Source organism: Chlorocebus sabaeus, chromosome 6 (assembly GCF_047675955.1).
Source record: "Chlorocebus sabaeus isolate Y175 chromosome 6, mChlSab1.0.hap1, whole genome shotgun sequence".
Taxonomy (NCBI): domain Eukaryota; kingdom Metazoa; phylum Chordata; class Mammalia; order Primates; family Cercopithecidae; genus Chlorocebus; species Chlorocebus sabaeus.
In genome coordinates, this window is record NC_132909.1 from 10,117,315 (window position 1) to 10,187,106 (window position 69,792).

Consider the following 69,792-nt stretch of genomic DNA (forward strand, 5'->3'; position numbering starts at 1 on the left):
CTGGTCTCAAACCCCCAACCTCAGGCACCCGCCACCATGCCCGGCTAATTTTTGTATTTTTAGTAGAGATGGGGTTTCACCATGTTGGCCAGGATGGTCTCAATCTCTTGGCCTCGTGACCTGCCCACCTCAGCCTCCCAAAGTGCTGGGATGACAGGCATGAGCCACTGCACCCAGCCCAAATTCTCCTTTGAGACAGCTTGTTCCTTCATTCATGACTTAAATAAATCTTTGACCCGTACTTGTTATATATGTGTCAGAGAATCAGATTTGTTTTTGGGATTTTTAAAGAGATAGGGTCTCCCTCTGTCATCCAGGCTGAAGTGCAGTGGCGTGGCCATAGCTCACTGCAGCCTCCAACTCCTGGGCTCAAGTGATCTTCCCACCTCAGCCTCCCAAAGTTCTAGGACTACAGACATGAGCCACCACACTTGGCCAAACGGTTTTTTTTTTTTAATTTAATTGTACTTTGACAATCAATGTTTGTGAATGTTATTTTATATATTGTATATGACCAAGCCATATATATTTATTATATTTATTTGTTATTATATATTATAAATATTATAATATTATAATATTTGTATCTTCAAAGGAAACAAGAATGTTGCTGGGCAGTGTGTATACCTCGCAATCATTTGTGATTTTTAAAGCAATGCAGATGGCCAGGTGCTGTTTCTCACACCTATAATCTCAGCACTTTGGGAGGTCAAGGTGGGCAGATTGCTTGAGCCCAGGAGTTCGAGACCAGGCTGCGTAACATGGCAAAACCCTGTCTCCACAAAAAAAAAAAATACAAAAATTGGCCAGGCATGGTGGTCCGCACCTGTAGTCTCAGTTACTCAGGAGGCTGAGGCGGGAGGATTGCCGGAGCCCAGGATTTGGAGACTGCAGTGAGCTATGAGCATGCCACCGCACACCAGCCTGGGCAATAGAGCAAGACCTTGTCTCAAAAACAATAATAAATAGGCCAGGTGCAGTTGCTCATGCCTGCAATCCCAGCACTTTGGGAGGCCGAGGCAGATGGATCACATGAGGTCAAGAGTTCAAGACCAGCCTGGCCAACATGGCAAAACCCTGTCTCTACTAAAAATACAAAATTAGGCGGGCATGGTGGTGGGCGCCTGTAATCCCAGCTACTCTAGAGGCTGAGGCAAGAGAATCGCTTGAACCCGGGAGGCAGAGGTTGCAGTGAGCCGAGATCCCGCCATTGCACTCCAGCCTGGGCAACAAGAGCGAAACTCCATCTCAAAAAAAAAAGTAATAATAATAAAATAAATTTAAAAATAAAAATAAAATAAAAACACAAAAATTAGCCAGGCATGGTGGTGCATGCCTGTAATCCCAGCTACTTGGGAGGCTGAGGCAGGAGACCCTCTGGAACCTGGGAGGTGGAGTTTGCAGTGAGCCGAGGTTGTGCCAGTGCACTCCAGCCTGGGTGGCAGAGTGAGACTCCATCTCAAAAATAACAAGTAGTATTATTATTAATTAATTAATAAAATGAGGCATTGATTTTACTCGTGTGTAGAAAATACACTTGTATATGCATATAAAATTCCCAGGAAGGAAGCAAGCTACTGGTACCAGTGACTGCCTCTGGGAAGGAGTGCTAAAGCCATATCTTGTTTCTGTAGTTTGGATTCCTTTTTAATTGTGCATGTGTGCATTCATGTGTGTGTGTGTGGTCTTGTCAAAAGCAAAAACAACAATGAAATCTTCAAAAAAGCACACAGAACATGAAAACCCTCCGAGGGTTCCTCATTGCCCTCCTTAGGATGGCCTCAGAAAACCTCTCAGCCTCCAGAGCTATTTACATAAGCCGTTTCCTGCACTAGGAACGTCTCTCCCCCACCCCAAAGCTCCTCTCGCCAGCTAACCCCTTCTCCTCCAGGTCTCAGCTCAGCTACTTTCCCCAGAGAAACCAACCTACGCCCCTGAACTGGATTTTACACACACACACATACACACACACACACACTCCCTACCTCCTTTTCTTCAAGACATAGCTTGTATTAAATGACATATTTATATGTTTGTTTATCTATCTCTCTCCCTCAAATTCTATCAGTTACCTGAGTTCAGGGACTGGGAATGTCTTGGTTCCTGCCATGTCCCCAGCACCCCCAATAAATATTTGAAACATAAGAAAAAGAATTAAAAATGGATGGCGTTGCCGGTCGCGGTGGCTCACGCCTGTAATCCCAGCACTTTGGGAGGCCAAGGCAGGCGGATCACGAGGTCAGGAGATCGAGACCATCCTGGCTAACATGGTGAAACCCCGTCTCTAATAAAAATACAAAAAAAATTAGCTGGGCATGGTGGTGAGCGCCTGTAGTCCCAGTTACTCAGAAGGCTGAGGCAGAAGAAAGGCGTGAACCCGGGAGGCGGAGTTTGCAGTGAGCCAAGAAAAAAAATAAAAATTAAAAATAGATTGCGTTTATTTTCAGCTCCCACCCCTTCATTCCTCTCACTGTCCTTTCCTTCTAATCCCTCACATGAGGAGGGGGGACAGATTCTGTTTAAGTGAGATTCTACTGCTCATTCAGTAAATATTTTTTGAATGCCTTCCCTGCTCTAGGAACTAGGAATATAGCAAGAAATAAGACCACAGCTTCTCTGTTCTCATAGAATTGAACTTCTTGATTCCGTTCCTAGGGAAACCAATAATGAACAAGAAAAAAAAAATTTTTTTTTTTTTTAGATGAAGTCTCACTCTTGTCCCCCAGGCTGTAGTGCAATGGCGCGATCTTGGCTCACTGCAGCCTCTGCCTCCCGGGTTCAAGTGATTCTCCTGCCTCAACCTCCCGAGTAGCTGAGATTACAAGTGCCTGTCACCATACCCAGCTAATTTTTGTATTTTTAGTAGAGACGGGGTTTCACCATGTTGGCCAGGCTGGTCTCGAACTCCTGACCTTGGGTGATCCTCCCACCTCGACCTCCCAAAGTGCTAGGATTACAGGTGTGAGCCACCACGCCTAGCTTTTTTTTTTTTTTTTTTTTTAGATAAAGATGCCATGGCCGGAGGCAGGAGCTCATGCGTGTAATTCCAACACTTTGTGAGGCTGAGTTATGAGGATCATTTGAAGTCAGGAGTTTGAGATCAGCCTGGCCAACATGGTAAAACCCCATCCCTACTAAAAACACAAAAATTAGCCAGACATGGTGATGGGTGCCTGTAATCCCAACTACTTGAGAATCACTTGAACCCGGGAGGCGGAGGTTGCAGTGAGCTGAGATGTCACTACTGCACTCCAGCCTGGGCGACAGAGCAAGACTCTGTCTCAAAAAAAAAAAAAAAGAAAGAAAGAAAGCCGGCCGGGCGCGGTGGCTCAAGCCTGTAATCCCAGCACTTTGGGAGGCCGAGACGGGCGGATCACAAGGTCAGGAGATCGAGACCATCCTGGCTAACATGGTGAAACCCCGTCTCTACTAAAAAAAACACAAAACACTAGCCGGGCGAGGTGGCGGGCGCCTGTAGTCCCAGCTACTTGGGAGGCTGAGGCAGGAGAATGGCGTAAACCCGGGAGGCGGAGCTTGCAGTGAGCTGAGATCCGGCCACTGCACTCCAGCCTGGGTGACAGAGCGAGACTCCGTCTCTAAAAAAAAAAAAAAAAAAAAAGAAAGAAAGCCTTCAGCAAGTTTCAAAAACTCCCGGAAAATAAAATAAAACAGGTGGAAAAAAAGCCTTCAGAAAGTAAAACAGGTTGTTATGAGAGTGAAGGAGTTTGGGGTGGAGTGAGGCATCTAAGAAGTTTTGTGGATCTGGGATAGAGATTTCCAGCACAAAAAAAAAAAAAAAAAAAAAAAAAAAAAAAAAAAAACAGCAGGTGCAAAGGCTTGGAGGCTGCGCTGGACTCTCACACTGTCACCCTGAGCGAGACGGAGGCTCCAACTTGGTCTTGTTGGAGGAGAAACAAGGCACCCCGTGTGACCACAGCAGAGTGGCCATGGAGAAAAGCAGAAAGAACAAGTAAAACCTGGTAGGAATGTCACGAGGAGGCTCAGTGCTGACAATAAAATCAAAAGCAGCTACATTAAATCCCCAAAATCAAACTGCCTCCAAGGTAACTCCCAATAATCCTTACCCGCTGATATTCATGCCTTGTGTAGTCCCTACTAACAAGCAGGCTGACGTGTGTAACCAACAGGATGTTGCAGAAATGACAGAGCGTAGCCTCCAAGGCTAGCACCTGCTCTAAGGACAGCCAGCCGCCATGTTGTAAGGATGCTCAAGCCATCCCGTGGATCGGTCTATGTGGCAAAGAAATGAGGCCTCCTGCCAACAGCTATGAAAGTAAGCTACCATGGATGTTATCTCCCCAGCCTCAGCCACACCAGTAAGTGACTTCAGTCCTGGTCGACATCTGACTACAGCCCCATGGAACACCCTGAGCCGGAATAATCCAGTTAAGCCACTTTTGGACTCCTGTCCCTCAGAAACTATAAGAGATCAGAAATGTTTATTGTTTGGGCTGGGTGTGGTGGCTCACGCCTGTAATTCCAGCACGTTGGGAGGCTGAGGCGGGAGGATCTCGAGGTCAGGAGATCAAGACCATCCTGGTTAACACGGTGAAACCCCGTCTCTACTAAAAATACAAAAAAATTAGCCGGGCGTGGTGGCGGGCGCCTGTAGTCCCAGCTACTCAGGAGGCTGAGGCAGGAGAATGGCGTGAACCTGGGAGGCGGAGCTTGCAGCAAGCCGAGATCGTACCACTGCACTCCAATCTGGGTGACAAAGCGAGACTCCGTCTCAAAAAAACGAAAAAAAGAAAAGAAATGTTTATTGTTTGAAGCTGCTAAATTTGGGGATAAGCTGTTACCCAGCAATAGGTAACTAATACACAAGCCTTCTCTATACAGGATGTCATTAAATCCCCAGCGCAACCTTGGGAGGTAGAGATCGTATTACTATGATGCTTACATTTTGGTTTTGGTTTTGGTCTTAGGGACAGCGTCTCACTCTGTCACCCAGGCTGGAGTGCAGTGGCACAATCATAGCTCACTGCAGCCTCAACCTCCTGAGCTCAAGCCGTCCTCCCACCTCAGCCTCCCAAGTAGCTGGGACTACAGGTGTGCCACCACGCCTAGCTAATTTTTTTCATTTTTGTATAGAGAGGGGTGTCTTGCCATGTTGCCTAGGCTGGTCTTAAACTCCTGGCCTCAGTAGATCCTCCTGCCTCAGCCTCCCAAAGTGCTGGGATTACAGGCCTGAGACACTGGTTTGTCTGATGCTTACCAATTAGACAGTATCGTCAGGCTCAAAAGTGTGACTTACCCAGCATCACACACAGGCTGGCAGTGCGGAATCCAGGATTTCAAGGCTAGAGGAATTCCTGAAGGTCCTATTCCCCCAGCCCCGTATCCTGGGATCCCTCTGTCCTCTCCCACTTCTCCAAAAACCAATAATGTTAAATACGAACCTCCAGAGAGTGGAGGCAAGGAAACTGGTGAACTTGCCCCACTGGGGACCATTTGCAGGGCCTGGAACAAAAGCACATACTTTCATTGTCTTTGTCGTCAAATCTGAGCCACGTTGCCCGGCTAAGCAGTTGACCTTACAGGAAAGCCAAGAAAGCTCACATTTAGGATCACCCCTTTCCGGATTTTTGTTGTTTTTGTTGTTGTTGTTATTTTGACACGGAGTCTCTGTCATCCAGGCTGCAGTGCAGTGGCGCGATCTCGGCTCATTGCAACCTCCACCTCCGGGATTCAAGCAATTCTTCTGCCTCAGCCTCCCAACCTGGGACGACAGGCATGTGCCATCACGCCTGGCTAACTTTTTTTTTTTTTTTTTTTTTTTTTTTTTTTCGTATTTTTAGTAGAGATGGGGTTTCTCCATGTTGGCCAGGTTGGTCTCAAACTCCTGACCTCAGGTGATCCACCCACCTCGGCCTCCCAAAGTGCTGGAATTACAGGCGTGGGCCACCGTGCCTGGCCAGGATCATCCCTTTTTACGGATAGGGGATAGGAGGCTCCGCAAGAGGAAAGTGTGGGCTGCAGATCAAACAGCTGATAATAATGATTAAAGTGCTGCCCGGACAAGATGTCAGCAGAGAATAATAACAATAAAAATAACATCGAACATCCACTGAAACCTTTTTCTGGGTTTGGCAGCAACCTGAGGCAGCTGATGACAGAAGAGCCTCCAGTGAAGGCTGGGCGTGGTGGCAGGTACCTGTAATCCCAGCACTCTGGGAGGCTGAGGTGGGAGGATCGCTTGAGCCCAGGAGTTGCAGGCTGCAGTGAACTATGATCAAGCCACTGCACTTCAGCCTGGGCGACAGAGGAAGACCCTCTCTCAAAACAAAACAAAACAAAACAAAACAGGCCAGGCCTGTGGCTCAGCACTTCGGGAGGCTGAGGCTGATCACTCGAGGTCAGGAGTTCAAGGCCAGCCTGGCCAACGTGGTGAAATCCCGTCCACTAAAAGTACAAAAAATAGCCAGGCGTGGTGTTGCGCACCTGTTGTCCCAGCTACTGGGGAGGCTGAGGCACAAAAATCTCTTGAACCCGGGAGGCAGAGACTGCAGTGAGCTGAGATTGCACCACTGCACTCCAGCCTGGGCGACAGAGCAAGACTCCAGCCCAAAACACAAACAAACCAACAAAAAATCAATCAGTCAATCAAAAGAGGACGTGTGTCATGGGGAGGAAATAAAAAAGAAAGTCCGGGAAAATTCATCACTCGGCAGACACGACCAGGCTTTATATACAAGATCTCACAACGACAACGATTTCCAGACACTGGTGTTTTGTGATCTCAAAGGGTGGAACAAGGGACATCAGTGTCCCTGCCCTGGGGATCAACCTGGGAGGCCCAAGGCTGGTTCTCAGAGCTGTGGGGTTCGGCACCCACTGGGTCCCAGGTTCCCACCTGAACAGTTGTTCTCACAGGTGAGACCTGAAAGCTCACAGCCACCTGGTGGGGCAGACACGCAGATAACTCCATTCTACAGGAGGGGAGACTGAGCCTGGGAGGGAGGGAGGTGCCCACAGGTCAGGTGGCTGAAGACCTTAAGGACTTCCAGGGGGTCCCTGCTTCTCACACACTGTATGCACCATGGACCTTGGGAACAAGATCTCAGGGAACCATAACCCCATGGAAACTTCCTCCGAGGCAGCTCCTGGTATCATCCCCGCTTTACAGAGGAGGAAACTGAGGCTGAGGGAAGTGGAGTCTCCAGTTCTGTCTCGTACATCAGAGGCAGAGCCAGGGCTGGGCCAGCACCTGCCCCGGAGCCTGTGCCCTCCTGACCACCAGGCGACATGGCCTCTTAGGACACTCGACACAGCCCCACGGAGCTCAGAGGTACCTTTCTCAGAGGAGGAAACTGAGGCTGAGAGAGGTTTCGTCAATTCCCGAGGTCACACAGGTGATGAGTGGAAGAATCAGGGGTAGAATTTAAATCTCTTTGGCCCCAGAGCCCTGCTCTTCACCCTCAAGTCTACCTGGGGACCCCAGAAACAGAATGAAGCTGGTATCCTGCCCTGCTCCCACTGCAGGCCAGGCCCGCAACACGGGGTTCCCATGGCTTATCTGACTGGATCATCGTGACAGCTTCTCATTGTTCCCACTTTGCACAGGAGGCAATGGAGACCCAGAGAACCCACATGAGGGGTCCAAGGCCACACAATGAGAAAAGAACAGGGTTTAAACCTAGACTCGGCCAGGCGTGGTGGCTCACGCCTGTAATCCCAACACTCTGGGAGGCCGAGATGGGTGGATCACCTGAGGTCAGGAGTTCGAAGCCCGCTTGGCCAACATGGTAAAACCCTGTCTGTACTAAAAATACAAAAATTAGCCGGGCATGGTGGTGCATGCCTGTAATCCCAGCTACTTGGGAGGCTGAGGCAGGAGAATCGCTTGAACCTGGGAGGTGGAGGTTGCAGTGAGCCGAGGTCATGCCACTGTACTCCAACCTGGGCAACAGAGTGAGACTCCATCTCAAAAACAGAAAACAAAAAACAAAAAAACCAGACTCACGTGGCTTCATGCCAGCCTTTGGGAAGACCCTCCCAGCCCAGCCACGTTCAGGGCCCTCCCTTGTCAGCCACTCCAGCCTCTCTCTGCAGCCTCTGTTGGCACCTCTGTCCAGTGGGGATAAGGTGCTGGGTGGATGCACCCACTGCCGGGCATGAGACCTGGGGGAAGCCGAGACCCATGGCACAGTTAGAGTCTCAGCAAATCTACTCAGTGATCAACAATGTGATCCCTGGAGCATCCAGAAATTCAAACACAGTGGGCAGCCTTGAAGTCAGACCTCACTCTGCGGCAATCACAGCCCTCGCTCGGTCCTTTTGGGAAAACCGCATCACACCTCCTCTCTGTGGCAGTCTGTCTACCTGATTCTACCCTCTGCCCTTCATTCATTCATTCATTCATTCATTCATTCCCTCCATATTCAGTGAGCACTCACTGTGTGTCTAGGACTGACCCAGGCACCGGGAATACAGCCGAGAACAAGACAGACAAGGCCCCAGTCCTCCTGACTGGGGCAGACAAGGAACAAAGTGTCAATCAGAGTTTTGCAGGAGACCGGCCAGGCACAGTGGCTCACACCCGTAATCCCAGCACTTTGGGAGGCTGAGGCGGGCAGATCACTTGAGGTCAGGAGTTCGAGACCAGCCTGGACAACATAGAGAGACCCCATCTCTACTAAAAATACAAAAAATAGCTGGGCATGGTGGCACGCGCCTGTAGTTCCAGCTACTCAAGAGGCTGAAGTGGGAGGACTGCTTGAACCCAGGAGGTGGAGGTTGCAGTGAGTGGAGATCATGGTGCTGCACTCCAGCCTGGGCAACAGAGCGTGACTTCATCTCAAAAAAACAGCTTTGCAGAAGATCAGAGAGAGTGACTGTGCTGGAAGCTAAGAGGGCAGGAGCGTGAGGAACCCCCCAGTCCCAAAGTAGAGCCTGGGCTGAAAGCCGGAGCCTCTGGGTGCATCGAGGCCCCAAGTGATCAATTCACCTGCACAGTGATCCCCAGTCATCACATTTCCAGCTCCCTCGGGCAGGCCCAAGTCCACCCGGACTCCTTCCTGCTGCAGCCACAGACCTAGGCTCTCTGCGTCTATGTCCCTTGTCTGTCATTCATCCACCCATCTACGCAACACATATTTAGGCAAATCCCAGCCACAGGCTGGGAAACTGGGGAGAAATCAATGCTCAGCAAGGGAGGGAGACCGGCCATTTGTGGATCATCGCCCAAATGAAAATTTCGGGCAGTGCTAAGAGTTTTAAAGAAAATCCAACAGAACGGTGTGCTGAGGAGTTGCCTTAGAACCACGGTGAGAAGCCCCCAACCCCGGATGCTGTCAGGGCTTGAGGGCGCCCACAAGCCACCCTGAGTCCTCCAATGCCCCGAGTGCCATGGGTCAGTCCCTGCTGTCTAACCTTACTCCCTCCTGCTGCAATCACATCCCAGCCCTGTTTCCCCAAACACCAGGACGACACCTCTGTTTTGTGTGTGACTATTCAGCAAACGTCACCTGCAGAGCACGGCAAACACAGCCTTGAATAAAATAAACCCAACTTCTCCCCTCTCGTTCTTCTCCCCCATTCCCTCTCCCTCCCTCGGTCCCCTCGGTCCCCTCCGCCTCTGCTGCAGACGCTCACCTTCAGAAAGGAGGGACGGGGCTCTCCTGGTGGCCCAGGACCTAGACAGAGCGGCCAGACAGCAGAGGCTGAAGGAAACACGTCCCCTCACATGGGGAGATTTTAAGCCCGGGCTGGGAGTGATGTCATTTGTCATGGCCCGGATCTCGGAGGGTAATCCCGGCCAAGGTGGGGGACTCGACTGGGCACCAGGAGGTGACATTGGCTGGAAGGGGGAGGGGCACCCGTCTGCTTAATCCCCTCCTCTTCCCCCCATGACATCTTGGCAATTAGGGTTGATGGGGAAGGGAGGCCCCAGCTCCTGCCGGTGACCATAAGCCCCTACTCCTCAGGGAAGTCCTTCCTTTGGTCTAACTGGTGTCTCTCCAGCTTCAGCTGGTATCCCAAGAGAGAGGCATCAAAGAGGAGGGAGAGAACTGTCAGAGGGTCCTGAGAGACCATCTGAAAAAAGAGAGGCACGGGGCTTTCGGGATCCCTCTCCTGGGTCCCCCTTTCTCTGCACAACAGTTTGTCTGACATCTAGTTTATCTCTGTACTGCCTCGCTGGTCTTGGTTTCTGCCTGCCTCAGTTTCCCCTGTTTCTCTTTCTTTGACTTGATCAACTCCTGTCTGTGGCCTGTCTGTCTCTGTGTTGTCAGACATGATATTATCCTCTTTTGGGGGACAGTGGTGGGGGCGGGAGCTGCTCCCAGCACTGAAAATAGGCAGACATTAGAAAGGGTGTTTCGTTTTTCTGTTTTTGGTGGAGTTTGCGGTTTGGGTTTCTTTTTCTTTTTCTTTTTCTTTTTTTCTTTTTTCTTTTTTTTTTTTTTTTTTTTGAGACAGGGTCTCACTCTATCACCCAGGTGGGAGTGCAGTGGCATGATCATGGCTCACTGCAGCCTTGACCTCCTGTGCTCAAGGGATCCTCCCTCCTCAGCCTCCCAAGTAGCTGAGACTTTACAGGCACACACCACGATGTCCAGCTAATTTTTTCATTTTCGTAGAGATGGAGTCTCTCTATGTTGCCCAGGCTGGCCTCAAACTCCTGGCCTCAAGGGATTCTCCCACCTCGGCCTCCCAAAGTGCTGGGATTGCAGGCGTGAGCCACCGCGCCCAGCACTTGCCATCTCTCTACACACCATTGGTCTTTGTCTGGTTTCTCTGGACCTCAGTTTCTTTTCCTTTGGGCCTCAGGCTGTGGCATTTCTGCCTGCTTGCCTGAATACCCCTCTTTCATTCTCCATCTGCTCCTCTCCGTCCCTGTCTTTGTTGATAAACCTGCATTACCACCTTGGTCTCTCTTATTCTTTCCCTCTCTTTCTCTGTCTCTCCCTGTCTGTCTCACTCTCTCTCCCCTCTCCCTCAGCCTCTGTGTCTTTCTGTTCCTGTCTGTCCCTCTCTTTGCTGTCTTTCTGCCTGTCCACCTGTCCCTGTAACTCCAGCCTCATCTCCATCTCTCTGTCCTCACTTATCCACCACGCCTCTCTACAGCTCCAATCTCTGTTCCTCCTTCTCTTTTTCCCCGTCTCTCTCTCTCTCTCTCTTTCTCTCTCTCTCTCTGATTCTTGTTTCCCCTCTCTCTGGATTGCCCTTCATTTTTGTTTTGTTTTGTTTTTGTTTTGAGACAGAGTCTCGCTCTGTCACCCAAGCTGGAGCGCATTGGCGCCATCTCACTTCACTGCAACCTCCGCCTCCCGGGTTCAAGCAATTCTCCTGCCTCAGCCTCCCGAGTAGCTGGGAGGATTTCCTTTCATTTCTGTCCTTCTCATTATCTTGGTACCTCTGTCGCTCTGTATTTCCGATTTTCCTGGTCTCTGGCCCTCTTTGTGTCTCTCTCCTCTCGTCTGTCTCTCTAGATATTAATATCTCCCTGAGCTCCTGGGCCCCACACGGGTCTGCTTCACTTCCCCATGCACCCGAACACGCACGCAAGCACACACAAGCACACACGCGCACGCGCGCACACACACACACGCCCAGTAATCCCTCCTTGTGGCTGGGTCGTGTGTCTCAGCCATAAGGGGCCCTTTCTTTCTCCTCCTCCCTCCCCCAAACCCCCTGCTAGGAGAGATTAAGGCTACAGGCCTGGCTGAGGAATCAGGACAGGTCTCATTAGCTTGAAGAGCCAGGGGTGACAGCAAGAGAGGGAGGGGCCGTCTGACCCTCGGCGACCAGTCCAGAGGCTCCCGATGGGAGAATCCAGTCCTGGAACAGACCCTCTGGCCCTGGAGCAGGGAAGGAAGGTCAGCTGTGCAGGGAGAGGGAAGAGAAAAGAACTTCTAGCAGGATAGAGAAGGTGTCAGCAACTCTGAAATCACCTGCCCCTGGGAATCTGGGTACTGGTTGGCTCTTGGATCCAGAGTCCTTCCAGGGGCGAGGGTACCAGCTTTCAGCTTTCAGCTGGTCCTGCACATGGCCCTGGGATCAATTAAGCTGAAATCAAATCCAAGTACTTCCTCTCTGAGCTAGGTCTTCTGAGGCAAGTTGCTTTCCTTCTCATCTCCACCCAGTGGCTCAGGCAGAAATCTGGGCACTCAACCTGGCCCCCAACCCCTTTCTCCCCACCACTCACATCCAATCCATCCATAAGTCCTGCCTTCTCTTCTTTCAGATCATTGTCCTACTGAAACAATATAAAGCACTGCGGAAGAAATTAAAGGAGACTCAAGTCAATAGTGAACTATATACCATGTTCATGGATTAGAAGACTCAATATTATTAAGAGGTCAATTCTTCTCAAACTAATCTTTAGATTTACTGCAGTCCCAATCAGAATCTCCTCAGGATTTTTCTGTAGAAATTGATTGTGAAACTGATTCTGAAGTTGCTATGGAAATATAAGTGATTTAGAATAATCAAAGAAGCCTTGGAAAAATAAAACGAGTTGGAGAACTTATGCTACCTGATTTTGAGACTTATTGTAATGCACATGATTGCAGCTGGAAAAAGTGGGGCTAAAGATTAAGAAAATGTGGCACATATACACCATGGAATACTATGCAGCCATAAAGAAGGATGAGTTCATGTCCTTTTCAGGGACATGGATGAAGCTGGAAACCATCATTCTGAGCAAACTATCACAAGGACAGAAAACCAAACACCACATGTTCTCACTCATAGGTGGGAATTGAACAATGAGAACACCTGGACACAGGGTGGGGAACATCACACACAGGGGCCTGTCATGGGGTCGGGGGTAGGGGGAGGAATAGCATTAGGAGAAATCCCTAATGTAAATGACAAGTTAATCGGTGCAGCAAACCAACATGGCACATGTATATCTATGTAACAAACCTGCACGTTGTGCACATGTACCCTAGAACTTAAAGTAAAATAAAATAAAATAAAATGGGATTAAATTCTGGGGACAGTCTGAAGATGTGTGGAATACTGGAGGATCCTTGGATGAGGTTGTTAATGAGTTTCACTCCAGGCTGTACTGCAGGATGGGGAACTCCTCATGCCTGCACCCCCTTAGCTCCCTAACACGTTCATCCTGTTTTCTGCAAAACTCTTATTGACACCTTGTTTCTTGTCTGCCCTTGTTAGGAGGATGGTGCCCTGTCTGTCTTGTTCTCAGCTGTATTCCCAGTACCTGGGACTGTCCCAGACACACTGTAGTAAGTGTGTGTTCAATAAATGTGAAAGAAATGGATGGATGGATGGATGGATGGATGGATGGATGGATGGATGATGGATGGATGATGGATGAATGGATGGATGATGGATGGATGGATGGATGGATGGATGGATGATGGATGGATGATGGATGGATGGATGGATGGATGGATGATGGATGGATGATGGATGATGGATGGATGGATGGATGATGGATGGATGGATGATGGATGGATGATGGATGAATGGATGGATGATGGATGGATGGATGGATGGATGGATGGATGGATGGATGGACGGATGGGCAGAACCAGGTAGAGAAACTGGCACAGAGAAATGGTGTGATGTTTCCGCAAAAGGACAAAGGGTCTGTGAGGTCAGACTGTGGGGCTACCCACTGGTGTTTCAATCTCTGGATGCTTCAGTAATCATATTGTTCCTGAGTTAATTCATTCAGGCTCTAACTGTGCCATGAATCCCGGCTTCTACCAAGTCCCATGCCTGGTAGTGGATGCATCCACCCAGCTCCTTGTCTTCACCGGACAGAGGAGCCTACAAAGGCTGCAGAGAGAGGCTGGTGGGGCTGACAAGGGAGGGCCCTGAACATGGCTGAGCCAGGAGGGTCTTGCCAAGAGCTGGCATGAAGCCACATGAGTTTGGGTTTAAACTCTGTTCTTTTCTCACTGCATGGCCTTGGGCTCTTCATGTGGGCTCCTGGGCCTCAGTTTCCTCTTCTGCAAAGTGGATACAGTGACTAGCTGTCACAATGAGCCCTGGGAACCCCATGTCCCAGGCCTAGCATTGGGTGGCCTGGGGTGGGAGTGGGAGCAGAGGGGGAAGCTGACCTCATCCAACTTCTAGGAACCCCAGGTAGACTTGAAGATGAAGAGCGTGTCTCTGGGGCCAAAGAGATTTAAATTCTACCCCTGGTTCTTCCACTCATCACCTGTGTGACCTCGGGAATTGACGAAACTTCTCTCAGCCTCAGTTTCCTCCTCTGAGAAAGGGACCTCTGAGCTCCATGGGGCTGTGGTGAGTGTCCTAAGAAGCCATGTCGCCTGGTGGTCAGGAAGGCACAGGCTCCGGGGCAGGTGCTGGCCCAGCCCTGGCTCTGCCGCTCATGTGTGAGACAGAACTGGAGACTCCACTTCCCTCAGCCTCAGTTTCCTCCTCTGTAAAGTGGGGATGATACCAGGAGCCGCCTCGGAGGAAGTTTCCATGGGATTATTGTTCCCTGAGATCTTGTTCCCAAGGTCCGTGGTGCATGCAGTGTGTGGGAAGCAGGGACCCCCTGGAAGTCCTTAAGGTCTTCAGCCACCTGACCTGTGGGCACCTCCCTCCCTCCCAGGCTCAGTCTCCCCTCCTGTAGAATGGAGTTATCTGCGTGTCTGCCCCACCAGGTGGCTGTGAGCTTTCAGGTCTCACCTGTGAGAACAACTGTTCAGGTGGGAACCTGGGACCCAGTAGGTGCCAAACCCCACAGCTCTGAGAACCAGCCTTGGGCCTCCCAGGTTGATCCCCAGGGCAGGGACACTGATGTCCCTTGTTCCACTCTTTGAGATCATAAAACATCAGTGCCTGGATATTCAACCAGGTTGCAGAAGACTTATACAGGCATTTCAAATGTGAGAATAGCAAATAATCCACCAGTGTATGACACAGGGCTCACATTCATTGATCAACAGGGAAAGGCAAATGAAAAGCTCATAGTGGTAACTCCACGTCCCACCAGGACAGCTAAAATGAAAGACTGATAATGCTATGTGTTGACAAGGACATGGAGCATTCAGGATTTGCACACCCTGCTGGGGCAAAGTACTATAGCTCCCTTTGAAAAATGGTTTAGCAGTATTTTTTAAAGTTGAGTATATGACTCAGTGCCTTCATTCCTTGGTACATACCCAACAGAAACTCCGTCTTGTTTCACCAAAAAGATGAGAACAAGAATGTCCCTAGCATCAACCTTCACAAGAGCCCCACACTGAAAGCTTCCCAAATGACTGTCGATAATAGACTGGATACGTTTTTTCTGCTGCATTCACTTAGAACAAGCCTGCCCAGAGATGAGTCTGAAACTCCTTGGTCTCAGGATCCCTTTATGTTCTTAAAAGTCATTGAAAAGTTGGGCATGGTGGCTCACAGCTGTAATCCCAGCACTCTGGGAGGCCAAGGCAGGTGAATCGCTTGAGCCCAGGAGTTCACGACCAGACTGGGCAACATAGTAGGACTCCATCTCTACAAAAAGAAATATAAAAAATTACCTGGGGTTGATGGCACATGCCTGTAGTCCCAGCTACTCAAGAGGCTGAGGTGGGAGGATCATTTGGGCCTGGAGGGACTTAGGCTGCAGTGAGCCATGATTGCACCGCTGCACTCCAACCTGGGTGACAGGGCGAGACCTTGTCTCAAAAAAAGAAAAAAAAAAAAATCATTGAATACCCAAAGAGCTTTTGTTTGTATCAGTTATATCCATTGCCATTTACCTTAAGAAACATTAAAACTAGCCAGGCGCAGAGGCTCATGCCTGTAATCCCAGCACTTAGGGAGGCCAAGGCAGTCGAATCACTTGAGGTCAGAAGTTCAACACCAGCCTGGCCAACTTGGCGAAACCTGTCTCTACTAAAAATGCAAAAATTAGCCAGGCATGGTGTTGCGTGCCTGTTGTCCCAGCTACTCAGGTGGTGGAGGCATGAGAATCACTTGAACTCAGGAGGTGTGGGTTGCAGTGAGCCGAGATCGCACCACTGCACTCTAGTCTGGGCAACAGAGCAAGACCCTGTCTCAAAAGAACAAAAAATTAAAACAGAAAGAAATGAAATAATATATTTATCAATCCATTAAAATAACAAAAATAGGCTGAGCACAGTGGCTAATGCCTGTAATCCCAGCACTTTGGGAGCTTGAGGCGGGTGGATCACTTGAGGTCAGGAGTTTGAGACCAGCCCAGCCAACATGGTGAAAGTCCACCTCTACTAAAAATACAAAAATTAGCTGGACTCAGTGGCACGTACCTGTAATCCCAGCTACTCGGGAGGCTGAAACAGGAGAATCACTTGAGCCTAGGAGGTGGAGGTTGCAGTGAGCCAAGATCGCACCACTGCACTCCAGCCTGAGTGGTGGAGCAAGACTATCAAATATCCATCAATGATAGACTGGATAAAGAAAATGTGGCACATATACATCGTGGAATACTATGCAGCCATTAAAAAGGGTGAGCTCATGTCCTTTGCAAGGACATGGATGAAGCTGGAAACCATCATTCTCAGCAAACTAACACAGGAACAGAAAACCAAACACCGCATGTTCTCACTCATGAGTGGGAGCTGAACAATGAGAACACATGGACACAAGGAGGGGAACATCACACACCGGGGCCTGTTGAGGGGTGGGGGGCTAGGGGAGGGATAGCACTGGGAGAAATATCTAATGTAGATGATGGGTTGATGGGTGCAGCAAACCACCATGGCACGTGTATATCTATGTAACAAACCTGCATGTTCTGGACATGTATCCCAGAACTTAAAGTATAATAAAAAATTAAAAATAAATAAATAAACAAAAAGAAACAAATGATAAGATACACAATACGTGGGTGAATCTCACAACTATAACACCGAAAAACAGAAGCCAGACATAACAGAGAGTATGCAGGAGAGGGAGAGAGAGAGAGAAGAATACAGTATGATTCCATTTACACAAATTATAAAAACTGGCACTTGGGCACCATGCTATTGGAAGTCAGGATAATGATTGCCATTGGAGGAAGGGAGTGAGTCGAGGGATGAGAAGGGCTCCTGGCTTCTGGAGGGCTGGCCATATTCTCTCTCTCTTTTTTTTTTTTTTAGACAGAGTCTCGGCTGGGCGCTGTGACTCACGCCTGTAATCCCAGCACTTTGGGAGGCCCAGGCGGGCGGATCACGAGGTCAGGAGATCGAGACCATCCTGGCTAACATGGTGAAACCCGGTCTCTACTAAAAAATACAAAAAAATTAGCCGGGCGAGGTGGCGGGCGCCTATAGTCCCAGCTACTGGGGAGGCTGAGGCAGGAGAATGGCGTGAACCCGAGAGGCAGAGGTAGCAGTGAGCTGAGATTGCGCCACTGCACTCCAGCCTGGACTACAGAGCGAGACTCTCTCTCAAAAAAAAAAAAAAAACAAAAAAACCGTGGTTTGGGAGGCCAAGGCGGGAGGATCATTTGAGGCTATGGATTAGAGACTGAGGCTGGCCTAGGCAACATAGGGAGACCCTATCTCTACAAAATAAAATATATTAGAAGGGGGAGGAGGCCAAAAAAATAATTTTAAAAAATTGAAAAGAAGGTCAGGCGCAATGGTTCACACCTGTCATCCCGGCACTTTGGGAAGCCAAGGTGGCAGGATCGTTTGAGCTCAGGAGTTCGAGACCAGCCTGGCCCACATGGCAAAACCCCGTCTCCACTGAAAATACAAAAAATTAGCTGCATGGTGGTGCGCACCTATAATCCCAGCTACTCAGGAGGCTGAGGCGTGAGAATCGCTGGAACCCAGGAAGCAGAGATTGCAGTGAGCCGAGACTGATCACACCACTGCATGCCAGCCTGGGCAACAGAGCAAGACCCTGTCTCTCTCTCTCTCTCTCTCTCTATATATATATATATACACATAAACAAACAATATTTGGAACCAGCCATGTTCGCCTCTCAAAACTGTGCCCTCAACTACCCCGCTACACGTGACCCAGAGTCTAAATAAGACTTGCCCCAAGTCCCAAAGAAACACCACAGGGTCCTCTCCAGCTCTTGAAATTTAAAGTAACTAATAGCTCAAAGAGCTTTTGTTGATATTGACTCTATATCTATTGCTACTTACTGTATCGGAAATTATTTCTGTTTACTTTTTTTTTTTTTTTGAGACAGGGTCTTGCTCTGTTGCCCAGGCTGGAGTGCAGTGACGTAATCTCGGCTCACTGAAGCCTCAACCTCCTAGGCTCAAATGATCCTCTCATCTCAGCCTCCTGAGTAGCTGGAACTACAGGTGCACACCACCACACCTGCCTTTTTTCTGTTTTTCTTTTTCTTTTTTTGTAGAGACAAGGGTCTCACTATGTTGCCAGACTTGAGATCAGGAGGTCTCAACCTCCTGATCTCAAGTGATCCTCCTGCCTGGGCCTCCCAAAGTGCTGGGATTACAGACATGCGCCACTGGGCCTGGCATGAAGTAGAAATTAAAAGTGTGGAATTAAAAAAATACTTTTGAAGACTTTAAATTTTATTTAAAATGTATTTTGAGCTGGGCGCGGTGGCTCACGCCTGTAATCCTAGCACTTTGGGAGGCCAAGGTGGGCGGATCACGAGGTCAGGAGTTCAAGACCAGCCTGGCCAACATGGTGAAACCCCGTCTCTACTAAAATACAAAAATTAGCTGGGAATGTATATATTCCTAGCTATTGGGAGGCTGAGACAGGAGAATCCTTTGAACCCAGGAGTCAGAGGTTTCAGTGAGCCAAGATCACACCACTGCACTCCAGCCTGGGCGACAGGGCAGGACTCCGTCTCAAAATTTAAAAAATTCAGTAATGTTGGCCCCCTTCTAGCCCCTTAAATGTGGTTCCCTAAACAGCCAGGGAATATGCCTGTGTCCACTGCCTGCCTCCCCCCAAATGGCCCCACAACCCCCATCCCACCCCCACCCCCACCCCCACCCTGCCCTTCTCTATCCCCTCTTCTGGTCTCCCTCGTCCTCTGCCGCCCCCTGGTGGCTGTCCTGGCCCCTGGGTCTCCCCACCGCCGCGTCTCTGACCCTGTCCTGGTCCCATTTAGCAAATGTTCCAATCCTCTTAGGCCCGGCCAGCCTCAGCAGAGCAGAGAGAATTAGATCCGATTTGGGGGTGGAGGGGGGCGGACTTCCAGAATATAATGAAAACTCCTGCTTCTCAGACCCTCGAAGGCGGTAGACATACAGCAACTCACACACTGGGATCCCACAAGGGGCAACGAGGAGGGGAAACTGAGGAACAGAGAAAGGGGGAGACAGACGGGCAGGGTGGGGGGATGCCAAGGGGCGGAGAGGGCACCTGGAGGCTGAGAGGTCTTGCTCCCTGTGCCTGGAAAGTGTCTTCCCAATTTGGCTCTCACCACCACGGTCACCGGAGCGGCTAGTGCCTCCACCTGCAATTCTGGAGTATCTTCCCTGTCCACAAGGACCCGATTCTTTCATCCAGAGTTATTTATTAATTCTTGGCATGTGGTTTTTTGGGGTTTTTTGTGTTTGGGGGGGCTTGTGGGGTTTTGGGGGGATTGTTTGTTTGTTTTTGGAGACAGGGTCTCACCCTGTTGCCCAGGCTGGAGTGCAGGTGGAGAGCACAGCTTAATGCAGCCTCAACCTCCCAGACTCCAGCGATCCTCCCACCTCAGCCTCCCAAGTAGCTGGGACTACAGGAGCACACCACTCCACCTGGCTAATTTTGGGAGGGTTTTTTTGTTTGTTTTATGCTTTTGTTTTTATTTGTTTTGAAACAGAGTCTCACTCGGTCGCCCAGGCTGGAGTGCAGTGGTGTGAGCTCGGCTCACTGCAACTTCCACCTCCTGGGTTCAAGCCATTCTCCTGCTTCAACCTCCTGAGTAACTAGGATTACAGGCACATGCCACCACACCTGGCTAATTTTTGTATTTTTAGTACAGATGGGGTTTCACCATGTTGGCCAGGCTGGTCTTGAACTCCTGACCTCAAGTGATCCACCCACCTCGGCCCCCCAAAGCGCTAGGATTACAGGTGTGAGCCACCATGCCCAGGCTTTTTTGTTTAGTTTTTGGTTTGGGGGGGATTTTTTGAGATGGAATATCACTCTGTGGCCCAGGCCGAAGTGCAGTGTTTCTCACTTAACCTTTGCTTTATTCTGTTTCTCTCTTTTAATTTCTGCCTCAGTGTGATCTTGGCTCACTGCAACCTCCCCTCCTGGGTTCAAGCGATTCTCCTGCCTTGGCCTCCCAAGTAGCTGGGACTACAGGCGCACACTACCATGCCCGACTAATTTTTTGTATTTTTAGTAAAGACAGAGTTTCACCCTACTGGCCAGGCTGGTCACCTCAATTGATCCTCCTGACTTGGCCTCCCAAGTGCTGGGATTACAGGCGTGAGCCACCATGCCTGGCCATTTTTTGTATTTTTTAGAGAGACAAGGTCTCGCTATTTTGCCCAGACTGGTCTCGAACTCCTGGCCTCAAGCAATCCACCCACCTCAGCCTCCCAAGGTGCTGGGATTACAGGCATTAGCCATAGCGCGCAGCCTATTCTGTGATTCTTTGAGTAAAGCACCTGCCTTCCCCCACTTGGAGGATGAGTTCCATGAGAACAAGGGCTACACCTGTTAACTATCTGGAGGTGCCTAGGTCAGTCCCTTGAATGTACAGATCACTTAATAAATACAGGCAGTTCTCAGGCCGGGCGCGGGTGGCTCACGCCTATAATCCCAGAACATTGGGAGGCCGAGGTGGGCGGATCACCTGAGGTCGGGAGTTCAAGACCAGCCTGACCAACATGGAGAAACCCCATCTCTACTAAAAAAACAAAATTAGCCAGGCGTGGTGGCAGGTGCCTGTAATCCCAGCTACTTGGGAGGCTGAGGCAGGAGAATTACTTGAACCCAGGAGGCAGAGATTGCAGGGAGCTGAGATTGCGCCATTGCACTCCAGCCTGGGCAACAAGAGCGAAACTCCGTCTCAAAATATATATATATATAAAATAAATTAAAAATAAATAAATACAGGCAGTTCTCAGAATATTCTTACTGGTTATGTTCTATGAAGTTGCCGTGAACATGGTCTTAGCCAATAAGGAACCACTGCTCCCAGGGGAAATATAGATTTGGGGTCCCGCAAGGATCTGCTCACACTATTGTCATCAATCGATCAATACCTCACCCTGGTTCATGCGTGTTTCGGTTTAAAGACACCTTATTGAATATATATTAATATATTATTGATTCATTCCAATTAAACTCAGGGCTGGCCAGGTGTGGTGGCTCACACCTGTAATTTTAGCACATTGGGAGGCTGAGGGTGGATCACCTGAGGTCAGGAGTTTGAGACCAACCTGGCCAACATAGTGAAACCTCGTCTCTACTAAAAATACAAAAATTAGCCAGGCGTGGTGGCAGGCACCTGTAATCCCAGCTACTCTGGAGGCTGACGCACGAGAATCCCTTGAACCCGGGAGGCAGAAGTTGCAGTGACCCAAGATCAATCCACTGCAGTCCAGTCTGAGTGACAGAGAGAGATCCTGTCTCAAAAAATAAAATTTAATAAAAAAGAGAGAAAGGACAGTGTTTCAAGAACGAATGTCCAGACACTGAGAGGAACCCCAATGGCAGAAAGACATTGAACAACAAGATTCTAGAAAGCAGGCCAGGCGTGGTGGCTCACACCTGTAATCCCAGCACTTTGGGAGGCCGAGGCAGGTGGATCACAAGGTCAGGAGATCGAGACCATCCTGGCTAACACGGTGAAATTCCGTCTCTACTAAAAATACAAGAAATTAGCCAGGCGTGGTGGCGGGCGCCTGTAGTCCCAGCTACTCGGGAGGCTGAGGCAGGAGAATGGCGTGAACCCAGGAGGCAGAGCTTGCAGTGAGCCGAGATTGTGCCACTGCATTCCAGCCTGGATGACAGAGCAAGACCCCGTCTCAATAAATAAATAAATAAATAAAATAAAATTTTTTTAAAAAGATAAAGGACAGTGTTTCAAGAATGAATGTCCAGACACCGAGAGGAACCCCAATGGCAGAAAGACATTGAACAACAGGATTCTAGAAAGCAAAAGCCAACCTCACGCCTTCATCACCCTCACTCTGATCTGCCCAATATTGTCTTCAAAGCCCAAATGATTCATTGTTGCCTGTATGCCCCTCCTGAACCCCCTGCCCCTGCACCAAGAGATACCCTCACATTGCAGAGGATGGGGAGGTGTCTGTGGGCCTCTTGGGGGCAGGAGCAGAGATGAGTCAACCCCACCAAGAGGTCCACCCCATCAGAACCCACAGGCATAGGGTAAAAGAGGAGACTGAAGAATTGATGGGAGGCCAGGTGTGCCTGTAATCCCAGCACTTTGGGAAGCAGAGGCGGGCAGACCACAAGGTCAGGAATTCGAGACCAATCTGGCCAATATGATGAAATACTGACTCTACTAAAAATAGAAAAATTAGCCAGGGGTGGTGGCAGGCACCTGTAATCCCAGCTACTCGGGAGGCTGAGGCAAGAGAAGGGCTTGAACCCAAGAGGTGGAGGTTGCAGTGATCCAAGATCCCGCCACTGCACTCCAGCCTGGGTGACAGAGTGAGACTCTGTCTCAAAAAAAAAAAAAAAAAATTGATGGATAAGGAGAGAGCCATTGTTTCTGTTCTGAAGGAATCAAATACGAATGGATTGATTGATTGATTGATTGATTGATTGATTGATTTGAGATGGAGTCTTATTCTGTCACCCAGGCTGGAGTGCAGTAGCACAATCTCAGCTCACTGCAACCTCTGCTTCCCGGGTTCAAGCGATCCTCCTGCCTCAGCCTCCCGAGTAGCTGGGATTACAGGCGCCCTCCACCATGTGCAGTTCATTTTTGTATTTCTAGTAGAGACGGGGTTTCACTATGTTGGTCAGACTGGTCTTGAACTCCTGACCTCAGATGATCCTCCAGCCTCAGTCTCCCAAAGTGCTGGGATTACAGGTGTGAGTCATTGCGCCTGGCCAAGAATGGATTTCATAATCCCTTCTGCATGCTTTTCCACCTGCTTCATTCCCACCTGCGTTGCTTTTGCCCCAGGCTCCGGAAGACCTCCCTCCATCCACGTGACTCTAGGAATTTGGTCATTACCTGGGAAGGCCCAGGAGGAATCTCCAGAAATTCCATCAACCCTGAAGACACATCAGGACGAGAGAAGGCATGGGGACTTCCGTGGGCAGGGTGCCGACGCGCCCTCGGGTGGCATTCAAGGCCAGAAATGCTTCTTGTTTTCCAGGTTGTCCATTAAAAAATCATAATTATAAGCAGCAGGAAATAGAGAAAATAGACATTCCCTATCATCTCTGGGTAATTACTTTTGCAGGAGTTTTTATCATTGTTATTTATTGTTCATTCAAATATATTATGGGCCAGACAAGGTGGCTCACGCCTCTAATCTCAGCACTTTGGGAGGCCAACGTGGATGGATCACTTGAGGTCAGGAGTTAGAGATCAGCCTGGGCAACATGGCAAAACCCCGTCTCTACAAAAAATACAAAAATTAGCCAGGCGTGGTGGCGCATGCGCCTGTCCTCCCAGCTACTTGGGAGGTTGAGGTGGGAGAAGGGCTTGAGCCAAGGAGGCAGAGGTTGCAGTGAGCCGAGATCGTGCCAGTGCAATCCAGCCTGGGTGACAGAGCGAGATCCTGTCTCCAAAAAAAAAAAAAAGGAAAGAAAAGAAAAAATATATATATGTATAATGTGTATATATTTTTGTATGTGCTTATTAAATGTATACATTCTTCAAAATAAACAATGTGCCTGAGACAGCACTCGACATGGAAAACACAAACTCAATCCTTTAGTTCATTATTAGTCAGTAACTTTGAGCTTTTCCTATTATAGACACGGGAATTCGGGAGGAATAAAAAAAAAAGCCCAACAAAGTGTCTGCATTCAAGACACATTTATTTCAGTAAACAGCAAGCAGATATCCAACAGGCAAACAAAACAAAAAATACATGAAAAATCATCATTTGTTACTAATTGGTTACACCTTCATCCCTTTTTTCAACTTATTAGCACTCCATAGTCTGAGGCTGCCACAAATTAATCATCTTCTAATTTGTGGGCGTGAGTTAATCCAACTAACTCAGTTGATATTTCAAAGAAATGCTACACTGAACACTGATATCTGCGCTTATTCACAGGGGAGCAAGAATTTTCTCAGGATAAGTCTTACAATAAATAATTGAGGGCAGGCACGGTGGCTCACACCTGTAATCCCAGCACTTTGGGAGGTCAAGGTGCACGGATCACCTGAGGTCAGAAGTTCACATGGTGAAACTCCATCTCTACTAAAAATAAAAAAAAATAAAAAATAAAAAAAAAATTAGCCGGGTGTGGTGGCAGGCGCCTGCAGTCCCAGCCACTCGGAAGGCTAAGGCAGGAGAATCACTTGAATCCAAGAGGCAGAGATTGCAGTGAGCCAAGATCACGCCACTGCACTTTAGTCTAAGTGACAGATCGAGACTCAAGTCTCAATAAAGAAATAAATAAAATAAGAAAATTGGCCGGGCGTGGTGGCTCACAACTGTAATCCCAGCACTGTGGGAGGCCGAGGTGGGCAGATCACGTGAGGTCAGGCATTCGAGACTAGCCTGGCCAACATGGTAAAACCCTGTTTCTACTAAAAATACATAAAATTGACTGGGCGTGGTGGTGTGCGCCTGTAATCCCAGCTACTCGGGAAGCTGAGGCAGGAGAATCACTTGAACCCAGAGGTGAGGTTGCAGCGAGCCAAGATCACGCCACTACTGCACTCCAGCCTGGGTGACAGAGCAAGACCCCATCTCAAAAAATAAATAAATAAATAAATGGTTTTTAGTCTATTTGCAGAGTTGTGCCTCCATCACTACCGTCAATTTTAGAACATTTTTTCACCATGCCCAGGAGCTATCCCCATAGCTATTGCCAGTTGGTCCCAATTTTCCCTTCTCCCCAACCCCTAACAACCACTAATCTGCTTTCTGTCCCTATGGATTTGCCTATTCTGGACACTTTGTATAAATAGAATCATATATGTGCTTTTGAGTCTGGCTTCTTTCACTTGGCTTCATGTTGGCAAGGTTCATCCACATTGTAGCATGTATCAGAGCTTTATTCCTTTTCGTGGTTGAGTACTATCCCATTGTGTGAATATAGGACATTTTGGGTTTCTATTTTTTGTGGGTTTTTCTGGGGGGGGCGTTGTTTTGTTTTGTTTTTTGAGGTGGAGTCTCCCTCTGTCACCCAGGCTGGAGTTCAGTGGCACGATCTCAGCTCCCTGCAACCTCTGCCTCCCGGGTTCAAGTGATTCTCCTACCTCAGCCTAACAAATAGGTGGGATTCCAGGCTCCTGCCACCACACTTGGCTAAATTTTTGTATTTTTAGCAGAGACCTGTCTTTACCTTGTTGACCAAGTTGGCCTCAAACTCCTGACCTCAAGCGATTCGCCCACCTCAGCCTCCCAAAATGCTGGGATTACAGGCATGAGCCACCACGCCCGGCCACGCGGCATTTTGTTTATCCATGTTTCAGCATTTTCTCCTCTTGGGTGATTGTGAATCACGCTGCCATGAACTTGCTTATATTTAAATGTCTGTTTTCACAAAATAGTACCAGTGAGCTTGTTCATCTGTTTATGTCTTTACCGGCCAAATAAATAGCCACGGTGCAAAATCTCCGTGGTCACCACTGTGTTCCCAGCATGTCGTGTAGATGAAGCCAGACATGTGCGATGAGGAATCATTGCTGGGGATGCTGCTTTCTACAACAGAACTCTAAGTAGCAGGTGAAAACAATAAGCCAGGCCTGTGGTAACAATGTCTACGTTTCATTGAATTTTGAAATTGATTGCATGAGTCATTTCTAGTTCCCTGCACCATGAGCCTTGTTAATCTCTCTAACCCCCGAATCCATGTGGGTCCTGCCATGGGGAAATGGGGACAGCCAGGTGTCTGACAGAGAAGATGCATCTCTGAGGGATCTGATTTCTGTAGACCAAGTCATGGGTCCCCTGTATCTTCAGCAGCAGGTTCATTCACTCACAAGGACAGACCAGCAGCGGTCCACGGGCACGTCCATCAGACCTGTGCCCCCTCCTGATACAGGTCTACGCAGCTCGGAGAGGCTGGGCTCATGTGAACCCAGCACATGAACCCTGTGTATAAACTGGAATAAACCAGCACTGAGGTCATTTACTGACCAGGAGAAACCGGCAGAGGTCTATGTGAATGCCCATCAGAACTTCGCCCCACGGGCAAATTCACTACAGAAACCAAACCATTATCAGCAGGACCAACGTGTACTGAACTCTGCTTACACCTATAGGCAGCTGGGGGGCAATTTTTAGAATGGATAGTAGGGGCCAGAGTGGCCTCAAGGGACCAAAGAGGAGGTTGTGGGGTCATCCAGGAGGGAGGGATGGTGGCTGGACAAGGCAGGCAGCCCGGGAGCCGGGAGGAGTGGGTAGACTCGCTGGTATTGGTCATGCGGGGCCCCAGCCCTGGGAAGGAACAAGGATGACTGCTGGGGGCTGACTGGTGGTGCCTCTCCTGAGATGGGGACCCCAACCACAGGTCACAATGCTGACTCCCCCAACCCCGCGTGGAATGCCACCTCGCCTGGGCCCACGAGGGTGAAACCAAGGCTGTGTTGTCCACTGAGGTTCCCCAGCTCCCAGCACAGCTTGGCAGGAGTACCTGATCAGTGATGAAGGATTCATCCATCATTCAGCTCCTCCAGGGGGTGGGACTGCAGGGCAGGGTGGGGAAGGGAGGGTCCCGGCAGGGTGGGCCAGGGTGGGCACAGCACAGAAGTGATTTAAGAGCCAAACACCTGTCAGTACACACTTGTGTCTGGGAACAGAGCAGGACGCAGGATGCAAGACCCTGGTCATCCGCAAGGTGAGTGGGGGCAGGGGTGTGAGGGGTCTGAGCTGATCTCGGGGCCGAGGCTGCAGAGTGCAGATCTGGGCAGCCAGAGCAGGGCTGGGCCTGTGCGGGAGGCTTCCCGTCCTGCAGAGAGGGGAGAACTTAGCGGCGTTTGGGAAATGAAAAATCATGCAACTGGGCAGAGCGTCTCACGCCTGTGATCCCAGCTCTTTGGGAGGCCAAGTTGAGAGGATCACTTGAGCCCAGGACTCTGAAACCAGCTGGGCCAACACAGTGAGACCCATCTTTACCAAAAATACAGAAGTTACCCAGGGGTGGTGGTGCACACCTGTGGTCCCAGCTACTCGGGAGACTGAGGCGGGGGGATTGCTTGAGGCCAGGAGGTGGAGGCTGCCTTGAGCCGTGATCACATCACTGCACTCCAGCCTGGGTGACAGAGCGAGATCCCCTCTCCAAGAAAAAGAAAGAAGGAAAGAAATTAAAACAGCGCCTACGCTGCCTGCCTTCCCTTTTGTGGGGTCCCTAATAATACAGAAGCTGTTATCATGCCCATTTCCTAGATGTGGACCCTGAGGCCCAGAGAGGTGCAAGGTCTGGTCCGGATACCAGGCTGCCATCCGCCGTACCGCCCCAGCCCACACTGCCTGGGCTCCTTGCCTGGCTCAGGGGACGGGGTCCCTAGGCGGGGCCGGGGGCTCCCTGGGGGCTTCTCTGACCTGTTTCCCTCCCGCCCCCAGGCCCTCCCGTGGCCCCAGACCCTCCAAGGAGACAGCGGCAGGAGCGCACGGTCTACACTCAAAGCCAGCAGGAAGTGCTAGAAAGTTACTTTCAGAACGACCAGTACCCAAACTACCACAAGCGACAGAAACTGGCGGAGGAACTCGGCCTCAAGGAGCACCAACTGCAGGTCTGACTCCCAGCCCCACCCCGCCCGCCCCAGTCACCCCAAGGAGCCTCTTCACCTCTGTCACTCCCCGGGGCCTGGCCCGCCCGACCACCTCCTGCCCTGCCAAGCAAGGGGTCTCGCCAGTGTAGACCCGGGCTGCATCCTGAGTCCTGTTCCAACTCTCTGCTAACCCAAACCCACCCACAGGATCGGCCCAAGCTGTCCCCCACGAGGTCTCCCGGTGCCCAGACCTCAGGCCCCCCTGAGAACCCGCAGTCCCTCCCCTCGAACCCTCCCTGGCCCCCCGGGCTCCCGGGCAGCAGGCCCCGCTCCTCCCCTCCCACCCCACCCTTCTCCCCTCCCACCCCACCCTCCTCCCCCTCTTTTCCCCTCCCTCTCCCCTCCCTTCTCCAGGCCTGGCGGGGGGCCCTCTTATGGTGGGCGCGGGGTGGGGGTGAACAGAGGGAGAGGCTTGAGGCCGGCCCCGCCGCCACGTAGCTCACCGGACCGCTCGAGCCCCTCCTTCACACCTCCTCCCTGTCCCCTCTGCCCCCAGGTGTGGTTCAAGAATCGCCGCGCCAAACTAGCTCGGGAGCGACGGCTCCAGCAGCAGCCGCAGCGCGTCCCTGGGCGGAGAGGCCGAGGAGCCCGCGCTGCACCCCTAGTCCCTGCAGCCGCTGCCTCCGCCCCTCAGCCGGGCCTCCCGGCCCTTCCAGCGGCGGCACCCACGATCTGCAGCCTCGACCAGGCCTGGGGTGGCCCTGGGTGCAGAGCCCAAAAGGGCATCCCAGATGTCTTGGGTCCAGGCCCTGGCCCGATCCCAGCCCCAATCCGAGGCCCAGCTCAGGTCCCAGGCCCAATTTCAGGCCCCATTTCAGGCCCGGTCCAGATCCCAGGCCCACTCCTTGGCCCAATCCCAGGCCCAGCCCAGATCCCAGGCCCACTCGCTGGTCCACTCCCAGGCCCAATTTCAGGCCCAGCCCAGATTCTAGGCCCACTGCCTGGTCCACTCCCAGGCTCAGCCCAGATCCCAGGCCCACTCGCTGGTCCACTCCCAGGCCCAATTTCAGGCCCAGCCCAGATTCCAGGCCCACTGCCTGGTCCACTCCCAGGCCCAATTTCAGGCCCAGTCCAGATCCCAGGCCCACGCCTTGGCCCAATCCCAGGCCCAATTTCAGGCCCAGCTCAGGTCCCAGACCAAGCCCAGATCCCAGGCCCAATCTCAGGCCCAGGTCCGAACATAGGCCAAATTCCTGGCCTAGCCCAGATCCCAGGCCCAGGCAGACTCGCAGGCCCAGGTCCCATCTTAAGTCCTGGCCAGATGCCAAGCTCAGGCTCACTTCCAGGCCCAGCCCCGATTTTAGGCCCAGGCTCAGGCTCAGTCCCAGCCCCAATCCCAGGTCCAGGATCATTCCTAGCCCCAGCCCCAGTCCCCTTATGGCCTGAGAGCCCCGATGCCTCTGACTTCTTGCCAGACACCCAGTTATTCCCTCAATTCACAGAGCTGCTCCCACCCCTAGACCCCTTGGAGGGATCCTCAGTCTCCACCATGACCTCTCAGTGCCAAGAAGGGGATGACTCTATGGGCCAAAAAGACTCAGGGTCTCTGTACCAAGAGGAAGGTGGCTCTGTGAATGAAAATGACTCAGGCCCCAGGTCATTACTGGATTTATAGGGTGCCTGTGCCTGCAAAGTTCTTCAGATCCCAGTGGGCCTGGAGTGGCTGGTCCACACTGCTGGTGACTTTCTGCAGTGAATGCACCACCCTTTACCCACCTGGCTGCAGGCGGACATTTGCTGTCTTCACTGTGCAGCCATCACAGGTGGCCTGTGGATGTGCCTGCCCCTCTTTTGAATTGAGCCTGAGCATTTCTCTGCTGGGATTGGAGTCGCTGCTCACTGGGATGTTTGGCATTAGTGGATGCCACTTGAGAGCTTTGTAAAGGGCTTTTCCCAGTGCTTCTGATGGTCAGCATCTTCCCCAACACTTAGGATTGTGAGACCTTTTAATGTTAGTTGATCCAATGACTTGTGGTTTTGTTGTGGCTGTAATATCCATTTCCCTGATGTTTGAGAGGTTAAACTCTCACATGTTAACTGAACCTTAGAAATCCTCATAATGTGTCTCTTTGTTTACCCCTTTTCCTTCATTTATTTGAATGTATTCTTATATTCTCTTGGCAATTAAAGTTCTGAAAACACCTTTCCTATTTGCATTTTGTTTCATTAGTAGCATTTCTTGATTTCAATGTTGTCTGTTTCACTGTTTTTCAAATTACCTATTGTTATGGACCAGATTTGTCTTAATTTTTCATTTCCATCAGCGGCAGACTGATAATGTTGTAAAACACAATGAAGTTATTAATAAAAATTAAAATAGGCCAGGCAAGGTGGCTCATGTTTGTAATCCCAATAATTTGGGAGGTCAAGGCAGGTGGATCACTTGAAGTCAGGAGTTTGAGACCAGTCTAACCAACACGGTGAAACCCCATCTTCACTAAAAAAAAAATACAAATTAGCCAGGCATGCTGGCAGATACCTGTAGTACCAGCTACTCGGGAGGCTAAAGCAGGAGAATCACTTGAACCTGGGAGGTGGATGTTGCAGTGAGCTGAGATCATACCACTGTACTCCAGCCTGCAGTACAGAATGAGACCTTGTCAAAAAATATAAAATAATAAAATAAAATGACTTTTACAAAATATCTCAATATATCTGTATTTTCAAATTGAACAGAAAAGCTTCTAAAAGCTGGTGTTTCTAAAAGACCTCTGTTACTAATTGTTACTAATTGGAGACGAAGCCCACAGGTGGCACCAGTCTGAGGTGTCCGGCTTACTGCTTTGAAAATTGCTCTATTTTCTCACTTTTTCCTTCTAAGAATAACGCTTTTTTTTTTTTTTAATGGCTTGTCTAAAATATCTTTCTCCAGGCCAGGCACAGTGGCTCACACCTGTAATCCTAGCACTGTGGGAGGCTGAGGCAGGTGGATCACTTGAGGCCAGGAGTTTGAGACCAGCCTGGCCAACATGGTGAAAACCCACCTCTACTAAAAGTACAAAAATTAGCCAGGTGTGATGGCACATGCCTGTAATCCCAGCTACTCAGGAGGCTGAGGCAGAAGAATCGCTTGAACCCAGGAGGTGAAGGTTGCGGTGAGCCAAGATCATGCCACTGCACTCCAGCCTGGGTGCCAGAGTGAGACTCCATCTCAAAAAAAAAAAAAAACAACTTTCTCCAAGATGAGGTTACCAACAGGAGAAAAAGAAATCTTGCATTATCACATGATGATGAAGGTATTCCATTTTTTTCTCTAAATTTTTATAGTTTTACCTTTCATATTTAGGTCTTTAATATATGTATAATTGTGTATGGTGTGAGGTAAGGATTTTTCCTTTCTCATGGATTTCCAATTGCCAATTTATTGAGAACTTGCAATTTATTTTGTATTTTGTCATAAATCAAGGGTTCATTAATGTATGAGTCTATATCTACAAACTGTTTTGGTTTTTTGCATTTTTCTTTCTTTCTTTTTTTTTTTTTTTTTTTTGGAGACAATCTCACTCTGTTGTCCAGGCTGGAGTGCAATGGCATCATCTCAGCTCACTGCAACCTCTGCCTCCCAGGTTCAAGTGATTCTCATGCCTCGGCATCCTGAGTAGCTGGGTTCACAGGCATGCACCACCATGCCTGGCTAATTTTTTGTATTTTTAGTTGAGACGGGGTTTAGCCATGTTGGCTACGTTGGTCTTGAACTCCTGGCCTCATTGATATGCTAGCCTCAGCCTCCCAAAGTGCAGGGATTACAGGTATGAACCACCACACCTGGCCTTTTTTTTTTTTTTTTTTTTTTTTTTTTTTTGACAGGATGTTACTCTGTTGCCCAGGCTACAGTGCAGTGACACAATCACAGCTCACTACAACCTCAACCTCCCAGGCTCAAGTGATCCTCCCACCTCAGCCTTCGGAGTAGCTGGGACCACAGGCACACACCACGATGCCTGGCTAATCTCCTTTTACTTTTTGCAGAAACAAGGTCTCACCATGTTGCCCAGGCTGGTCTTGAATTCCTGGGTTCAAGTGATCCCCTCACCTTGGCCTCCCAAATTGCTGGGATTATAGGTGTGAGCCACCATGACTGGCTCTACAAAAAGTCTCTATTGGGTTCTTGGTCTCTATGTCCTTGCACCAATAGCATGCCACCCCTTGTCTCTGTCCTCTCCTTTCCTGCTTCTTTTGCCATCACCTTGCGGCCATCCTGGCCCCTGTGTCTTCCCATAGCTAGTTTTCTGACCCTGTCCAAGTCTCATTTAGCAAATGCTTCAATCCTCTTAGGTCAGGCCAGCCTCAGCAAAACATAGGGAGAATTAGCGCGGATTTGGGGGAAACATGTGACAGGCTGCGGTTGGAGGTGGGGACAGACTGGCGGGATATAATGAAAAATCCTCCTGCTCCTCAGAGAGACCCTGAGAGTGATGTACACAGAAAACCACACTGAGACCGTCCCAAGGGAGGCAGAGCGGTGGAAAAAGGGAGAGACTGAGGGGCAGGGAGAGAGGGAGAGAGGGAGAGTGAGGTGCAAAGAAAAGGGAGGACTGAGGCATGTGAGTCTCCTGCCCTCAAAATCAGAACAGACAGGGTCTCCCCAGCCTGTGTCACTTCCCATGTGACAGCAGCTGTCCTGTGCGCTCTAATATCCTTACAAAAGGTCCTTTGAGGCTGGCAGCCTATAATCCCTTTGCCTATGGGTTACACCAAACCTCAGGGTGTTTAAGTGCCTTTCTGAGAAGACTGAAAAGATTCAGTCGGAGCATGGATCAGTCCACCCAGCCAAAGAGCACAGCCCTTAAACCCTCCACTCTATCGAGTGATACCAAGCTCATCTGCTTCTTGGACTTTTTGGAGGAGGACCTGTGGACAGCTGGATGTCCATGAGACTTTGGGTAACAACTACATCTTCTCCATACATGTGGGGTGTAGCAACATGGAACTGTGCCATTTATATGCCCAGCACAGAGCCTAGCTTTCAGGAAGCTCAGAGTAAATGGGTGATCTTATTATTTTGCCATTTAGACACACCTTCCTCCCATATCTCTTCCCTCCTCTGACTCATTTCCTACCTTTCTCTGCCCTGTGCAGACCCATGCTCCCCCCTTCCCTCTCCTTCCCTAGTCTCTCTCACTCCCTCTCAGTCCCTGCGTTTCTCCCTAGCAGGTTTCCCCGGCCTTGACCTAATCTAACTCACCACCTGCCCCAATCCTCTTAGAGCCAGGTGAGGCGGCATCTGCAGAATCTCAGCCGGGTCAGAGAAGAGTTGAAGGGGAGATGGGACATATTGGTGGATGATGTCAAAACCCTTCTCAAGCCCATGCTGGCACCTTTTCATGCTTCCTTACTGGCCGTGAGACTTCAGTTAGAGAAGTAGGTGCTGTCAGGGTCTCCTGGAGCCCTTCCCCTATATAAACCTCAGAGAGACTCCTCAGGAAGACAAAATGAACCTGCAGAATCTCCTCTCCCTGCTTTGGGCAGTGAGTGGAACAACATGTTGTAGATGTTCCACAGACACACCTGATTGTCTCTGCATATATGATGAAAAATGTAAACTGACTGGACGCAGTGGCTCACGCCTGTAATCGCGGAACTTTGGGAGGCTGAGGCAGGCCGATCACAAGGTCAGGAGTTCGAGACCAGCCTGGCCAACATGGTGAAACCCCATCTCTACTAAAAACACAAAAATTAGCCAGGCATGGTAGTGCGTGTCTGTAATCCCAGCTACTCAGGAGGCTGAGACTGGAGAATCGCTTCAACCCGGGAGGCGGAGGTTGCAGTGAGCCGAGATCGCACCATTGCATTCCAGCCTGGGTGACAGAGTGGGACTCGTCTCAAAAAAAAAAAAAAAAGCTAGGTATAGTGGTACGTGCCTATAGTCCCAGCTACTTGGGAGGCTGAGGCAGGAGAATTGCTTGAACTTGGGAGGCGGAGGTTGCAGTGAGCCAAGATCATGCCACTGCACTCCAACCAGGCAACAGAGCAAGACTCCATCTCAAAAAAAAAAGAAAGACAGGCATGGTGGCTCATGCCTGTAATCCCAGCCCTTCGGGAAGCTGAGGCAAAAGGACTGCTTGAGACCAGTCTGGGCAATATAATGATACCCCATCTCTACAAAAATATTAAAATTAACTAAGCATGATGGTACACACTTGTAATCCCAGCTACTTAGGAAGCTGAGGTGGGAGGATCACTTGAGCCTGGGACAAGGATAGAGCAAGCCATGATCACTATACTCCAGCCTCGGTGACAGAGCAAGACCCTGTCTCAAGAAAAATAATAAATAAGAAATAAACATGTCCACAGGAAGACTTGTACAAGAATGTTCATAGCAACTTTATTCATAAAAGACCAAAACAGAAACAACCCGAGTGAACGGTTAAGCAAATTATTGTATGTCCATACAATGGACTATAACACAGCACTGAAAAGGAACAAGTTGTAGATACACATGTGATATGGAAGAATCTCAAAATCATTATGTTGGGTGAAAGAAGCCAGACATAAGAGGCTGTATGTGGTGCCATTTCATTTCTATGAAATTCTAGAAGATATGGAAGTAATCTGTAGTTACAGAAAGCTATATATGATACAATTTCATTTATATGAAGTTCTAGAAGAGACAAAAGGAAGTGTTCTATAGTTAAAGAAATCCGATTGGTGGTTGCCCAGGCAGGTGTGGGAGTGAACAGAAAAATGACTGCAAAAAGGTCCCAGGGAACTTTTGGGGCTGATGGATGCATCTTGTTTGGGTGCCGGTATCATAGTTGTATGCTTTATTTTTGATGCTCTTTTGAGACGGGTCTCACTCTGTCACACAGGCTGGAGTGCAGTGGCACAAACATGGCTCACTGCAGCTTAACCTCTCAGGCTCAAGTGATCTTTTCACCTCAGCCTCCCAAGTAGCTAACACTACACGTGCACACCACCACACCCAGTCAATTTTTTAATTTTTTGTAGAGACAGGGCCTTGCTATGTTGCCCAGGATGGTCTTGAACTCTTGGGTTCAAGTGATACTCTTGCGTCAGCCTCCCAAAGTGTTGAGATTGCAGGCATTAGCCACCAACCAGTTGTATACATTTATCAAAGCAATTATACTGAACACCTAAGACAAGTGTGTTTTATCTAAAGAAAGCATCTATTGGCCGGGTGTGGTGGCTCAAGCCTGTAATCCCAGCACTTTAGGAGGCCAAGACGGGCGGATCACAAGGTCAGGAGATCGAGACCATCCTGGTTAACACGGTGAAACACCGTCTCTACTAAAAAATACAAAAAAAAAAAAAACTAGCCGGGCGAGGTGGCGGGCGCCTGTAGTCCCAGCTACTCGGGAGGCTGAGGCAGGAGAATGGTGTAAACCCGGGAGGTGGAGCTTGCAGTGAGCTGAGATCCGGCCACTGCACCTGAGCCTGGGCGACAGAGCGAGACTCTGTCTCAAAAAAAAATAAATAAATAAAATAAAATAAAATAAAAGGAAAGCAAGCATCTATCTTTAAAAGTTGATGTTTTAAAACTCTGTGAATGGGGCCAGGCGCGGTGGCTCATGCCTGTAATCCCAGCACTTTGGGAGGCCGAGGCGGGCGGATCACCTGAGGTTGGGAGTTCAAGAACAGCCTGACCAACATGGAGAAACTCCGTCACTACTAAAAATTCAAAATTAGCTGGGCGTGGTGGCGCATGCCTGTAATCCCAGCTACTCAGGAGGCAGGAGAATTGCTTGAACCTGGGAGGCAGAGATTGTAGTGAGCCGAGATCACACCATTACGCTCCAACCTGGGCAACAAGAACAGAACTCCACCTCAGAAAAAGTAAAATACAAATAAATAAAAATAAAATTAAAAATCAGCCAAGTGTGGCGGTGCGCCTGTAGTCCCAGCTACTCGGGAGGCTGAGGCAGGAGAATCTCTTGAACCCGGGAGGCAGAGGTTGCAGTGAGCCGAGATCACACCACTACACTCCAGCCTGGGCGACAGAGCGAGACTCCGTCTCAAAAACAAACAAACAAACAAACAAAAAACTGTGAATTTTTAATATGAAAGATTTTTTGGTGAAAGGGAGGGTTTGGAGAAGGGTTAGATGAGTCAAATCATGTAAATCTTAACACTGATTATGGTCAGTGATCAACAAACCATATCTGCCATTATTATGGCTAATAATAGCATCACATACAGAATGTTCTTGGTCTTTTTCTAACTGTCAGTCTCTCTCTCTCTTTTTATTTTTTATTTATTTATTTTTTTGAGATGAAGTCTCTCTCTGTCACCCAGGGGCTACAGTGTAGTGATGCGATCTCAGCTCACTGCAACCTCCACCTCCCAGGTTCAAGCAATTCTCCTGCCTCAGCCTCCCAAGTAGCTGGGAATACAGGCACCTGCCACCATGCCCAGCTAATTTTTGTGTTTTTAGTAGAGTTGGGGTTTCACTATGTTGGCCAGGCTGGTCTTGAACTCCTGACCTCAAGTGATCCAACCACCTTGACCTCCTGAAGTGCTGGGATTACAGGCTTGAGCCACCTCGTCTGGCCTACATCTTCTTCAATTATTTTTGTTGTTGTTTTTTCGTTTGTTTGTTTTTTGAGTCAGGGTCTTGCTCTGTCGCCCAGGCTGGAGTACAATGGTGTGATCTCAGCTCACTGTAACCTCCACCTCCTGGGTTCAAGGGATCCTCCCACCTCAGCCTCCCGAGTGACTGGGATCACAGGCACATGCCACCACACCTGGCTAATTTTTTTTATTTTTGGTAGAAACGAGATTTTGTCACGTTGCCCAGGTTGGTCTCGAACTTCTGACCTCCAGAGACCCTCCCATCTCAACCTCCCAGTGTTGAGATTACCGGCATGAATCACTGGGCCCGGCCTCATTTTTCAATATGCATCCAGTGACCTTGTAAGTATTGTTAACCCACTCAGGTGGGTGTGGGTGGATCTCTATACCATCCCCTCCCGGTCCACCACCCCACCCTCCTCCTGCCCTCCGTGAGATGGAAGTACCCCCACCTCTTCTTTCTGCCACTCTGCCTCTCCTCTGCTGCCCCCTGGTGGCAATCCTGGCCCTTGGGTCTCCCCAGCGCTGGTTCTCTGACCCTGTCCTGGTCCCATTTAGCAAGTGTCCCAATCCTCTTAAGCCAGGCCAGCCTCAGCAGAGCAGAGGGAGAATTAGATCCGATTTGGAGGCAGGAGACACCCGACAGGCTACTGGGGGAGGGGGTGGGGACAGACAGCTTGGATAAAACAAAAACCCCTCCTGCCTCGGGAGGTCGAAGCCGGCAAATCGCTGGAGCCCAGGAATTCAAGACCAGCCAGGCAACACAGCAATACCCCGTTTCTATAATAATATTTTTTAAAAAGAAAAGAAACCAAAAGCTGAACAACTTGAGCATACAAAGAAGAGCTTCAATGGATTGAAAGACGTCAGATGCATAAAAGTCCATGGGTTCACAATGGTCCTCAAAAGAGAGAGAAAAAAACTAGAGAAAGTTGTTGAGGCTCTAATTTAATGTTCTGAAAACTGCTAAATTAAAAAGAATCTCCTGGCCAGGCACAGTGTGGTTCACACCTGTATGACTGGGCACAGTGACTCACACCTGTAATCCCAGTACTTTGGAAGGCTGAGGCGGGTGGATCACCTGAGGTGAGGAGTTTGAGACCAGCCTGGCCAACAGGGTGAAACCTCGTCTCTACTAAAAATACAAAAAAAGGCCAGGTGTGGAGGCTCACGCGTGTAATCCCAGCACTGGGGAGGCCGAGGCGGGAGGATAACAAGATCAAGATATCGAGACCATCCTGGCCAACATGGTGAAACCCCATCTCTACTAAAAATACAAAAATTAGCCAGGCGCGGTGATGGACCCCTGTAATCCCAGCTACTCAGGAGGCTGAGGCAGGAGAATCGCTTAAACCCAGGAGGCAGAGGTTGCAGTGAGCCAAGATCTTGCCACTGCACTCTAGCCTGGGCGACAGACGGAGACTCCGTCTCAAAAAAAGAAAAAGAAAAAAAAGAGTTTAACTGCATTATTTGTAACACAAAAGTTAAATGCTTGAGGGAATAGATACCTCATTTACCCTGATGTTATTAGTATGCATTGTATGCCTGTATCAAAATAGCCCATGTGCCCCATAGAGAGATACACCTACTATGTACCCAGAAAAATTTTATTTTTATTTATTTATTTATTTAATTTTTTTTTTTTTTTTTTTTTTTTTTTTTTTTTTTTTTGAGATGGAGTCTAACTCTGTCACCCAGGCTGGAGTGCAGTGGAAGGATCTCGGCTCACTTCAACCTCCCCCTCCTGGCTTCAAACGATTCTCCTGCCTTAGTCTCCCGAGTAGGTGGGACTACAGGAGCGCACCACGACGCCCGGCTCCTTTTCGCATTTTTAGTAGAGACAGGGTTTCACCATGTTAGCCAGGATGGTCTCAATCTCTTGACCTGGTGATCCGCCCTCCTCGGTCTCCCAAAGTGCTGGGATTACAGGCGTGAGCCACCGCGCACGGCTAAATTTTAATTTTTAAAAAGAAAGTGTCATGTCACCAATCCAAAAATGGTGTTTCACTTGACTATCCTAAATCTAGATAACCGGAAGTTATTCCTGGTGACCCACAGGGATTCCGCAGGGATTCCTGGTCTTCCGCAGTGATCCGAGGCGAACTGAGATGCAGTTCTCAGACGTGGCCACATGCTGTCGCTGTTAGAAAGGAATTCGTGGTGTCTCCCCTTTCAGGCTGGGTGATGTTCAGCTGAATTCTTTGCAGGTGTGAATTGTCTTGATTACTCCAAAATCAGATGGTGGCGTTTTCATGTATACGGTACAATTAAAATAAGAGCCCTGGTAGATATTTGTAGTGCTCACCAAGTTTTCAAGTTCTCATCTCCTTCCTAAACATAGGAAAATTAGGTTCCCCAGCCAAGTTCTGCAGGTGGGCGGGAGTTTCGTGGTAGGGGTTCGGAAGTGGGCGGGGCTGTGTAACTGCTTCTGGCCAATGGGCTGTGACGAAAGTTGATACGCATCACTTCCGGGCTGACGCCTTTAGCAGCCAATGCCTGCTCTGAAGGCCAAGGCGGGACAGATCGCTTGAAGCCAGGTTCGAGACCAGCCTGAGCAACACAGCAAGGCCTCCCACAGTGCCCCATCCCCGCCCAGTTCCCCTCCAAAATGAAAACAATAAATTAGCTGGGAGCAGTGGTGCGCTTGTAGTCCCAGCTGGTCGGGAGGCTGAGGGGGCAAGATGGGCTTGAGCCCAGAAGTTCCAGGCTGCAGTGAACCGCGATCATGCCACTACACTCCAGCCTGGGCGACAGAGCGATACCTTCATCTCTTTAAAAACAAGAAAAGCAGGCCGGGCACGGTGGCTCACCTCTGTAATCCCAGCACTTTGGGAGGCCAAGACAGGTAGATCACCAGGTCAGGAGTTCGAGACCAGCCTGGCCGACGTGGTGAAACCCCATCTCTACTAAAAATACAATCGCTTGAACCTGGGAGGTGAAGGTTGCAGTGAACTGAGATCACACCACTGCACTCCAGCCTGGGCAACAGAGTAAGACTCCGTCTCAAAAAAAATGAAAGAAAAGCCAATGCAAGATTGCCTATGCTCTCTCCGCTCTGTTCACTAAAGCTGCTTTGGGGCCAGGTGCAGCAACAGAATGCAGAATTGCACTGTCTGATAACAAGCACATATTACATGGGTTGAATGTTGTTATTACTATTTTTTTGAGACAGACACTCTTGTCACCCAGGCTGGAGAGCAGTAGTGCCATCACAGCTCACTGCAGCCTCGACCTCCTGGGCTCAAGCAATCCTCCCACCTCAGCCTCCCAAGTAGCTGAGATTACAGGTATGCACCACCATGCCCAGCTGTTTTTTGTATTTTTTGTAGAGACAGGGTCTTACTATGTTGCCCAGGTTGGTCTCAAACTCCAGGGCTCAAGTGATCCTCCCAGCTGAGCCTCCCAAAGTGTTAGGATTCCAGGCGTAAGCCACCATGCCTGGCCAAATGTAAATTTAATCATTCAGTTCCTTGGTCATGCCACATTTCAAGTTGTCACCAGCAACATGAAGTCAGTGACTATGGTGTTAGGCAGGGCAGATAAAGAAAAATTCCATCGTGCTGGCCAGCGCAGTGGCTCTCCCTGTAATCCCACCACTTTGGGAGGCCAAGGTGGGCAGACCACCTGAGGTTAGGCGTTTTGAGACCAACCTGGTCAACATGGTGAAACCCCATCTCTACTAAAAATACATTAAAAAAAAAAAAAATTAGCTGGGAGTGGTGGCTATAAGCGGGCGCCTGTAATCTCAGCTACTTGGGAGGCTGAGGCAGGAGAATCGCTTGAACCCGGGGGGAGAGGTTGCAGTGAGCCAAGGTCCCGCCATTGCACTCCAGTCTGGGGAACAAGAGTGAAACTCCATCTCAAAAAAAAAACAAAAAAAAAAAAGAAAAATTTCATCGTGCAGTAAGTTCTATTGGACAGCATTGCTCTAGATTTCTGACTAGAAGCAGAACTGTTGCCCTGGAGAGGGCTTTGCATGTGCTGTGTTCACCCATGGAGATTTATGTTCGTTCTGGTTTGTTCCCACTGAAGCATAAGCCAATCTAGCCTGGCCCTGCCAGATTTCTTGCTTAAAGAACTGAAAACTCATGTGTCATTTAAATGATTAACTGGTGCCACAGTGTGGCTTGGTTAACAGGTGGAGTGCTGACAACTGAGGATGATGATACCCAGCTGACCTCAAATGTGAGACCAGTTGGCAAATGGGATTACGGAACCTCCATTGGTTCTCAGATGTTCAGATGCCACTCTCTGTGATCTCTCTCTACCTAGCTTAGAACTACACCACCAAGGCCGGGCGCAGTGGCTCACGCCTGTAACTCCAGCATTTTGGGACGCCAAGGCAGGCAGATCGCCTGAGGTCAGGAGTCTGAGACCAGTCTGGCCAACATGGTGAAACTCCATCTCTACTAAAACACACACGCACACACAAATTAGCCGGGCATGGTGGCATACACCTGTAATCCCAGCTACTCAGAAGGCTGAGGCAGGGGGATTGCTTAAACCAGGAAGGTAGAGGTTGCAGTGAGCCAAGATCGTGCCACTGATCTGCACTCTAGCCTCAGCGACAGAGCGAGACTCCATTTCAAAAAAAAAAAAAAACCACCACCACCAGGCCAGGATCTGTGGCTCACGCCAGTAATCCCAGCATATTGGGAGGCCAAAGCAGGAGAATCACTTGAGGTCAGGAGTTTGAGACCACCTGGGCAAAATAGCAAGACTCCATCTCTTAAAAAAAAAAAAAAAAAATTAGAAAATGAGCCAGGCATGATGGCATGTGCCTGTGGTTCCAGGTACACAGGAGGCTGAGGTAGGAGGCTCACTTGAGCCCAGGAGGTTGAGGTTGCAGTGAGCCATGATCATACACAGCACTCTAGCTGGGTGACACAGGGAGAACCTTAGGAAAAAAATGAGGAACTATACTACCAAAGGACTGTCATACTAAGAAAATCTCAGAATCATTAGAAATGAAGCCACGTGGGGGCTTCTTTGAGACAGTGTCTCACTGTGTCGCCCAGGATGGAGTGCAGTGGCATAATCTCAGCTCACTGCAACCTCTGCTTCCCGAGTTGAAGCGATTTTCATACCTCAGCCTCCTGAGTAGCTGGGACCACAGGCACCTGCCACCTCCCGGCTAATTTTTCTATTTTTAGTAGAGATGGGGTTTTACCATGTTGGCCAGGCTGGTCTCAAACTCATGGCCTCAAGCAATCCGCCTACCTTGGCCTCCCAAAGTGCTGGGATTACAAGCATGAGCCACTGCACCCGGCCTCTTGATGCTATTGTTGATGGCTGTCTTACGTTTCCCAAATGTCACTGGGCAGAGATCCACGGAACGTGGTGGGTTTCAGGAGTCAGCAGCATTTGACTTGGGGGAGGAACCATTTTATTTCTGTCCTCCCAGAATGAGTGGGTCAAGGTTTGAGTGAATCAGTTTAAAATTGTACCTGATTGGAGTAAAGTGTGCATGCACTTCATGGCTATCAATAGTTACAAAAGCAGCCGGGCGTGGCAGCTCACGCCTATAATCCCAGCACTTCGGGAGGCCGAGGGCGGGTAAATCACGAGGTCAGGAGTTCAAGACCAGCCTGATCAACATGGTGAAACCCCGTCTCTACTAAAAATATAAAATCCTATTAGCCGGGCACGATGGCACAAGCCTGTAGCCCCAGCTACTCAGGAGGCTGAGGCAGGAGAATCACTTCAACCCGGGAGGCAGAGGTTGCAGTGAGCAGAGATCACACCACTGCATTCCAGCCTGGGTGACAGAGCGAGACTCTGTCTCAAAAATAAATAAAAATAAATAAAAATACCAAAATTAGGCCCGGCACGGTGGTTCACACCTGTAGTCCCAGCACTTTGGGAGGCTGAGGCGGGAGGGTCACAAGGTCAGGAGTTCGAGACCCATCTGGCCAACATAGCGAAACCCCATCTCTAATAAAAATACAAAAAATTAGCTGGGCATGGTGGCGGGCACCTGTAATTCCAGCTACATGGGAGGCTGAGGCAGGAGAATCACTTGAACCCGGGAGGCGGAGGTTGCAGTGAGCCGAGATTGTGCCAATGCACACCAGCCTGGGCGACAGAACAAGATTCCATCTCAAAAAACAAAAAAGAAAAAGAAAAATTAGCCAGGCATGGTGGTGCACACCTGTGGTCCCAGCTACTCGGGAGGCTGAGACAGGAGAATCACTTGAACCTGGGAGAGGGAGGCTGCAGTGAGCTGGGATCGCACCATTGCACTCCAGAGCAAGACTGTCTCAAAAAATAATCACCTCAGCATTGCTGTAAGGTGCTTCCTTACAGAGAGCCGGTGCACTGAACACTCAACACGCGGTCGCTCACTTCTGGGACAGGGTCCTGGAGGGAGGAGGCCCAGGGGTCAAACAGGATACACTCCTCACAGGCACGTTCGGTTCAATTCCTCCAGTATTTATTGAATCGTGAATGGCTGCAAACATCGCCACAATCAGAAACTCACCCATCCTGATGCCTCTCTTGGCTTCCCCTTGAGAAGGATGCCTGAGGCGGGACGTTCCCCAAACTCCAGGGGACAACTGGGGAAGACATGGGGTATGCAAACAGAGATGATGAAACCAGGGGACAGGAGGAGGGTGGGGTGGTGTGGATTCCAGGGAAGACACATACACACAGACTCCCACACAGAGGCAAAGACCAGCGGCGTCAATCTCTGCCCCCAACAGCAGCCATGAGAACATCAGGGAAAGACCAGGCGTCCACAAGACTTTTCAGTCCTTCCTATCATGAAGCGTCTGCTGAGAGGGGCTGGGTCAAGGTCGCTGGACTGTGGAGAGAAAAAGAGGTGGTTGGGGGAGGGAGTCAGTTTGCGGGAACAGAGGCCAGGCTTGGGGCCCACATTAAAAGGAAGAAAGATAGCCGGGTGCCGTGGCTCACGTCTGTAATCCCAGCACTTTGTGAGGCTGAGGCAGGCGGATCACTTGAGCCCAGGAGTTTTAGAGACCAGTCTGGGCAATATGGTGAAAAAAACCCATCTCTACAAAAACTAGAAAAATTAGCTGGGCGTGGTGGTGCATAACTGTAATCCCAGCTACTCGGGAGGCTGACGCAGCAGAATCCCTTGAGCCTGAGAGGTGGAGGTTGCACTAAGCTGAGACCGCGCCACTGCACTCCAGCCTGGGTGACAGAGCGATACTGTCTCAAAAAAAAAAAAAAAAAAAGAATTCAAAGCCTGCATGGTGGTACCCCGCCCCCATGCTCAATAGCACCAGTCCACGATGCATTCAGCTGATGCAGCTTTGGAATTAGGTAATTCCATTTTTCTTTTCCTTTATGCTAGAGGGATTTGCTTTGTTTCAGGCCGGCACATAAGGCAAGATACCGTTTCTCCATTACTTCAAATTGGCACGTCCCAAATCACATTGAACATGACCTCATTCTGCTCTGGTAAAGAATTCCAGGAAACGGAACTTCAGTGTAATGCATTTGAAATTAGTTTTCTGGCACAAGGCATGCTGGGAGCTGGGACTTGGGCCCACAGTGTGTTGGGATGGTACACTGTTCTTGATCAGCATGGAGAGGGAACTGGTGCCTAAGTTTAGAGGGGAGTAAAAAGTATCTCCGGGCACAGTGGTTCACGCCTATAACCCCCACACTTTGGGAGGCCGAAGCAGGCGGATCACCTGAGGTCAGGAGTTCAAAACCAGCCTGGCTAACACTGTGAAACCCCGTCTCTACTAAAAAATATGAAAAATTAGCCGGGCGTGGTGGCAGGCGCCTGTAGTCCCAGCTATTCAGGAGGCTGAGGCAAGAGAATGGCGTGAACCTGGGAGGCGGAGCTTGCAGTGAGCCGAGATCGTGCCACTGCACTCCAGCCTGGGTGACAGAGCGAGTCTCCATCTTAAAACAAAACAAAACAAAACAATACAAAAATTAGGCCGGCATGGTGGCAGACATCTGTAATCCCAGCTACTCAGGAGGCTGAGACATGAGAATCCCTTGAACCCAGGAGGCTGATGTTACAGTGGGCTGAGATCACGCCACTGCACTCCAGCCTGGGCGACAGAGCCAGACTCCACCTCAAAAAGTAAACTATGCTCTAGGCCCTGGAGTGCCAGAGACCAGAACAAAGGGCCAGTAACTATTACTACAAAGGGCTAGTAAAAGTTCTAGAATGGGTTGGGTTTCAAGCTTATCTGGACCACACTGGCTTAAAAACTGGAAAATCAGACTCAGAAGGTCCCGGAAAGTAGTACTTTGTTCCTGAGGTTCATATAGAAATTGCCACTTGTTCCACAATGTATTAGGTTGGAAACAATACTTGGTTCAGAGTGCATGAGGAGGCCGGGTGCAGTGGCTCACGCCTGTAATCCCACCACTTTGGGAGGCCAAGGCAGGTGGATCACCTGAAGTCAGGAGTTCAAGACCAGCCTGGCCAACACGGTAAGACCTACTACAAATACGAAAATTAGCCAGGTGTGGTGGCGGGCACCTGTAATCCCAGCTACTTGGGAGGCTGAGGCAGGAGAATTGCTTGAACCCGGGAGGCGGAGGCTGCAGTGAGCTGAGATCGCGCCACTGCATTCTAGCCCGGGAGACAGAGCGAGACTCCACCTCAACAAGAAACACAGTATATAAGGAACCAGTAGCCAACTCCGGGAACTAGTGGCGAATTCTAGTGTTTGGGGGCCTGGCTCACATTTCTCAATTGCTGGGCTGGGAAGGGGAGCTCAGGTTTACAGTGTGTTGGGAGCTGGTGGTGTATTTCATTCTCAGCTCTACGGGGGGAACTGGGAGTCAGCTCTAGGGTTGTTTTGGAGCAGACAATCCGTTCTAGAGTTAGCATTTGTTTCTAGAGCGTTCTTGGACTCATGTTCAGTTCTAAAGTGGATATGTTTCTGCAGCTGGATCAGGTCTGGAATATTCCTAGAACTAATTGTCAGGTTCCGAGCCCGATGATAATCACTGACCTACTTGAAAATTGTGGAGCAAGGAAATTCTGTCTCAAAACATGCTGGGAACTTGTCCGGACGCTGTTACATGACCTGCTGGGTTGGGAACTGTTTCCTAGCAATGGTACAAAGACCTAGAGTTCCGGATTCTGAACCGTTGGGTGGCTAGCACTTTTCATTCCCAAACCAGGAGAGCTGTTTTAGGGCAGACCTCTGACTCCACCACCAGCTCAGCTGTCATCCCGCACACCTCTGACCCCATCTCAGCTGTCACCCTGCACACCTCTGACCCCATCTCAGCTGTCACCCTGCACACCTCTGACCCCATCTCACCACCCGGGTCTAACTTTATCCTGCTCGCTCTGGGGACACACGTGATGTCCCCCCACATCTTCCAGGCTCTCCACCCTGGGTCAAGGAGTCAGAGCATGGAGCAGGGAGAAGATCCAAAGGGTGGTGTCCCTGTCTAGAGTGGGCCCCCTTACCTCTGCCTTCAGGGCGCATTAGCCCTGAGCCAAGGCGGCTTTGATGGCGGCCACCAGCTTCAGAAACTTGCTTTCTGTGTCCACGTAGCCATCGCCTTTCTAGGGCGGTGAGGAAGAGGGAAGGGGTGAGCTGGGACCAAGACACCATCCTCAGCCCCGAGCCCACGCTAGCCCCAAAACGAGGCAGGATGGACAGACAGACATACCTTCTTAGAGTGAATCAACTTCCCGGCTACCATTACTTCAAAGAACCCGGTGGCCTGGGGAGTTCCCTCGCCGCACTGAGGAAAGGGGGTGGAGGGGATGTTGGAGGGGCTGAGATGTCCTCTTGGGGAGACCCTCCCCTTCCCACGGGATGGAGAATATAACCCACCCCCGCCCCAGTGCCATCCAGGCCTAAGGGACCGACACAGTGGCTGTATTCAAGTCTTTCTCCCCATCCCAAGACTCACGATGTCCAGGCGGCCGGGAAACTCATCTTCTAACTTCTTCTTGAGCTGAAGATACTGAAAACGCGGTGCGAGGTCACAGCAGGCGTCATACCAGTCAGCCCCCCTCCCGATATGCACTCTACCCCTCCCCAGCTTCCGGGAATGTCACCGGGCATCCACCCTGCTTACCTTGGACTTGTAGCCTCACGCGCCACTGGTAGGACAGTCCAAGACATCCGGGCCCAGGGGAGAGAGGGAGAAGTGGGGGAACGGGGAGAGGAGGGTAGAGACAGGCGGTGGGGGGAGAGAGCAAGGTGGGGCCAGGAAGAAATAAAGAGGAATACAGATGACCAAGCAGAAGAGGTGAGAGATGCCCTCAAGGGAGAAGTCAGGCACCACCCAGGCAGTGTTGGGGCACAGCACGGGGGGGTGGCGCGGGGACACACAGAGACACACAGAAAACCAACACCAAGCAAGAGACAGAGAAGGGAGAGCGGTAAAAGGGGAGAGAGGAGAGGAGACCACAAATATGAGAGACAGGGACAGGGGGAAAACCAGGAAAACTGGATTAGGAGAAGAACAGCACAAATAAGGTCCCCACCCACTCCCTGTGCCCACTATCCTCACCCACAGCCCTTGAAAAACTCCAAGGAAAACCTTGCAGGCTCCTGGATTCTTACACCACGCCCTGCCAATTTTTGTATTTTCACAATGTTGGCCAGGCTGGTCTGGAAGTCCTGACCTCAGGGGATCCGCCTGCCTCTGCCTCCGCCTCCGCCTCCGCCTCCGCCTCCGCCTCCCGAAGTGCTGAGATTACAGGCGTGAGCCACCGCACCCTGGCCCTGCGGCTCCTAGATTCTGAACACCTTCCCAGTCCCCAGGGTGAAATACAAGCTCACCCAACCCCACAGCAGGCTATTTGGGGACTGGAATCTGGTGCACAGGCCTGGTAGGCGTCTCAAAATGTCACTCTTGCCTCTGCTTTGTCGAGCAGGCAGAGACAGTGGAAAGCTGACGGCGAACTCAGGTTCCAGTTACCCCTGTCACCTGCAGTCCAGACTTGAAGCTACTGACCTGCCCCCACCCCAGTCCCAGCCTGTTCTCACCTGTAAGACAGAACTAAAATTCTCCTGTCTTTCAATTTATACTTTTTGTTTGTTTTTTGAGACAGAGTCTCGCCCTGCTGCCCAAGTTGGAGTGCAGTTGTGCCATCTCAGCTCACTGCAACCTCCGCCTTCCGGGCTCCAGTGATCCTCCTGCCTCAGCCTCCGAAGTAGCAGGGACTGCAGGTGCATGCCACCATGCCCGGCTAACTTTTCAAGTTTCTGTAGAGACGAGGCGTCTCTCTGTGTTGCCCAGGCTGGTCTCGAACTCTTGGGCTAAAGTGATCCCCCCGCCTCAGCCTCCCAAAGTGTTTGGATTACAGGCGTGATCAACAGCGCCTAGCCTAAAATTCCCCTCTCTTAAGGGATTCCTGGGAGGATAAATTCATTGGACAGGTATTTATTAAATACCTCCTGCACGCCAGCACAGTATTAGGTGATGGGGAGTGGAGAGAACGTAAAGTAATTCATATCCTACCCTATTATATCCTTCCTGAGACCTGTAGAAATTAAGCGTGTTCAGTGCTGACACAGAGCCTCCCTCTCGCCACAGACGGGAAAACTGAGGCCAGAAAAGGAGTGGGGTTCGTGGGCAAGGGAACCCACTGGGCAGAGGCCAACAATTCAAGTGCTTTTGAAACACAGGCTGAGACATTCTCGAACCTTCTGAGCTCTCACTGTCCCCACCCCGCGACTGTTCCGGATACTGGGGGAGAGGAAGCCTTAGGGTGGAGGAGCCTTAGGTCCCTTTACAAAGCTGATCACCAGCCCCCTCCCAGCGGAGACCCGGAGTCGGGGGTTCGAAATTGACACACACCCGTCTCAGTCCCACCTTTTATAACCCGAGATGCCCAACGTGGCAAGCCTAAGAGGGGGCCGGGCACCACCGCTGTTTTTCACCCCTCCCTACGCCCACCCCACCCACACCGGAATCCTTTTTCCCATACAGGGGTCCTCATGGGTCCTCTCCCCGACGCCCCGAGACCCCGGCTCCGAGGGTGCGGAGGATCGGGTCCCGGGCGGGGGTCGCAGACGGGGGCCGCTGGCCGCTGCGCTTACCAATAAACGACTCGCACGGCGAGAGCCATGGCTCGGGGCCGCCACATCCGCTGAGGAGCGGACGCCCGGGCCACACTGATCTCCCAGCTGGACGCGCTAGGTCTGCGCGAGTGCGGCGGGAACCTGCGCAGAAAGTATGGAGCCTCGGCTTCCTCTGGCGCCAACCAATGCCAGGGAGGGGTGGTGGGCGGAGAGGCGCCGAGGCGGGGGACAAGGGAACGGCGACCCCCCAGCCCGAGGCCCCCAGACAAGTCTCCTTCCCATCCCCCTGTTGGGCTGGAGACAGTCTTGAGAGAGGCAGTCTCCGGGGGAAGCCCTCCGCGCATCCCCTCCCAGGTCCCCCCCGGCCAGAATGGTACGGCCCGCGGGGGGACGTGGTTCAGGGCCCCCAGCTCCCAACTGGACCCGGAATCAGCCTCAAGGGTGGTCCTTTCACCGCGGCGGCTGGGGAACGGCGCGGTGGGGAGAGAAGCAGGGTGCGATTCTCGAGTCCCTTACCTTCCCTGGAAAGGGCGAGAGGGACGAAGGGGGAAGGATTGGGGTAGACCAGGTGAGGGAGGAGAGAGGGGGTTGAGAGGGAGGTTTTCAGGGAGCATTCCAGAGCGCACAGTTGCCTTATAAAGACCTGCAGCGGCAGGGCGCGGTGGCTCACGCCTGTAACCCCAGCACTGTGGGAGGCAGAGGCGGGAGGATCGCTTGAGCCCAGGAATTCAAAACCAGCCTGGGCAACATAGCCAGACTGCATCTCTACAGAATAACAATTGTCACGTGCGTCCGTGTGAAGAGACCACCAAACAGGCTTTGTGTGAGCAATAAAGCTTTTTAGTCACCTGGGTGCAGGCGGGCTGAGTCCGAAAAGAGTCAGCGAAGGGAGATAAGTGTGGGGCCGTTTTATAGGATTTGGGTAGGTAAAGGAAAATTCCAGTCAAAGGGGGGTTGTTCTCTGGCGGGCAGGAGTGGGAGTCACAAGGTGCTCAGTGGGGGAGCTTTTTGAGCCAGGCACAAGATAATGTCATCACTTAAGGCAAGGACCGGTCATTTTCACTTCTTTTGTAGTGGAATGTCATCAGTTAAGGCGGGGCAGGGCATTTTCACTTCTTTTGTGATTCTTCAGTTACTTCAGGCCATCTCGGCATATATGTGCAAGTCACAGGGGATGCGATGGCTTGGCTTGGGCTCGGGCTCAGAGGCCTGACAATAATAATACTTTAGCGACTGGGTGCAGTGGCTCACGCCTGTAATCCCAACACTTTGGGAGGCCAAGGCAGGCAGATCACTTGAGGTCAGGAGTTCAAGACCAGCCTGGCCATCATGGTGAAACCCTGTCTCTACTAAAAATACAAAAATTAGCCGGATGCGGTGGCGTGCACCTGTAATCCCAGCTACTTGGGAGGCTGAGGCAGGAGAATCACTTGAACCCGGGAGGCGGAAGGGAGTGAGCTGAGATTGCAGCACTGCACTCCAGCCTGGGTGACAGAGCGAGGCTGTATCACAAAAAAAAAAAAACCAGGTTAACTCTATCTGGGATTTCCCTGTCCCCAGATCCCGTAGTCTTTACCTCTTAGAACCCTAAGCAAAGTTGAAGTCAACTCCACCCACCTCCGTCTGATCCCCCTGATCTGGGGAGGAGTTAATGAGCAAGTGCATGTAAAGCAACATAGGGCTGGGCAACAAGTGAATGCCCCACAAATAGAGCTACCTTCTGTGGCTCCCAGAGCCCTCAACAAAAACCCAAACCTCTGCCTGGGCAACATAGTGAGACCCCATCTCTATAAAAACAAATTATATATATAGATATGTATATATACAAAAATATATATACAAAATAAATATATACATACACTATATATATATATATATATTTTTCTCTTTGAAATAGCGTCTCACTTTGTCACGCAGGCTGGAGTGCAGTGGCGCGATCTCAGCTCACTGCAACCTCCGCCTCCTCGGTTCACGCCATTCTCCTGCCTCAGCCTCCCGAGTAGCTGGGACTACAGGCGCCTGTCACCACTCCCGGCTAATTTTTTTTTTTTTTTTTGTATTTTTAGTAGAGACGGGGTTTCACCATGTTAGCCGGGATGGTCTCCATCTCCTGACCTTGTGATCCACCCGCCTCGGCCTTCCAAAGTGCTGGGATTACAGGTGTGAGCCGCCGCACCCAGCCTTCTTTTGTGTGTGTGTGTGTGTGAGAGGGAGTCTCGCTCTGTCGCCCAGGCTGGAGTGCAGTGGCGTGATCTCGGCTCACTGCAACCTCTGCCTCCCAGGTTCGAGCAATTCTCCTGCCTCAGCCTCCAAAGCTGGAACTACAGGCATATGCCACCATGCCCAGCTAATTTTTGTATTTTTAGTAGAGACAGGCTTTCACCATGTTGGCCAGGCTGGTCTCCAACTCCAGACCTCAAGTGATTCGCTCGCCTCGGCCTCCCAAAGTGCTGGAATTACAGGTGTTGAGGACCAGGCCTGGCCCCAGCCAATTTTTAAAAATATTTTGTAGAGACAAGGTCTTGCTATGTTGTCCAGGCTGCTCTCAAACTCCTGGGCTTAAGTGATCCTCCTGTCTCAGCCTCCCAAACAGCAGGGATTATAGGCATGAGCTACCTCTCTGGGCCCAAATTTCTGAATTTTGTAAGGACACAAGTCATAATGGTTTAGGGATCCTCCTACTCCAGTATGACCCCAACTGACTATATCTGCAATGACCCTACTTCCAGGTAAGGTCACATTCTAAAGTACGGTGGGTTAAGACTTCAACATGCCAATTTTGGGAATGGACCTAATTCAACCCTTAACAACATCATTCAGGCCGGATGCGGTGGCTCACACCTGTAATCCCAGCACTTTGGGAGGCCAAGGTGGGTGGATCACGAGGTCAGGAATTCGAGACAAGCCTGGCCAACAGGGTGAATCCTCGTCTCTACTAAAAATACAAAAATTAGCCAGGCATGGTGGCGGGCACCTGTAGTCCCAGCTACTCGGGAGGCTGAGGCAAGAGAATCGCTTGAACCCAGGAGGCAGAGGTTGCAATGAGCCGAGATCGTACCACTGCACTCCAGCCTGGGTGACAGAGTGACACTCTGGCTAGAAAAAAAAAAAAAAAATACAAACAACATCATTCACAGTAATTGATCCTATGGGATGTATTTTGCAATTGTGTAAATTACAGATGAGCCAGGGCAATGTAAAACAGTTCTTCTCTGCAGGCACGCTAATGAGTTCTGTCCGGTAGGCGGAAAACCCTATCCCCACATGTGTTTCTTTTCTTTTCCTTTCTTTTTTTTTTCTTTTTTTTTTTGAGATGGAGTTTTACTCTTGTCGCCCAGGCTGGAGTGCAATGATGCAATCTCAACTCACTGCAACCTCCGCCTCCTGGGTTCAAGCAATTCTCTTGCCTTAGCCTTGCACCAGCTAATTTTTGTATTTCTAGTAGAGATGGAGTTTCACCATGTTGGTCAGGCTGGTCTCAAACTCCTGACCTCAGTGATCCGCCTGCCTTGGCCTCCCAAAGTGCTGGGATTACAGGCGTGAGCCACCTCGCCCGGCCCCCACGTACATTTCCGTATTCCTCATCTGTAACGCATCTGGTTCTTTGATTCTCCTTTGAACTGTCAGCATGTCACCGGTTCCCTCATTAACTACTTAAGTCAAATCTTTTTGTCTTTTTTTTTCTTTTTTTAAATCCTTTTTTTTTTTTTTTTTGAGACGGAGGGTGGGGCGCGGTGGCTCACGCCTGTAATCCCAGCCCTTTGGGAGGCTCTCTTCTTTTTTTTTGAGACAGAGTTTAGCTTTTGTTGCCCAGGCTGGAGTATAATGGTGCCATCTCGGCTCACTGCAATCTCCGCATCCCAGGTTCAAGCGATTCTCCTGCCTTAGCCTCCCGAGTAGCTGAGATTACAGGTGCACGCCACCACACCCGGCTAATTTTGTATTTTTAGTGGAGACAGGGTTTCTCCATGTTTGTCAGGCTGGTCTCGAACTCCCCACCTCAGGTGATCCACCCACCTTGGCCTCCCAAAGTGCTGGGATTACAGGTGTGAGCCACCATGCCCGGCCTTTAAAATATTTTTTTAAAAAATAGAGATGGGGCCAGGTGTGGTGGATCACGCCTGTAATCCCAGCACTTTGGAAGGCCAAGGCAGGCGAATCACTCGAGGCCTGGAGTTCGAGACCAGCCTGGTAACATGGCAAAACCCCATCTCTACTAAAAATACAAAAAAAAAAAATTAGCCAGACCTAGTGGTGCATGTTTGTTGTCCCAGCTACTCAGGAGGCTGAGGCTTGAGAATGGCTTGAACCCAGGAGGCAGAGGTTGCAGTGAGCCAAGATCACGCCACTGCACTCCAGCCTGGGTGACAGAAGGAGACTCCATCTCAAGAAAAAATGAAAACTAAAAATAAATAGAAATAAAAATAGAGCTGAGGTCTCATTATGTTGCCCAGGCTGGTCTCAAAACTCTTGGGCTCATGCAATCCTCCTACCTCGGCCTCCCAGAATGCTAATTACGGGCATGAGCCACCATGTCCACCCCATGTGTTCATTTTTAGATCTGCAGGACAGTCATGGTTTTACCTGTTTTCCCATAATTATCTTGTAACAATATTATCCCCATGAAGGCCCTCTCTAAGCCCCTGGGCTCCTCCATCGCTGGCCAAGCCACTGTGGTTGTCACACGTCCTATGCCCTCACCGATGTCCTCAGCACACTCTGCAGGTGGCCGGGCTCAATGCAAAAGCTCAGAGGGCCTTTTGTTGACCAGGCTCAGGGCTGAGAACTTGCCAGGGGCCTAAAGGACATCACTGCTTCTGCGACTGTGAACAAAGGGGCCTCTGTTGCCCAGAAATGGGGGATGCTGGAGGAATTAGTAATGACTCCTGGGCTGGGAGGCCACCTCTTCTCTCTTTCTCTCTCTCTCTCTCTCTCTTTCTCTCTCTCTCTCTCTCTTCCTCCCTCCCTCCCTCCCACCCCTTCTCTCTCTCTTTCACACACACAGACACACACATGACAAATGGTAACCCACAAGTGATCATCCTCACCCATTTACACAATTGCACATCCAGACAAACCCAACCCAGCCAGAGACACAACACATCAAACACACCTTTACTCAGTCACACAGCTACACAAAAGCACACCTGGCTCTCAATACACGACAGCCCTGGCCAAGTGCAGTGACTCACGCCTGTAATCCCAGCACTTTGGGAGGCTGAGGTGGGCGGATCACTTGAGGGCAGGCAGGCATTCGAGACGGCCTGGCCAACATGGTGAAACCCCATCTCTACTAAAAATACAAACTAGGCGGGTGTGGTAGCGGACGCCTGTAATCCCAGCTACTTGGGAGGCTGAGGGAGGAGAACTGCTTGAACCTGGAAGGCAGAGGTTGCAGTGAGCCAGGATTGTATCACCACACTCTAACCTGGGCAATAGAGTGAGACTCTGTTTCCAAAATAAAAAACAAACAAGAAAAATTCTAATACATTAGGTAGGGGGAGAATGGGCAGTTTTCACGGGTTCAAGACACAAGGCACATCCAATTGCATGTTTGCAGCCCAGGAATTTTCCCTGAATTCCACATTTTTACCTCCAACTGCCTACTTCATGTCTACACTCGGGCGTCTGATGGGCGGCGTCTCAATCCCGAGTTCCCGTTTCTCCCCTGCACCTGCCCCACCTCTGAGCCCCTGTTCCTCAGTCTTCCCCATCTCAGGCAACGGCAACTCTAGACCAAGTCCGGAAAGCTTGGAGTCACCTTTGGCTCTTTTTTATTCCCCTCGCACCTCAGCCAGTTATGGTGGATCTACTTTCAAAATATATTCCTAGGCTGGGCGCGGTGTGACTCACACCTGTAATCCTGACACTTTGGGAGGCCATGGCGGGCGGATCACCTGAGATCAGGAGTTCGAGACCAGCCTGGTCAATATGATGAAACCCCGTCTCTACTAAAAATACAGAATTACCCGGGCGTGGGGGTGCATTCCTGTAGTCCCAGCTACTTGGGAGGTTGAGGCATGAGAATCGCTTGAATCGCTTGAACCTGGGAGGCAGGGGTTGCAGTGAGCTGAGATCGCATCACTGCACTCCAGCGTGGGCAACAGAGCAAAACTCTGTCTACACACACACACACACACACACACACACACACACACACACACAGAGTATATTCCGGATGCGCCCACTCCTCCCCACCTCTACCTGCTACCGCGGGTGGGGCCTCCCGCACTCCAGTGTGGGCAACAGAGCAAAACTCTGTCTCATCTCTCTCACACACACACACACACACACACACACACACACACACACCCCAGAGCCAAACTCTGTCTCATCACACACACACACACACACACACGAGTATATTCCGGATGCGCCCACCCCTACACACACACACACACACACACACACACAGAGTATATTCCGGATGCGCCCACCCCTCCCCACCTCTACCCGCGTCCACCACTGCCCACCTGGAAGGGCTGCCCTGCCTGCTCTCCATATCGCCGACAGGGAGCGCCGGTTCCCATTTACGGCGCCTCCTGCTCGCTCAGAGTCCAAGTCCTCACCGGAGACTCCAAGTCCTCACCGCGGACTCCAGGGCTCTGCATGACCTGGCCCCTTACCTCTCTGACCTTACATAAACCCCTCCTCCCTGTGCCCCCGCCGCACTGGGCTCCTTGCTCTTCCAAGAACACAGCAGACCTATTTACTCCCCGGTTTCCCCCTTTTTAAAAAATTGAGGTAAAAAAATCACATAAAATTAACTTTTTAGAGACAGGGTCTCGCTCTGTCGCCCAGGCTGGAGTGCAGTGGTGTGATCATAGCTCACTGCAGCTTCGACCTCCATGGCTCAAGCGATCCTCCCACCTCAGCCTCCTGAGTAGCTGGTGCCACTATGCCTGGCTAATTAAAATTTTTTTTTTTGTAGAGACGGGGTCTCCATAGATTGTCCAGGCTGGTTTCAAACTCGTGGGCTGGAACAATCCTCTTGCCTCAGCCTCCCAAAGTGCTGAGATTACAGGCATGAGCCACTGAACCTGGCCTCGTGTGTGATTTTTCTTTTTTTTTTTTTTTGAGATGGAGTCTTGCTCTCTCGCCCAGGCTGGAGTGCAGTGGCATGATCTCAGCTCACTGCAACCTCCCCTTCCTGGGTTCAAGGAATTCTCATGGCTCAGCCTCCCAGGTAGCTGGGATTACAGGTGTGCACCACCTCACCCAGCTAAGTTCTGTATTTCTAGTAGAGACAGGGTTTCACCATGTTGACCAGGCTGGTTTTGAACTCCTGATCTCAGGTAATCCACCCATCTCAGCCTCGAAAAATGCTGGGATTACAGGCATGAGCCACTGCACCTGGCCTTGTGTGTGATTTTTAATTGTGGTAAGATACACATAAGCACTGGGCCCACTTCGGGAGGCTGAGGTGGGTAGATCACAAGGTCAAGAGATCGAGACCAGCCCGGCCAACAGGGTGAAACCCCATCTCTACTAAAAATACAAAAATTAGCCAGGCTTGGTGGCACGTGCCTGTAATCCCAGCTACTCGGGAGGCTGAGGCAGGAGAATCACTTGAACCCGGGAGGCGGAAGTTGTAGTGAGCTGACATCATGCCACTGCACTCCAGCCTGGGCGACAGAGCGAGACTCCGCCTCAAAAAAAAAAAAAAGAAAAGAAAAGAAATTCACTGTGGTCCATTTTCTTCTGAGCTCCTTATAAACAATCATACAGCACTTGCTATGTGCTGGGCATTGCTGTCAGCATTTACAGCATAAATAAGGTAATAGGCATTACCTTATTTAATGCTAGACACTAGTATTACCTGTCTTGAGGCTCAGAGAGGTTAAGTGACTTCCTCAAAGACACCCAGCTGGTAAGGAGTGGAGCCAAGATATGATTCCAGGAGCTTGGCTCCAGAGTCCATGCTACTAACCAATGCCCTGTATCACCTGCATCAACAGGTGTTGATTAAGCACCTTCTGCATACAAGGTTCACGTTCCCCCATCTAATAGTTAAGGGTGTTTGGGATGTCAGAGGGAAGCTGTAGTTACCTGTTCATGAAGTTCAGATGGGAAGAATCGGACTGAGCAGACTTGAAACCAACCCCCTAGCTCTTAGGTGGGGAGCCCGGTATTACTCCTGATTCTACTTCATATGGGTGGGGTAGGGAGAAGAGTGCAATCCAGGCTGACTTCCTGGAGTAGAGGGGCTTGAGGACAAAGGGGCAGGAACCCAGTGAGCCAGGGAGAGGGGCCCAAGGCTGATGTGCCAGGTAAAGGAGGGGTGAGGTGCCCAGACTTGAAGGCCAGATTCAAGGTTTGGATGGATTCCACCAGTGACAGGGGCAGAGGTGAAGCCTGGGAAAGGAAGCTGAGATGGGGGAAGGGGCATCAGGGCATGTTTCAGATAAGTTCTGGTCATAAGTGTCTGAATCCAAGTTGTGATTGGCTTAAGCACTTGGCTCCTGTAACCAAAAAGTCTGTGGGAGGACTTCAGGCACAGCTGGATCCAGGTGTTCTGATGGCATCTCCCTGAGTCTGTCTCCCTCTATGTCCTGTCTCAGACTGTCCCAGACTGTCTGGTTCCTGGCACAGGCTCAAGGCGCCTCCTGGCGGCTACTGTCTCCCATGTCCAGATTCTCCTTGAACTTGGGCGACCATGCATTTGGTGGTCACACAGGATCGGGGAGTGAGGGCATTAGTGATCACACAAGACCACAGCGGTGCTCTGAGGTTGCTCCCAGACCTGAACACCCACTCCCTGGGCAATTCTCAGCAATGGACACCCAGCCCTGGCCTCCTGGCTGACCCTCCTGGGGTACCTTCCAGCCTTGTGTGGGCAGGTGAGGGAGTAGCTCATCTGCAGCCCCAATTCTCTCCCACACCCTCCCCGCCACCTCCCACACCCTCCCCGCCACCTCCCACACCCTCCCCGCCACCCCTGCTCAGTGCCCTGTGCTGGTCCCCACCCCCCACCTTTTTCTCCTTCCCCCAGACCTCCCTGCTTTTTACCTGTCACCTTTGGTCTATGTGGAATTCCTACCCACTCCCACCACCTCAAATGTCACACACCCACACGCTGACCACCCCTCTCTCCCTGCCAGGTCCCCTGAGCTCTGGCTCCTGTGTCCGCCAGTTCAGCGACATCGCCATTCACAAGCCAAACAGGAAGCTCAGGCCAAATCCGGCCAAAGCCTAATCGGAATTTCTCTGCCCCAAAACCTACTCTCACTTGAGTTGTGTCTACCCATTAGTATGGATTTTTTTTTTCTTTTCTTTTTTGAGACCAAGTCTCGCTCTGTCGCCCAGGCTGGAGTGCAGTGGCACAATCTCGGCTCACTGCAACCTCCACCTCCCAGGTTCAAACCGATTCTCCTGCTTTAGCCTCCTGAGTAGCAGGGATTACAGGCACCCGCCACCATGCCCAGGTAATTTTTGTATTTTTAGTAGAGACGGGGTTTCACCGTGTTGGCCAGGCTCGTCTCAAACATAGCGCCTGAACAGAAAAAAGAATAAGGAGAAGTGCTCTGACCTCAGGTGATCTGCCCCCCTCAGCGTCCCAAAGTGCTGCGATTACAGACGTGAGCCACTACACCCAGTCTTTTTTTTTTTTTTTTTTTTTTAAATAGAGACAGGAGTCTGGGCATGAGGGCTCACACCTTTAATCCTGGTACTTGGGAGGCTGAGGCAGGAGGATCGCTTGAGTCTAGGAGTTTGAGACCAGCCTGGGTAACGTGGCGAGACCCCACCTCCACAAAAAATACAAAAATTAGCCTGGCATAATGGCATGCACCTGTGGTCCCAGCTACTTGGGAGGCTGAGGTGGGGGGATCACCTGAGCCCTGGGGAGGTGGAGGTTGCAGTGAATCATAATCGTGCCACTGCACTCCAGCCTGGGCAACACAGCAAGACCCAATCTCCAAAAAAAAAATAACTAAAACAAAACAAAACACACACACACAAAACGCAATGCATGATTGTCTCTAGCGCCTGAACAGAAAAAACCACTCCAGGTCTCTTACGGGGAAGTGGGTGCTTACAAAATCATGGGAAGCTGAAGCAGCAGCCCTAGGCCAAGTCCTCAGAAATAACACCTAGGACAGCACTGAACTGACCCACCAGGGGCGCTGCTGCCTATGGGGCTACTGCTGGAACCGCTGAGTTCAAGGACACCAAGCCCGGCTGCGATTCCAGGATCGCTCCGGCCGTCCACGCCTCACCAGTGTGTCTCTAATTGTTGGAACTTAATTCTCATCCAGAATCCCAGCTGCTGGGGTGTCTGGGAAATACAGGCGTTGCTTTTAGCCTCTGATGGAGGATGGAGGGAGGTCAGCCCAGCCCACCCAGCCCATGGTTCCCACCACCACGAAGAGCGTGGGAGCACATGCAGAGGACACAGAAAAGCGGATCTAAGGAAGAAAATAAAAATCCCCCAGGCAGGGCACGGTGGCTCGCCCCTGTAATCCCAGCACTCTGGGAGGCCGAGGCGGGTAGATCACCTGAGGTCAGGACTTTGAGACTAGCCTGGCCAACAAAGCAAAACCCAGTCTCTAGCAAAAATACAAAAATTAGCTGGGCGTGGTGACACGTGCCTATAATCCCAGCTACTCGGGAGGCTGACGCAGGAGAATCGCTTGAACCCGGGAGGCGGAGGTTGCGGTGAGCCAAGATCATGCCACTGCACTCCAACCTGGGCGACAGAGCAAGAATATCTCAAAAAGAAAAAGGAAGAAACTTTTGGATTCCTTTTTTAAGTTTGCTCCATTACAGATAATTTGGGGCCTGGCTCAGTGGCTCACACCTGTAATTCCAGCACTTTGGGAGGCCGAGGTGGGTGGATCACTTGAGGTCAGGAGTTGGAGACCAGCCTGGGCAACATGGCAAAACCCTGTCTCTACTAAAAATACAAAAAGAAAAAAAATTAGCCACGCATGGTGGCGTGGGCCTGTAAGTCTCAGCTATTCAGGAGGCTGAGTTCAGGGGATCACTTGAGCCCAGGAGGCTGAGGCTATAGTGAGCTGAGACAGAGCCATGGGCTCCAGCCTGGGCAACATAGTAAGACCCTTTCTCAAAAAAAATTAAAAAAATTTTTTTAAAAAGGAAATGCTGGAAAAAAGAATAAGGAGGAGTCCTCTGAAATCCTCCCACTCAAGAGACTTCTGGCACGGGGGTTTGTTTGATGAACGCCAGTGTGGACGGCGGCAGATCCTGTTCGCTTTTTCCCACAAAGCATCCAAACACGAACACCTCCCAGTGGCTGCAGGCACTTCCGACCCCTCGGTTAATGGCCACAGAGGTGGCGCCTGCGTGGCCAATGCCCGCCCCGTGTCCATGACCATGTTTCCTCCCATTCTCCAGAACGCTCTCAAGGACCAGCCTGTGCAAAATGCTCTTCCCCAACTTCCGGCTGTTTCTGTAGGCCGCGCTCCCAAGCATGCAATGACTGCGTCAAAGGGTCAGAGCGTGTCAGGAGCCTCTGGCACAAATTGCAAGTTTCCGCATCTTTTTAAAATCATCTCCCCCTACCCTAACATTGTTATAAAAGCAAACGCCCACCTAGAGCTTACCCTGTGCCAGGGCCTCACTTTCACGTGCAGACTCACTTCCTTATGATAACCCACAGCAAGATAAGAACGATCATTATGTCTGTTTTACAGACACGACATTGAGGCACAGAGAGGTTGAGAAACCTGCACAACATCACACAGCCAGTATGTAACAGAGCGATTCTGAAATCAGGACACGGACTCTATCATGCTCTTCATGGGTGCGGTGGCTCACGCCTGTAATCCCAGCACTTTGGGAGGCTGAGGCGGCTGGATCACAAGGTCAGGAGATCGAGACCATCCTGGCTAACACGGTGAAACCCCGTCTCTACTAAAAATACAAAAGTTTGCCGGGTGCGGTGGCGGACACCTGTAGTCTCAGTTACTCGGGAGGCTGAGGCAGAAGAATGGCGTGAACCTGGGAGGCGGAGCTTGCAGTGAGCCAAGATCGTGCCACTGCACTCCAGCCTGGGCAACAGAGTAAGACTTCTTGGGATCTCACCCTGTTGCCCAGGCTGGAGCACAATGGCATGATCTCGGCTCACTGCAATCTCTGCCTACTGGGTTTAAGCCATTCTCCTGCCTTAGCCTCCTGAGTAGCTGGGATTACAGGCACCTGCCACGTCCGGGTAATTTGTGTTTTTAGCAGAGACGGGGTTTCACCATGTTGTCCAGGCTCATCTCAAACTCCTGACCTCAGGTGATCCACCTGCCTCAAAAGCAGGTGCAGGGCCATGATAGACATTGCATGGCCCCAAAACCCCAATGTGCCATTTCCCTATTAGGACACTTTCAAAGAGAATTTTTCTGTGCACACCCGTATACCTTACCACCTAGATTCTACCCTTAACATTTCAGTGCTTTTGTTTTATGGACATCTGTTCATTAATCCACCTTGTTTAACGGTTTCTTTTTTCTTTTGAGACTGAGTTTCGCTCTTGTCACCCAGGCTGGAGTACAATGGCATGATCTTGGCTCACTGTGACTTCCACCTCCCGGTTCAAGCAATTCTCCTGCCTCAGCCTCCTAAGTAGCTGGGATTACAGACGCCCGCCACTACGCCTGACTGAGTTTTGCTATTTTTAGTAGAGATGGGGTTTCACCATGTTGGCCAGGCTGGTCTCGAACTCCTGACCCTCAAGTGATCCACCCACCTCCCAAAGTGCTGGGATTACAGGCATAAGCCACCGCATCCAGCCTGTTTTACATTTTTCAAAGGAACTGCAGACATTAGTGAAATTCAGCTTGCAAACTGTTAACCAGAGTTCCATATTTTCTGTTTTAGTCTCGCTGTCACCCAGGCTGGAGCACAGTGACATCATCATACTACACTACAGCCTCCACCTCCCTCCAGGCTCAGCCTTCTGAGGAGCAAGGACTACAGGAGCACACCACCATGACTAAATAATTTAAAAGTGGTTTTTTTTGTTTTTTTTTTTTTAGACAGGGTCTCTCTCTCACCCAGGCTGAAATGCAGTGGATTTTGGCTCACTGCAACCTCAACCTCCGAAGCTCGGGTGATCATCCCACCTTGGCCTCCTGAGTAGCTGGGGCACCACCATGCCCGCTAATTTTTTCCATCTTTTGTAAAAACCAATGGGATTTTGCCATGTTGCCCAGGCTGGTCTTGAATTCCTGGGCTCAAGCAATCCACCCATCTCAAGCTCCCAAAGTGCTAGGATTACAAGTGCCACTGCACTGGCCTAAAAAATGTTTTTCTAGAGAGAGGGTCTCACTATGTTGCCCAGGGTGGTCTCCAGTTCCTGGCCTCAAACAATCCTCCTGCCTGGGCCTCCCAAAATGACGGGATTACAGGGGTAAGCCACTGTGCCCACAGTTCTGTACTTTTAGGCTTTTGACATAAAATTCGGATGTGAATTGCCATTTCTGTGCAGAGACACACAAACATCTTTGCTGTGGATCTTCCATTTCGCATATGGGAACAGACGCATTTCCCCAGGCAATTAAATACCAAGGACTTCCTGAGGACACTGAGTGTCCAGGCCACGGGGTTTGTGCTTGAGTGGCTGTGACCACCCACACCCCCGGGTATCCAGGAAGGTGCCCGACGCCCCGATGGCCGTCTCCAGGCATTAACAGCTTCCTCCCCATTTCCAGCAGTTTCCTTCGGTCACCCCTGAGCACAGAGTCACTGGGTCAGAGGCCGGCCTCCTTGGCAGACGGCGTTTTTTTTTTTTTTCCTGAGATGGAGTTTCACTCTTGTTGCCCAGGCTGGAGTGCAGTGGCACGATCTCAGCTCACTGCAACCTCCGCCTCCCAGGTTCAAGTGATTCTCCTGCCTCAGCCTCCCCAGTAGCTGGGACCATAGGTGCGTCCCACCACACCTGGCTAATTTTGGGTAGAGATAGGGTCTGGCTATGTTGCCCAGGCTGGTCTCAAACTCCTGGGCTCAAGTGATCTGCCCGCCTCAGCCTCCCAAAGTGATGGGATTACAGGAGTGAGCCACTGTGCCCGGCCCTGTTTCCTCACCTTTAAAATGGGAGTAAGTACAGCCCTCCTTGGTTGGGCTGCTGCGAGTTCAGTGACTGAATCCACCTGCATAAACCTGATAGCAGGTGCCTGGCGGAGGTCAACTGCCACCACTCCTACAGTGTGGCGAGAGCTGCTATGTCACCCACAGCAGAAGGAACTGGGCTATTCTCCAAGTCGGAATCCAGTGGGGAACCTCCTCCTCACCTCTGCTTCACCTCCCACCTCCGGTCAGGCCGTGCGCCCCGCACCCTCTGCCCACTGGCTTTTTAGGACCTCCTCAGGCTTGGAAGGGCTGCCAACTTCACTGCTATTGGACAGACCACGATCCAGCTGGCTGATGACCCCTTCGGACATACCCTAGGACCTCACCAGGCTCTGGCAGTGAGTTCTGGCACCTACATGTTTGTCGCCACAGGGGGACACGCAGTCTGCACCTGGGAGCAGCTGCCCGCAGGAGGCACACAAGCCACACGCGAAGTTCACTGACTGGCTAAAAGGGACTTTTTATTGAAGGGCGGGGCTCCAGCATCCGATGGCAGCTACAACCTGGGGACAGAGAAGAGGGGTTGAGGGTGGGTAAGAGGGTGCCCCACACCCCTGCCCACCTGACACTCCCTGCCTTTCAGTTTCCCTTTGGGGACCCTCCCAACCCCGCTCTGGTTTCAGGGCCTCTTCTGGGCATGGCCAAGGGGTTGTGATTCAGCCACTGGCCACACTCTGGGAGGGTCCCTGGGACTCCGTGGGCACCGTGGGGCGGGAAAGGGCTCCCTTCCTTGTGCTGAAGCCGGATGGACTCACTGGATCTCACGGAACGCCCGCTTCTCCACCAGCTTCACCTTGTACTTGCGTTTGAACCTGGAGCAGGGACAATGCAGCAGTCAGTGCCCGGGGCCAACCCCAGATGCCCTCACCCCAGAGCAGCCCCAGCCGCCCTTACTTGGCTCTCTCTCGAGGCTCGATCATGTTCCTCCTCTGGAAGCTCTTGAACCGGTCGCGAAGGATGTTGCCCTCGGGCTGCGGGACAGAGAGGGAGGCCTCAGCAGGGCCTGGCAGAAGCCCGAGGGCCTGGGACCTCCCCTCGGGGTCCTGGCAGAGCTCAGCCCCGTGCAGTCTCCCCAGGGGAGCCTTGTGGGCACCAGGGACTCAGCCTGGCCCTCAGCTGCTGGGGCTCAGCACTGGGATGACAGCCACCAACCCACGGCCATCTCTGAGCTGGGCTTGGAGGAGTCATGGGAAGTGGGCTGGTGACAACACAGAAAAGGGGACAGCAAGGGCAAAGGCCGGGTCAGAGGGAGAAGGCACAGTCCACTCATGAGCACAGCTGGCTGGAGCCCCACGGCCAGGGCAGGCCAGGCCAGGTGTGTGGCTGACAGAAGAGCTGGGCTTCCTCAGGGGCACTGGGGAGCCACAGCAGGTTCTGAGCAGGGGAGGGACAGGGTTGGTTCTGAACTTCAGGAAGGTCCCTCTAGTCCTGAAGGCGACCGGGACTGCAACAGGGACCAGCTGGAAGGAAAGGCCTTCTTAGGGTCCCAGACTCAAACCCTAGCCTGGCCCCTCACCCTGGGATCCCCCCCAGCACCCTGTGCCCTCAGCCCCTGGGCATTGGCCCCACTGGCCCAGCCCAGGGGCAGCCATGGTGTCGCCCATAGCCCCTGGGGGGCACGGGGAGCAAGGATGGTGTCATCATTGGGCACAGGGCTCTGCGGCGCCAGCGATGAGCACCTTCAGGGTCCTGAGCGAGTCCGTCAGCTCCGAGCTCAGCTGCAGGTCAATGTCGGGTGCCTGGTACCTGCGGAACAGGGCGGGTGTTCAGAAATATCACCCCTGCGGGGCCCAGGACACGCAGTCCAAAGCCCCCTCCTGGAGAAGGAAGGGCCTCTGAGAATGTGGGGTTTTGTGGGGGAAGAGGTGGTCTCCCGGTGGAGGGCTGGGCAGTTCCTGAACAAAGGCAGGAAGGCATCAGGCCCTGGGACCTGGCCCCCACCCCCAGCTTCTCTCAGAACCCCCGGGCCTGGTTCTCACTTGAGCCGCCCCAGCCTTCGGGGCTTGTCAGCCTCAGCCTCCCGCCGCGCCTGCCGCTGCCTCCGCCGCCGCGCCAGCTCCGCCAGCCTCAGGGCCACCTGGGCCTTGATCCCGCGCAGCCGGAACAGCTCCTGGTGACGGAGCCGGGCGGCCCTCAACGCGGCCTGCTGTACCCGCTGTGGAGACGGGGCAGGGTCAGGGTCCAGGCGAGTGCTGCCCACCCAGGGAGGCCTTCCCTCTACACAGGGAACTCTCCCCGCACAAATCTGCCTGCCCCGGAGGCCCTTCCTGACCCCGTCCCCATCAGGTCAGCAGCGCCTCCAGTGCCTTCCCCGCAGCTGCTAGCTTCAGCCCGTCACCCACCTCCCCCGGTCTGCGGTGCAGACACCTCCCCGCACCTCACCCCTCAAACAGAAGCGCCAGGGACCCCCGTCCCACCCCAGCCCAGAGCCCTGCCTGGAAGAGGCTGGAAAACGAGTCTCAGCTGTGAGGATCCCAAACAGCCCAAACCACACGCCACACACAGGGCTTGGCGTGGGCAGGCTGCCCGCAGCACCCAGGACAGCCCACGGGTGGGAGGAAGGAAAGAAGGAAGGGGGCGAGGCATCAGAAGCAGGCCCCGCCGGCCCAGGCGCTCACCAGCCTGCGCGCAGCCTTCTCCCGCCGCCGCTGCTGCTCCGTCTTCTTCTCTGTGGCGGCCAGGCGGGCGGGAGTGGGACAGACCTCGGCATCCCCAGCCTCCGGTCCCTCTCCCTGGCCTGGCTCCCCCTCGCCATCCGACTCCTCCAGCAGCCCCTCGCATAGCTCCTGGAACGTGGACTCCTGGGGAGGTGGGAAGCAGGGAGCAGCGTCAGGGGTAGGTAGCAGGCCCGGGAGGGGAGGGAGGGGCAGGTGCGCGGCTCACCTGGGTGGCGGCCTGCTCCGTGGCGGGCAGGGCCAGCTGCCGCTCCAGCTTCTCCGCCTCCTTCTGCCGCTGCAACTCCACCTCGTGGGCGGCTGAGAGCAGGGTCTGTGAGGGGCGGGAGTGAGGACCGGTCTCTGAACCTCTCCCGGGACACTTAGACCCTCTTACCTCCCATCTGTCCCTCACCTAGTGCCCGCGGATCTCACCCCGGCCCGGGCTTTCCTCCCCACACCCCGTCTACCAGCACACCCCACCCTGCACAGAGCCAGAGGGCACCTCAAACCCTCGTCCTCACACCTGCTCTGCACGTCTGTGAAGGCAGTCTGGCCTGTACGCTTGTTTTTTTTTTTTTTTTGAGACAGAGTTTCACTCTTGTTGCCCAGGCTGGAGTGCAATGGCACGATCTCGGCTCACCACAACCTCCGCCTCGCGGGTTCAAGCGATTCTCCTGCCTCAGCCTCCCGAGTAGCTGGGATTACAGGCATGCGCCACCAGGCCCAGCTAATTTTGTATTTTTTAGTAGTGACAGGGTTTCTCCATGTTGGTCAGGCTAGTCTCAAACTCCTGACCTCAGGTGGTCCATCCACCTCGGCCTCCCAAAGTGCTGGGATTACAGGTGTGAGCCACCGCGCCTGGACCACAGTTTCATTTATGTGAACTGGTCGGGGTGGCCAACTCCCTGAGACAGGAAGCCTGGCATCTGCCTAAGTCCACACGAGATAGGGAATTGTGGGGGTGACGGCTGACATGTGTGACAGAGAAAATTACGGACAGAGAAAATGTTCTAAAATTGACTGCGGGGATGGTTACACAAGGGTCACTAAAAACCACTGAATCACATACTCTAACCAGCTGACTGTATGGTAAGTGAATTTGATCTCTACGAAGTAGTTCTGTACAAATCTAAAAGCGAATGTCTGATCTCCACGCCCCCTCCCACATCTGGTCCAGGAACAGATGGCAGTGAGCGTGCGGCACCCTCGTCCTTTCAAACGTGAGCACACTGTTGCTTTTTTCCGCAGACACTTTTCTCTCCCAGATGAGGAAGCTGCCTCTGTTCCTGGCTATCGCCTTCTTATGAACGCTGAAAGCGATTAGGGCAAGCATCCTGCCTCTACCGCGAACATCTCAGCGTCTCCCCAGTCACGTGATCCCAGGAGAAGGGGTGTTCCTCGAGGGAGGCTGTGGCTGTTTTTTGAGAGTCTCGCTCTGTTACACAGGCTGGAGTGCCGTGGTGCCATCATAGCTTACTGCAGCCTGGACCTCCTGGGCGCAAGCAATCCTCCCACCTCAGCCTCCCAAGTAGGTGGGACCACAGGCACATGCTGCCACGCCCTGCTCATTTTCTGTATTTAGTAGAGACGGGGTTTCACCATGTTGGTCAGGCTGGTCTCGAACTCCTGACCTCAAATGATCTGCCGGCCTCAGCCTCCCAGAGTGCTGGGATGACAGGTGTGAGGCACTGCATCCGGCCAAGCGAGGGGTTTTCGTACCCTTTGTCCACAGTATCTGTGCCCAACAGATGCCTGCTAAACGCACAGTGGCTCCAGTCAAGACTTCCCCATCGCTGAGCCAGCCTCGCCCGTGAGTAACTGTCACTTGGCTGCCAGTGTGCCACCGAGTCACCACAGCCTTTTGCATCTCTGTCCCACAGGCTTCCTGGAAGGCGCCATGGTCTCACTCACCTCTGTACCTTTTGTTCCCGCCACCTGGAAAACTCACTCCCCTCCTCCCATTGCAAACTCCTCCCTCAGCCTCTGCCTCGGCTCAGGCGTCCCCTCCTCCAGGGAGCTCTTCCTGACCCCCCAGGCTGGGTCAGGTGCCCCGTCTGGGCTCCCAGCCCCGACCACTCTGCTCATCATTATCTGGGAACAGGTCTCTTGCACTGGACCGTGAGCACCGTGAGGACAGCCCCCAGGGCTGTCTGGGTCACTCTGGAGTTCCCAGCACCACCCAGCACAGGGAGGCAGCCAGTGAAGCCCTGACCGAGAGGCAGAGCCCGCTGAGGAGGGAGGCCTGGTCGGGGTGGCATACCTGGTGTTCTTCAAACGATGGGTTGTAGGAAGCTCCCGCAGGCGCTACCTCCACGGCGGGGGCCTGGGACGGCCTGGTGTGCAGGCGTGGTGGCCGCTGTGGAGAAAAGGCCGAGGCAGGGTAAGGCCGTGTGAGGTCGGAAGGTCCCCCAGGCTTGTGTGTTGAAACTTAACTGCAGTGTGGTAACGTCACCAGACAAGGGCCTTTGGGGGGTGATTCGGTCAGGAGGGCCCCGCCTTAGAAGAAAGCCTGGGCGACCTGGGCGCACGGCCCACTTCCAGGCTTTCTTCATCCCTCCCCATCTGCTCTCCGCCCCACAAAGGCCCTGTCAGTCGCCAGCAGAAGCCTGGAGTCACCTGAATGCCCCTCAAGCTCCTCCCACACCCAACCGCTGGCAAGGCCCGGAGCGTCTGCCCCACGACTGTGTCCCGGGTCACCCGCAGCCCCAGCCCAGCTGGCTCAGGGCTCCACTCTCATGCCCTTGACTCCCGGGGTCTCACTTTACACCTGCCCCACCAGTGTGACCTCCCCAGAGTGGCCACCTGGGTCCTCCCCTCCCCTCCACAAAACCCTCTGGTGGTGCCCCACACATCTGCCCCGCTCAGAATCATCCCCCAAGCCTGGCCTGTACTCCCTCCGGGACCACCCCCGCCTCCTCCCGGCTCCTGAACACACTCGGTCCCCCCTCAAAGCCTCTGTCAGCAGCCTGGCGGCTCTTCCCTGGGACCTCTGCATGGCCTGCCCCTCGCCCTTCCAGGTCTCTCACTACGCTGCTATTGTATGTTCTTTCCGGCAAGGGCTTCTCTGGCTGAGCCCCGGAGATTGTAAGTACCTGGGCTCTAACACTCGGGGTCCAGCAGCTCGAGGCGGCAGCGGCTGCAAATCCAAACTCAAACCCATGACACTTCTGCCACTTGCCAGCACTGGCTCCACCTTCTCATGCGTTACCTCTTTAAATTCTCCCCACCAGCCCATGATCTAAGTACAATTTCATCTATATTTTATTTTTTTTTTGAGACGGAGTTTCGCTCTTGTTGCCCAGGCTGGAGTGCAGTGGCATGATCTCGGCTCACTGCAACCTCCACCTCCCTGGTTCAAGCGATTCTCCTGTCTCAGCCTTCCTAGTAGCTGGGACTACAGGTACGTGCCACCGCGCCCAGCTAATTTTTTAAAATATTTTTAGTAAAGACAGGGTTTCACCATGTTGGTCAGGCTGGTCTCGAACTCCTGACCTCAGGTGATCCACCTGTCTTGGCCTCCCAAAGTGCTGGGATTACAGGTGTGAGCCAGTATGCCCGGCCCTCATCTGCATTTTAGAGGAAGACACAAGTCACAGAAAGGTTAGCCCACGTTCCCAGGATCAGTCAGCACTGGAGCCGGGACAGGAATCCCAGCCACCTAGCTCCAGCAGAGTTCTCGGCCACTGGGTTGGAAGGGTTCTGAGACTGAGACTCTACTGCAGGAACACACAGCAGCTCCCGGTCCTCCTCGCCCTCCCATCACCCAGGACACCCTTCCCACATGTCTCACCTTCACTCCTTTCTTCTTGGTCTGCTCCAGGAAAAACTCATCCTGGCCAATCAACGGCCTGTCCAGGGGGTCTGTGGATACAGCGAGGGGAGCTGCTGGGACAGTCCCAGCATGGAAGAGGCACCAAAGGGCTCCCCCCAATCCCTCCCCATTTCAAAAAGGTGACCCTGAAGCTCAGGCAAGGGAAGGACTGATTCTAGACCCCAAGGGGCCTTGATCACCCGGACAAAACTGTGTCTGGACAGGTTCAGAAAGTGGAGGAGACCAAAGCTGAAGGCAGGAGCCTCACAACTCAGGAAAAGAAAAGTACGAGTAGGAAACAGCCGCCCCTTCAGGACGTGTGACTCTGCTGGGAGGTCACCAAAGCACAGGGCACTCCCTTTCGCACTGTACTCCTGTGCAGTGCACAACACACACAACTGCACATGGCAGTCCTGTCCCCATCTGCAGGTGACAGCAGGGTCACTCACTGTCTGAGGCCCAGAGGTCGTAGAAAGGCCGCTCCACGGTGTCCTGGGGCCCGGGCTTGGTCCTGGCTGCAGGAGGGTTGAGGAGCCGGGCCTGGGCCCTGCGCACCTCCCGGGGCAGCTCGCCCTGCTTGGCCAGCTTCTCCCATAGTTGCTCCTTCCGCCTGAGCTTCTTGGCGTTGGGAACCTGGTGGGCAAGGACGCTGGTCGGGGAGAGGTGGCACAAGTGCAGCAGGTGAGGTGGCGGCCTGAACAGCAGCCAGGCCTCCTCCCTGTCAGGCTTCCTCCACCATTAAGGCAGCTCCAGCACCCCCTCTCCAAAAGGCAGCGCTCCGCTTCCTCTTCAGAGAACCCCTCTCCCCACATCTGTCTCCTGCCTAGGCCTCCCCTCCCCTCTGAGCCCCAGACTCAACGAAGCAACAGCCCTGTCCTGGACATCCCCCAGGCACCTCACACCACCATGTCAAAACCAACCTCAGCATCACCCAAATTCTCGCTC

General features: G+C 51.6%; 2 protein-coding genes, 1 long non-coding RNA gene and 1 other non-coding gene across 7 annotated transcripts in view; 1 reads left to right on the top strand and 3 right to left on the bottom strand.

Moving 5' to 3' along the window:
* The first annotated feature begins 12,637 nt into the window (after positions 1–12,637).
* TPRX1 (tetrapeptide repeat homeobox 1) lies at positions 12,638–29,549 on the top strand. Of its 3 annotated transcripts, XM_073017248.1 has the most exons (5): positions 26,823–26,847; positions 27,573–27,742; positions 28,278–28,568; positions 28,803–28,953; positions 29,110–29,549. In XM_073017248.1, exons 1-5 carry the CDS (start codon positions 26,823–26,825, stop codon positions 29,394–29,396), a joined length of 924 nt encoding a protein of 307 aa, XP_072873349.1. In that variant the 3' UTR covers positions 29,397–29,549. The 3 variants fall into 3 exon arrangements, with proteins under 3 accessions (XP_072873347.1, XP_072873349.1, XP_072873348.1); XM_073017246.1 differs by lacking the exon at positions 26,823–26,847 and adding exons at positions 12,638–12,717; positions 13,147–13,217 and having other exon boundaries at positions 28,278–29,549; XM_073017247.1 differs by having other exon boundaries at positions 28,278–29,549.
* A 13,172-nt stretch (positions 29,550–42,721) lies between these two features.
* On the bottom strand, positions 42,722–48,904 carry LOC103234951 (uncharacterized). Of its 2 annotated transcripts, XR_497735.3 has the most exons (7): positions 48,817–48,904; positions 48,319–48,441; positions 46,346–46,370; positions 46,178–46,231; positions 45,932–46,006; positions 45,726–45,824; positions 42,722–43,115 (listed from the first exon to the last, which is right to left on the bottom strand). It is a non-coding gene; the product is annotated as an uncharacterized lncRNA (long non-coding RNA). The 2 variants fall into 2 exon arrangements; XR_497734.3 differs by lacking the exon at positions 48,817–48,904 and having other exon boundaries at positions 48,319–48,457.
* A 13,915-nt stretch (positions 48,905–62,819) lies between these two features.
* The window catches only part of NOP53 (NOP53 ribosome biogenesis factor), a 12,040-nt gene continuing 5,067 nt past the window's right edge, over positions 62,820–69,792 (bottom strand). Inside the window, exons 4-13 of the mRNA XM_007997371.3 lie at positions 69,297–69,496; positions 68,827–68,897; positions 67,297–67,392; positions 65,263–65,367; positions 64,998–65,180; positions 64,359–64,534; positions 64,059–64,125; positions 63,274–63,350; positions 63,135–63,191; positions 62,820–62,882 (exon numbers count right to left, since the gene is read on the bottom strand). Of these exons, the coding sequence (XP_007995562.3) occupies positions 62,876–62,882; positions 63,135–63,191; positions 63,274–63,350; positions 64,059–64,125; positions 64,359–64,534; positions 64,998–65,180; positions 65,263–65,367; positions 67,297–67,392; positions 68,827–68,897; positions 69,297–69,496 (1,039 nt within the window). The 3' untranslated portion in view covers positions 62,820–62,875. The remainder of the gene's footprint in view (positions 62,883–63,134; positions 63,192–63,273; positions 63,351–64,058; positions 64,126–64,358; positions 64,535–64,997; positions 65,181–65,262; positions 65,368–67,296; positions 67,393–68,826; positions 68,898–69,296; positions 69,497–69,792) is intronic.
* LOC119621819 (small nucleolar RNA SNORD23) lies at positions 63,920–64,029 on the bottom strand. Its single transcript, XR_005238418.1, has one exon. It is a non-coding gene; the product is annotated as a small nucleolar RNA SNORD23 (small nucleolar RNA).

Excerpts from the sequence above, each read along its gene's own strand:
- TPRX1 (XM_073017246.1), top strand. The coding sequence starts at position 12,638 with ATGGATGAAGCTGGAAACCATCATTCTGAGCAAACTATCACAAGGACA. Across the intron at positions 12,718-13,146 it reads CCACATGTTCTCACTCATAG|GAGGATGGTGCCCTGTCTGT; the intron begins GTGGGAATTGAA and ends TGCCCTTGTTAG. Across the intron at positions 27,743-28,277 it reads TCAAGGAGCACCAACTGCAG|GTGTGGTTCAAGAATCGCCG; the intron begins GTCTGACTCCCA and ends CTCTGCCCCCAG.